The 60,948-nt window shown below is 39.4% G+C and overlaps 5 protein-coding genes across 7 annotated transcripts; 2 read left to right on the forward strand and 3 right to left on the reverse strand.

Annotated features, from left to right (window-relative positions):
* Nucleotides 1–11,779: 11,779 nt before the first annotated feature.
* Nucleotides 11,780–23,222, forward strand: gabrg1 (gamma-aminobutyric acid type A receptor subunit gamma1). 2 transcript variants are annotated; one of them, XM_084674413.1, is made up of 10 exons: nt 11,816–11,880; nt 13,962–14,126; nt 15,944–16,007; nt 16,959–17,179; nt 17,423–17,505; nt 18,620–18,757; nt 18,928–19,080; nt 19,876–20,075; nt 20,578–20,592; nt 21,994–23,222. In XM_084674413.1, the coding sequence occupies exons 1-10, from the start codon at nt 11,843–11,845 to the stop codon at nt 22,264–22,266; spliced, it is 1,350 nt and encodes a 449-aa protein (XP_084530539.1). In that variant the 5' UTR covers nt 11,816–11,842; the 3' UTR covers nt 22,267–23,222. The 2 variants fall into 2 exon arrangements, with proteins under 2 accessions (XP_084530531.1, XP_084530539.1); XM_084674405.1 differs by lacking the exon at nt 20,578–20,592 and having other exon boundaries at nt 11,780–11,880; nt 21,991–23,222.
* Nucleotides 23,223–30,623: 7,401 nt separating this feature from the next.
* LOC146299598 (glucosamine-6-phosphate deaminase 2) lies at nt 30,624–36,016 on the reverse strand. 2 transcript variants are annotated; one of them, XM_084674443.1, is made up of 7 exons: nt 35,770–36,016; nt 35,240–35,420; nt 35,057–35,158; nt 34,013–34,195; nt 33,366–33,550; nt 32,974–33,148; nt 30,624–32,084 (listed from the first exon to the last, which is right to left on the reverse strand). In XM_084674443.1, the coding sequence occupies exons 2-7, from the start codon at nt 35,361–35,363 to the stop codon at nt 32,026–32,028; spliced, it is 828 nt and encodes a 275-aa protein (XP_084530569.1). In that variant the 5' UTR covers nt 35,364–35,420; nt 35,770–36,016; the 3' UTR covers nt 30,624–32,025. The 2 variants fall into 2 exon arrangements, with proteins under 2 accessions (XP_084530569.1, XP_084530561.1); XM_084674435.1 differs by having other exon boundaries at nt 35,701–36,016.
* A 1,520-nt stretch (nt 36,017–37,536) lies between these two features.
* On the forward strand, nt 37,537–42,099 carry rrh (retinal pigment epithelium-derived rhodopsin homolog). Its single transcript, XM_084683348.1, has 7 exons — nt 37,537–37,648; nt 38,376–38,566; nt 39,163–39,262; nt 40,225–40,378; nt 40,710–40,878; nt 41,330–41,508; nt 41,716–42,099. Exons 1-7 carry the CDS (start codon nt 37,537–37,539, stop codon nt 41,819–41,821), a joined length of 1,011 nt encoding a protein of 336 aa, XP_084539474.1. The 3' UTR covers nt 41,822–42,099.
* Nucleotides 42,100–43,282: 1,183 nt separating this feature from the next.
* enpep (glutamyl aminopeptidase) lies at nt 43,283–54,339 on the reverse strand. The gene is made up of 20 exons (XM_084683226.1): nt 53,695–54,339; nt 52,843–52,984; nt 52,205–52,339; nt 51,819–51,939; nt 51,569–51,723; nt 50,231–50,344; nt 49,945–50,079; nt 49,506–49,571; nt 49,181–49,246; nt 48,467–48,627; nt 48,170–48,252; nt 47,859–47,995; nt 47,543–47,598; nt 47,277–47,427; nt 47,118–47,191; nt 46,881–46,985; nt 46,302–46,472; nt 45,350–45,490; nt 44,895–44,976; nt 43,283–44,539 (listed from the first exon to the last, which is right to left on the reverse strand). The coding sequence occupies exons 1-20, from the start codon at nt 54,327–54,329 to the stop codon at nt 44,390–44,392; spliced, it is 2,880 nt and encodes a 959-aa protein (XP_084539352.1). The 5' UTR covers nt 54,330–54,339; the 3' UTR covers nt 43,283–44,389.
* A 2,742-nt stretch (nt 54,340–57,081) lies between these two features.
* Nucleotides 57,082–60,526, reverse strand: lrit3b (leucine-rich repeat, immunoglobulin-like and transmembrane domains 3b). Its single transcript, XM_084683169.1, has 7 exons — nt 60,414–60,526; nt 59,614–59,988; nt 59,215–59,300; nt 58,770–59,066; nt 58,464–58,526; nt 57,977–58,381; nt 57,082–57,098 (listed from the first exon to the last, which is right to left on the reverse strand). Exons 1-7 carry the CDS (start codon nt 60,524–60,526, stop codon nt 57,082–57,084), a joined length of 1,356 nt encoding a protein of 451 aa, XP_084539295.1.
* Nucleotides 60,527–60,948: the final 422 nt, after the last annotated feature.

The raw sequence follows: 60,948 nt of genomic DNA on the forward strand, positions 1-60,948 counted from the left end.
CCCTGCCCCTCCCTGAGTCCACCCTGCCCCACTCTGCCCTGCCCCTCCCTGAGTCCACCCTGCCCCACTCTGCCCTGCCCCTCCCTGAGTCCACCCTGCCCCACTCTGCCCTGCCCCTCCCTGAGTCCACCCTGCCCCACTCTGCCCTGCCCCTCCCTGAGTCCACCCTGCCCCACTCTGCCCTGCCCCTCCCTGAGTCCACCCTTCCCCGCCCTGCCCCACTCGGCCTTACCCTGGCCCATCCTGCCCCACCCTGGCCTGCCCCACCCTGAGTCCACCCTGCCCTATCTTGTCCCACCCGACCCTGACCCACCCTGAGTCCACCCTGCCCCACCCTGCCTTACCCTGGCCCATCCTGCCCCACCCTGCCCTGCCCCACCCTGAGTCCACCCTGCCCTATCTTGTCCCACCCGACCCTGACCCACCCTGAGTCCACCCTGCCCCACCCTGCCTTACCCTGGCCCATCCTGCCCCACCCTGCCCTGCCCCACCCTGAGTCCACCCTGCCCTATCTTGCCCCACCCTGCTCTGACCCACCCTGAGTCCACCCTGCCCCACCCTGCCTTACCCTGGCCCATCCTGCCCCACCCTGCCCTGCCCCACCCTGAGTCCACCCTGCCCTATCTTGCCCCACCCTGCTCTGACCCACCCTGAGTCCACCCTGCCCCACCCTGCCTTACCCTGGCCCATCCTGCCCCACCCTGCCCTGCCCCACCCTGAGTCCACCCTGCCCTATCTTGCCCCACCCTGCTCTGACCCACCCTGAGTCCACCCTGCCCCACCCTGCCCCACCCTGCCCCGCCCTGCCCTGCCCCACCCTGCCCCACCCTGCCCCACCCTGCCCCACCCTTTCCCACCCTACTATGGAGAACATCAGTCAGGATAATAATAGTAGGAGTTTCCGTGATTGTGATTGTAATTGTATACCAAGTATAATGTTTTAATTAAAGTCAGCACCATCACGCCAGGTATAAACTGATACTACGAGCAAACAGTAAATATATACAATAAAAAAATACTTTAGATTTACAACAGCTAATGAACCCAAAAAAGGTTGGTTCATTGGTAATTTGGCAGTTTAGCTTTCGACTCAAGTTGTGCTGACAATTTTTCGCAATCTACCCTCCAGCTAAATTATTGGAATTCTTATAAGCTATTTTATTCACTTAAAATGCCAAATACCATATCATTTAATATGTTACCTACATGAAACACATTATGTTTTCAATTGGGTTTAAGATACATTTTTGAAAATATTGGGACTGTAAAAAGCCAAATGGTAATGCAAAAACTGATATGACAGTCAAGGGTTCGACAACCCTATGGTATAATAGTGGAGAATTGCTAGAAAATTATCTTACATATCGAAAACTGTGCCAAGCAAAAAGTGGAATTACCTTTTGTTCAGTGCTTATGTGGAAGCAATTTAAACATGTTTAGAGCGTTACTAATTTGATACTGTGCATTATATTTCTAGAAACTTGACTTGTATGACAAAATGTGTAAATATTAAATAATATGTACTGTAAACAAAAGCACAACCCCTAATATTCAGGCCACAGGGATGATCCTCACCAAGCCTCTCGTAAATACTATACGTCATTAGCAACCCTTGTTTAAAAAAAAAAGTTTCTTATATAAAGAGCATGAGCTTATAACATGCTGAAGATTGATGCTGCACCATCTTTAAACCAAGTAAACTCAAACTACTTTTTCAATGATCACCATAAGTTCAGGTATATATTTTACATCTGCCACTCAAAATGAAAAGAACAACACTGTGATACAAGTTACTAAATGGACACTTAAGTGTATGAGTGAGTGTAGAAATCTATGTCAGTACTGTAAGGGACACATTTATAAAGTTATATATCTATATGTCAATCAATGTAGTGTTTATTCAGTTTAGTATTTGTTGAGTAATCTCCTGATATGGAGATACTGTATGTAGATCGTGCCCACACATGTTTTTTACAATAATTCTTAAGAACAATCATCTCGGGTTTTCTGTAAGATTTGAAAAACTTGTGGACAAGATTGTTTCTGATGTCCTATGTGTCTCTACATCACCTTGTGAAATGTTAGTATTATGCATATCATTGTTATCAGAAACTGTTTCTATGTTTGTAAATTTGTATCTTAATTTGTATGTTTCTATGTTAATATACTGTACACAAATGTGGTATATCAAAAAAGTTACACAAAACATTCCAATTACAGATAAGACACAATTATGATATCTAATTGTTTTGTAAAATGTTTTTATGTGAAGTCTGAGTGAATTTGATCTTGCTTTTCTCATGCTCAAAATGTCAAAAACAATGAACAAAAAAAAACAATTTTTTAATAAAGTTTTGCACATTTTAATTCATTACTTGATTTGAAATCAACAGGATAACTGTTTATCATCCCTCCATTGACTGGTGCATGTCAATCACCTTGGTCCCACCGTAGTAATTTACGAAATACCAGACACAGGTGATGAGCGAGTGACACCCTATATATAATAAGAATGCTATGAACCTACAATTCCCATCAGAGTTAATAATTGTTTCTGCTCAACCAAAATGTAGCTTTTACTTGGAGTTGACTTAGAGTTGGTTGGATGCCAATATTTGGCCAATGACCGAAACCCAACGGGCCCAGTGCACATAGTCCAAGTGGGCCTTAATTATAGCCCAAGGTTGACCCCTATTGCCCCAACCTGGTCATGTCTGCAGGAGACTTGAACCTTGCCACTGAATGGTAGAGTTCAATGCCTACTGTAAGCTTAACAACACTTAATTGTGTAGATACGGAAATATGCATGTTTGGGAATGAATGTACTGAATGAATTAGGATTAGGGACAAACCTTCAAACAGGAGAACCACTTCCACCCAAAGGACATGCCTATGGTTGAATATTATTCATATGTTTTAATATTGTGGATCAACTACCCTCTTCCCTATAACTCTACTTCTATACATTTGGTATCATGTGAAATTACATGTACATTGACAACAAAACATTAACAAAATAAATAATAATAACTTTAGAACTCTCAATGTTGAAATGTGTTCCAGTCACATTTCATTTAAAGTGGCAGATGGAACCTTGTGCACGTTTAAGCTTTAAAATGAATCAAGCTTGTCCACCTACAAACCACCCCTTAAGCAGTCTCAGCACTCCTTGCCAACACACAGGCAAGAGTCAGCAAGACATCTAGTGCATGCATCCACAGCTGAAATCTCAACACTGCTACAATGCGAAACACTGCTGATAGCAAGTTTGAGTATTAAATGCTTGGACCCAAAAGTCCAGAATCAATGCATTGACCAAGAAAACAGCAAGTGCTGCACAGTTCATCAGCAGATTTACCTCTGTGTGAAGTCTCACACTTAATCCTCAACCTGCTTCTGCATCATTAGTCGCAGTTACTGTCTGCTTTTGAATGATCTACCCACTCTAACAAAAACCCACGACTGGCACTTTACAGTGCGATGTAAGTAAATCAAACCATTGAATTTTATTTTTGTTGAAGTTCAAGCAGAGACTTGAATGGCTCCAGTATAATTTACACTTTATTACAGACTAATTTAGTGCTAGAAAAACTTTTCATGGTCAATAGGTCTCTCTGTGGATAATCACTGTCCAGTACAAAACTGTTAATTCATACATAAATTTCAACTACCATAATTACAGTTATTAACCATCAGTAAGTAAATAGTCCGTAACGTTTTAAGTTTGAAAACATTAAAGGCGGTAATGATCCATAAGTAAGACCGGAGACTTGTAATAGAGAAGTAAATTCATTAGATCAATAGCAGAATTATTGGTGGTATATAAACATTATACACATTTTTTCTTTAGTTGGATAAAATACACAAGATGGACAAACAGTTACAGTATTTCCAATGATACAATTAAATGGAACTAAGAAATGATAACACCCCATACCAGCTGTTGAAGTTAAAACTCTGCAAACTACCTTTGGAGTTTAACTACATGGCTCCAGCTCTCCCAATGTAAAGTATCTAGTTAGTGGACACAGCACCTGTTGGTACATGGGCAATCTCCATCTGACAAGTGCATCCTATACAGATCCTGTATTGCCAGTGTAGAGTACACACCGTGAAGTGTAGCCTTGGCATTGCAGACACCCTGCAGTAGTACAGATGGGGAAAACTTTCTGTTAATTTAACATTTCCTCTGTAACTCTGCAGGCAGAAGAATCTTGACGTGGCACACGTCAATGACACCGGCCATCAGGTCAGGTAAACAATGCCTGCCTCCACCTCCTCCGTCTTCTCTGGTTTTGGGAAAGCTTTTTTGAGGATGGTCATCCTTTCCTCCACAACATTGTGGACGGTCCTGCAAACTGTGACTACTGGCATGGCAAAGATGTCTGCAGCTACCCCTCTAGGCATTTTCACAAGCTAGCTAGTAGACCAGTCTCAATTTGTGTTCTGTTTCCCTCCAGCTGTAGATACAGAACCTCAGTTTCACGGCTCCATCCACCTGGACCAGCATGTTACTGCTGCTCCTGTGTGGGCCTCAAGGCTGGCTTAAAGTAAGCTCCAAAAAAGAACTTGGCAAGGGCAGGCACAAGGTCAAACATTTTTGTGTTTTAAAATATTTTTTAGATTGTTTATTATCTTGAGAGGGAGGGGCGGGGGTTGGGGAGCCACTGTGCATGTCATCGCAACATGTTGAACCAAGCTGTTCTAATGCGACAATCAAATTAAATGAGTAACATTTGTATGTACCTTTCTGCAGCGTTTGACACAGTTAACCACCAGATCCTGCTCTACAGACTTTCTGAGATGGGCATCACTGGCACTGCACTCTAGTGGATCCCATGATACCTGTCGGGAAGATCCTACCAAGTCTCCTGCAGAGGCAAACTGTCAGGCCCTCGCCAGCTCTCCACTGGTGTCCCACAGGGCTCCGTCCTTGGACCCCTCCTCTTCTCTCTGTACACCACCTCATTTGGACCAATCATCACCTCCCACTGCTTCTCCTACCACTGCTACGCTGACGACACGCAGCTGTACCTGTTGTTCCCCCCGACTGATCCGGGGATCTCAGCTAGGATTGAGGCCTGCCTCACAGACATCTCCGTCTTCTCAACTTCTCATCATCGCGGCTAAACCCTCCATGTCCCACGATCTGTCAATCACGCAGGGATCTGCGACGGTGACCCCTTCATTCTCTGCCAGGAACCTTGGGGTTACCATGGATGACGAGCTCTCTCTCATGGCCCACATTGCTGCAGTCTCCCAGTCTTGTAGATTCACCCTCTACAACATCCGGAAGATCAGGAAATACCTGTCTGAGCCCTCCACCCAGCTGCTAGTCCAAGCACTGGTCCTCTCCAAGTTGGACAACTGCAACTTGCTGCTCGCTGGTCTCCCAGCATGTGCAACCCGCCCTTTTCAGAGGATTCAGAATGCAGCGGCCCGCCTGGTCTACAATCTACCCAGACGCTCCCAAATTAGCTCGCTCCTCATCTCTCTCCACTGGCTACCCATCAATGCCCGTATCAGATTCAAGACCCTGGTACTGACCTTCCGAGCATTGAACGGGACTGCACCCAATTACATCAAGTCTCTCCTGCAGCCTTACACCCCCACCCATCACCTACGGTCTTCTTCAGACAACTGCCTGGTGGTCCCACCGCTCAAGAGCGCCCGGTCCCAACACAAGCTCTTCTCTTGCCTGCCCCCCAATGGTGGAACCAGCTCCCCACCTCCATCAGGGACACTGACTGTCTCCCCACCTTCAAGAAAAGGCTCAAGACGCACTTGGTCCGGGAGTACAATGGCACTTAGGAATGCTTGATTGGACCTGATGTTAGTTTCCTCCAGGATCACAATGACTCTTATTGAGAGACTTGTTGCTCTTGTAGGTTAGTTCAGGCAGGAGGACTCAGTAATGTTATGTTACTTGATACTTTATTACACGTTACAATACATTATTGTAATATTTGATTTGGCGTATGGTTGTGCTCGCAGCGGCTCCCTGCCGCACCCAACTGAGACACCGTCTCCTGAGACACCGTCTCGACATCCGGGCAGAGAGCAGCAACGCATTCCCCCTGAGGAAGAAAAAAAGAAAAACCAGACAAAAGGGAGGAGGCCGGGGAGGTGGAGGCCGCAGGAGACCGAGAGTGTCTGTGTCGCACTAGCAATGCAGGACCTGGGATCCCTGCTATATACCCCGCCCTATTAGGAGGGTGTACCTTGACACGTGATGACGATTTGCTGACGCGCTAGGTCTCGCGTCCCCCAGCATGAACCTGCTTCGCTTGTTTCAGGCAGGAGGACTCAGTAATGTTATGTTACTTGATACTTTATTACACGTTACAATACATTATTGTAATATTTGATTTGGCGTATGGTTGTGCTCGCAGCGGCTCCCTGCCGCACCCAACTGAGACACCGTCTCCTGAGACACCGTCTCGACATCCAGGCAGAGAGCAGCAACGCATTCCCCAACACAACCACATGCCAGACGAGACGATGTATGAGACTGCTGCGTGCATGTGGAGCTCATAGGAGCAGAAAGTGTCTGATGAGAGAACGCTTGCCAACTTACCATCACAGGTGTGCTCTGCAGACGCGTCCCGAGCTGTGTGTGTGTGTGAGTGACGCGAGTGAGTGAGTGTTGCTATACTACCTGGAGTAAGTGTGGCTCAGAGCAGACAGTGCCCCTAAGCTTTATCTATCCATGTTAGCCAGCAAATGCGTAGCTCAGAGCAGACAGTGCTCCTAAGCTTAATCTAGCCATATTTCCCCTATACAAGTGTAGCTCAGAGCAGACAGTGCTCCTAAGCTTTATCTAGCCATGATTATCCTATACATGTGTAGCTCGGAGCAGACAGTGCCCCTAAGCATTACCTGTGAACGAGCATTATGTTGTACATGTTTGACCTAATAATGTGTAGCTCAGAGCAGACAGTGCCCCTAAGCCTTAACTAGTGAATGAGTGAGGCGCGCCTCTACCAACTGAGGCACTGCCTCTACCAACTGAGGCGCGCCTTCCCTACCGAGGCACTCCCTCTACTAACTGAGGCACTGCCTCTACCAACTGAGGAAGCGCCTCTACCAACGTTGGCACGCCTCTACCGACCGAGGCGCGCCTTTCCCTACCGAGGCACTCCCTCTACCAACTGAGGCACTGCCTCTACCAACTGAGGAAGCGCCTCTACCAACGTTGGCACGCCTCTACCGACCGAGGCGCGCCTTTCCCTACCGAGGCACTCCCTCTACCGACCGAGGCGCACCTTTACCAACTGAGGCACTGCCTCTACTTTACCGACTGAGGCCCTCGATTCCCAACTGAGGCACTTCCTCTACTTTACCGACTGAGGCCCTCGATTCCCAACTGAGGCACTTCCTCTACCAACTGAGGCACTTCCTCTACCAACTGAGGAAGCGCCTCTACCAACGGTGGTGCGCCTCTACCGACCGAGGCGCGCCTCTACCAACTGAGGCACTGCCTCTACTTTACCGACTGAGGCCCTCGATTCCCAACTGAGGCACTTCCTCTACCAACTGAGGCACTGCCTCTACCAACTGAGGAAGTGCCTCTACTTTACCAACTGAGGCCCTCGATTCCCCACTGAGGCACTGCCTCTCCCAACTGAAGCACTGCTTCGACATCCCAACCGAGGTGTTACTCCGATTCCCAACTGAGGCACTGCCTCTCCCAACTGAAGCACTGCTTTGACATCCCAACCGAGGCGTTACTCCGATTCCCAACTGAGGCACTGCCTCTCCCAACTGAAGCACTGCTTCGACTTCCCAACCGAGGCGTTACTCCGATTCCCAACTGAGGCACTGCCTCGACATCCTACTGTGATGGTGACTGAGTCACCCGACGCTCCACGACGACCGCTGCAGATGACCAACGACCCAATGCTTGAGTGGTGAAGCCGAGACGCTAATGTTGTCTGGGGTCCAGAGCGCCGCCACAGACTTCCAAGCCTCCCGGTGACCCGTTATGTCGACATGCTTCCCCGGCATCGGTGACGAACAGGGGCCCGCTCATTGCATGCAGCGGAATTAGTGCACCATGTAAAAGAAGGGAGAGAAAGCGGATTTAATCTGCCATGTAACGAGAGTACCACACCAGCTTCACACTATTACTGTGATTAGTCCTACTGTGTACATGCGTGTGCTATGGTCATGTCTCGGTGCAAGATTTCAAGGTGGAATGTGCTTGACCGACATGTGACGTCAGCCAGGTTGTACTCACCCGGGAATATATGCATCGTGCAATCAATGCCCGTGATGCACGTCCAGCTTGTAAGACGTCCAACTACCTGATATCAAATGCCACAGAGGATCTACCCTGTTTGATTATATTCACCGTGCCTCATAATCACGAGACGTCTGTTGATGCAAACACCACGAGGCCAGCCTGGGCCCCGATTTCTTAGAGCAAGACCAAGCAAAGCCACCTAGCATTTATGCATCCTGTAGGCTAGGCTACCTCTGATAGCTAGACTAAGAATGTGCACTCACAATGCAGTATCTATAGCATGTACACACATATTACCTATTCTACCCGATACCATATGGTACAGGTATTGAAATGCGCAGTACAATCTATGACTTGCAATCGCCCGCCGCGAGTTCAAGGAGCCCTGACCCATCACCCCTTCGTTGCGTCGATCCCCAACACAACGTACCGGCCAGGCTAGAGTTGCACCTCGCTAATAAAGAACGACTGCACGTCCCAACGCCCGAGAGCACGGCCCGGACGCAAAACGGAATGCAACCCACATCCATGACGAGACCGTGCCCGCCAGACCGATTAGCCATGTCCACGACGGAAACGAAGACAGCATGCTAAAATAGGACCCGAGCAACGATGAAACTCACCAAGCCGGTGCGAGGACGGAATCGACCTACAGTCCGGCAGGTGCAGCACAAATGTAACCAGCAGCCGTCAAGCCGACCCGCACAGGACTCGGACAAAATGCCAAATGCGCGCCCGCTACGACGCCGAAGCCAAAGAGTAAACATCCGCTACCGCCTGCGACACGTCGGGCCCCGAGAGCACATTGCACGTTAGCACACAGTGACGCTGAGCATACATTCCGAAAGCAAAATATGCCATAGAGAAGACCCAGAGAGCATGCTAACAAATTGCAATAGAACAACATGAACCCCAAAGTGCAAGAGTGGAACTGTAGAAGCGAAAACATAGTCGCAGCAAATACAACAGTTTAACCGGACGCATCCATCGAGGTAGATCACGTTGTTTACCAACGTTCAGGATGTCAGCGCGGGGTTAGAGAGACGACTAACGCAAAGGGTTGAAGAATGCACAACATTCATGGCCCGCCCGCCGGTCACCGACGCGGGCAGGCCGACTTGGGATGATGCAGCGCAGCACCGACCGCAAACATGACTACAACCAGGAACGTACCACCCCCCAGCGAATACCTACCGGCATACGACATTAGCGGACTCGCAATAGACACCATCGTTGACGAGCGATGCCCCAATGCACCAGACCAGTGCATATCGTGCGGAGGTCCACCCACTCAGTCATTATTAGAAGGCACAGCCTGTGAGAGGGAAACACCCGCAGCAGAACACGCCAAGCACTCCAACATCACCCAGACCAGTCGCTTAAGACCAAATGGTACTAGTAGCTCCATTGAGTAAAGTAAAAACCCCTAAAACGGATACATGTAGCAATACCTTGATAGTACGGTGCACAAGCAGTTTAAAAATCGTTAGTGTAATAACATTGCATGAATCCCCAAAACAACGAGTAACCTTTAGATGTGCGATTCGAAATACTTCCGACGCTCACACCAGAGCGAGTTATATTTCCTAAACGGAGGCTAGCTAGCTTCAGGTAGCTTCCGTTACCTAGCAACCTAGCATTATACTCGTAGCAAAGCTACCACTGCCGGTGGTACTTGTCAGTACCACATTTGTACACAATTGCACATCCTGAAGCCACACTATAGCGTTTCCATATAGTTTGGCCATCGGAAAATAACCGGGTGGAAAGTTCAGAATCACACATGTGCGATGCTACTCCTTACCGGTTTAAACGCATTACAGGAAATGTCAAAAAGGTTTGTCCAGCGCAGAAGCGTACAGCCTCCGCGCAGCGCCGGGCCATCCGCAGACAAACACTATCCCAAACAGCCGATCCGCCAAGTAACCCAACGTCCATACCAGATACAGCATGGCCACGCCACCAGGAACCGGATCGAACATACACAGCGTATGACATGAAACCCGCAGGAGACCGAGAGTGTCTGTGTCGCACTAGCAATGCAGGACCTGGGATCCCTGCTATATACCCCGCCCTATTAGGAGGGTGTACCTTGACACGTGATGACGATTTGCTGACGCGCTAGGTCTCGCGTCCCCCAGCATGAACCTGCTTCGCTTGTTTATAACGAAGTACACTCTTGAACTCTTGTACTCGCTGTGAAACATTTTACTGTTGATTGTTCTTCTACAGGTCTTGCACTTTTTGGGGTTCATGTTGTTGTTTGTAACTTGTATAACTACATGCTCTTATGGGTCTTCCATTTGGCACTTGTTTCGTTTTTCACAATGTATGCTTCTTGTTTTGGCTGCTTGCAATGTTTGGGACTACCTCGTTGTTATGATCAGTGACCTATGCTCTTTTGTAAAGCTCTCTCTTGGAAGTTGCTTTAGATTAAAGCGTCTGCTAAATGCATAAATGTAATGTAATGTATTGTCAAAGGGACTGTGTTGTGTGTGGACATTTGGTCAGTATGCAGACAAGTTGGTCTTATACCAGCCATACATGTTTTGGTATGGCTTGTAATGTAAGATTTGTTTCGATTCAGCCACAACAGCATTAGTGAGGTCAGGTACTGGTGTTGAGTGATTACATGTAGGTGTGGGGTTGCAGACGGCGGTACATTTCATCCCAAAGGAGTTGGATGGGCTTGAGGTAGAGGATTTTTGTGGGCCAGTGAAGTCATTTTACACAAAAATCTACAAAACATTTGTTATATGGAACTCACAACTATGTCTCTGTTCATTTATTTAATTGCGCTCACTAAGCATGATCAATTGTTAACACTTGGGACACGGAACACTCCATTAAAATGTATAGATCTGATTCACATTTTGAAAAATGTTGTGGATGGTATTCTTTCCACTGGCAAGGTTGCTATTGGTAATGAGGATATTCATCCATGGAATAATACATTCAGAAACATCTGCCTCATTTAGCTGAATGTTCCCAGTGCAAAAACGGACAGCATGAGTGCTCGTTTTTTAAAGGTCAGTGAACATTGATGTCCTTTTGTTTACTGTCCAACCAGTTTCTAAATTATGGTTACATGGACACAAAATTGTTTTTAACTAAACACACTGATTATTTACATTAGTGTCGATACATCAATACGAAAATAAATAATGTTTAGTGTTTGTGAGACTATAGAACAGTAATGGACAAGGCAGCAGGTTACATCTGCAAGGTTAGTGTAACAGACACTGGTGCAGTTGAAGATATTTACCTCGACCAAAGAGCGCAGGCTCTCTCAAGTCACATTATAGTCTACCCTATCCTCGCGCTTCTTGCTGGTGCACAACATCATAAAAATAATGTATGCAACACTCAAATGCAAGGATTGGTAGAATTTACCGTCAATTCGGAAACATCCTGAACCACCTTCCGAGCGTATCTAGACTTAATTGGGCTAAGGCAGCGGTAAAAAGCAACACCAAATTGTGTATCTTCAAAGGACTAATTCGATATATTTGGGGTATAGGCTATCTTGTAAGCATGAGACTGAAGATAGAAGCGTTTTGCAGTAAGGTTGTACTGCAACATGTCAAAGGCAAAGCGATGATTTCGTGGCTATTGCTGGCTCTCCTTGGACTCTGGTAAGTTTGATCGGATCAGCGGAGCTATTTGACTGATAATCTTAACGATGGATTTGAATTAAGACAAAACGGACAAGGTATCCTTAAAAACGTGAGAGGGGAAATGGGTGGTAGATTGTGCAGTGGGCTTTGTTGTAATCAAACCAATTGTGGCAGACGGCTCGTGCGTTATCCCCTTCACAAAGCATATAGATATTGTTTTCATTAACATAATCGCACGTGTAAATTGTTTAGTGTATAGGAATTTTGATCCTACTGAATGCGCAGAAAGCCTATATAGGCACCACATCGTCCTGTTTAAGTTGGCAATGTCATTTAAATCACATGGGAAAAGCAACCTTTAGCAAACATCCTTGCATCTCTGTGTTTAACAGCTTCACCAACAATAGTTTTACAAATTCGGGCATTTTGAAGAGAAAGAAAATAACAGTTTGCGTCAAGATGGTCTAAATTGTGTCAAGCAATACCAAAATATTACATTAAATGTTCAGATTACAACACATAAATGTATCAAACGTGCAACCTATTCCATTTCATATTTGTTTCAGTCACATACATGATTAACAGTGTTTCTCACATTGCGGCAAAAAAGCAACCAGTACCTGGCAGTATCCAGCTGTCAGAACAAAGGACATGATTTATGGTTTTGATCCTTGAATTAAAAAGCCTAATACATGACATATACCATACCTCTGGGCGAAAGAGTAGCCTATTATAAGTACGGTGTGAAGTTCACATCAGAATAATTGTCAATTAATCTAACACATTTAGTGAATAAAAAGGTTGTCAGAAAAGTGCATTAGTACTATATTTATCTAATCCCAACAATACTGTGTACTTTGATGACCATGTTTAATTAATTAACTTTGTTTTTACACAATTTAGGCTATTCAATACAACAGCTTTCATGACCAACTTGTCTGCCTGGTATTGCAAAAGGCTTTGATTCAGCCAAACCCACATAACTATTTACAAAATAGCTAACATGGTACCACAGCATGGTTATGGGGTCAAAACATTTAGCCTCACAGGCTAATTCCGCTGTACAGTTCAATAATTTACTTGATAACATGTGTACAGGTTTATATTAAGTTATTGGATATTGGATATTGGATTCATTCCATCCGGCATATTTCACCCAGACACTTTGGGTAGAACATTATTTACGATATACTTTCTCTGAGGTCAAAAACTGGTAATGTGATTACTTATAGAGGTGCACTGCTTTCCTTTACAAAAGTAACAATGTGGAGAAATTAGAAGATTTATGAAGTGATGAAGGTTTTAAAAAGAAAAAATGTGTCTACAATCAATTTGAGCATGCAGTTGGGAAGTACATATGTCAATGAATTATTGTAAGGATGAGCTCTCCGTCTCCAAGCAGGCCAAGAATGCACGACAATATAAAAGTGTTGACTCGGTTTTGTGTTGCGTAATATATTCCGTTGAGTTTATAACATGACAGGTATAACATTTTGAAAGATTGGAGTTTCCTCCTTTTATCAACTCTTTAGCAATATGAACCAGCGGTTACTGTATATGGTCAATGTGGTCCCAGCCAGTTGTTTAGTGGTCTTCAATGTTAGGACAAAAAATATACATTTATATTTTTGTCCACAATTGTGTCTACAATACAGATGTTTAGGTAGTACTGTCACCCTGAACGTCTACTCTTCACAGTGCCTAATCTAACTCCTGCCAAAACACCCAGCTTCATGGATCCCTGCAACACCATTTGTGTGTTTCATTAGCTCAGCCCTTTTGTAGGTGCAAGATTATACTGCACAGACTGTAGATTATACTGCACAGACTGTAGATTATACTGCACAGACTGTAGATAATACTGCACAGACTGTAGATTATACTGCACAGACTGTAGATAATACTGCACAGACTGTAGATAATACTGCACAGACTGTAGATTATACTGCACAGACTGTAGATAATACTGCACAGACTGTAGATTATACTGCACAGACTGTAGATTATACTGCACAGACTGTAGATTATACTGCACAGACTGTACACACACACACCTGCACACACACACAATTCCCCCATTTTCTTTTCTCTCTTCACAGTGTGGCTTTTGGGCCCAGTAAACAGGATGAAGAGGACTATGAAGATGTTCCCATAAATAAGACTTGGGTTTTATCCCCCAAGGTCTATGAGAGTGATGTCACCTTGATCCTCAATACATTACTTCAAGGCTATGACAACAAACTCCGACCTGACATTGGAGGCAAGTTACCATCCATCTGTAATGGCAATGTCCATTATTCAGTGTCCACTCAGAGAGCGCTTTTTTACGAATTCATACTGTAGTCCATTGGTTAATGGGGGGCTTATTCAACATTACATGACACTCATTACTTAATTTAGTATTAAATGTTCATCTCTGTAAATGTCCAGCAGTACCGTATTAATTAATTATTTGGTTATGCTGCGAATTTCAGTTGCAGTTTACAGCACTGCTTATAGATTTGTGAATTCAGTAATTCAACACACACAAACAGACATCATTTGAATTTGATCTTTCCATAGTGCTCTTTGCCTTCTAAGTACAGCAACCATGATGTCTGTGTATATTTGACTACTGTTGATATATATACACAACGACCTGGTAGAGACTGTACATTTGTCCTTAAATGTTTTCTCTCTAACCTTTATAGGTCAATCCATTTTAACATTTGTAACAGTTTTGAATTTCTTTTGAAAGGGACACTTATTATGATATTTGAGTGAGATAAAAGTTTGCATGCATCAGGCTTGCATGTAATTGTGAACTCCTATCTTAAATCAGAAATTCAATTATAACCAGAAACTTCTGAGACTATACAGCAGGTTTGTTTTAGAAAAAGAAAAAAAGAAAAGGATACAAAGGTGATGAATCTTTTGTATTGACTGCGCTGATGTTAAGTAGATTGATTGCACAGGGGCCAAAATGATACATAGCCAAATTGGGATTGATTGAGAGATCTCAGGAATAGTGTGAAGACCAGAGAAATTAATTTTTAGTCTTCTGGCTTCAGGCTAGATTAAAGATAATTAATGCAAGAGGATTACTCTTGTCTATATGCAACAGCACTGGAATAGACTGTTACCAAATAATCTTCAGCCATCGGTTCAGATTGAGTTGAACGTAAAAGCACATGGTAGTGTTGAGTTCCATTACACAATCATGTGGCTGTTCACAAAATATACTCTTTAATCTGATTTTATGGCAAGTAGTTTATCTACAAAAATACATACAATTCAGAATAAACATTATATCTCCATTTACACAGAGTAGTACAATGTTTGTGATGCTTATTCCTGTAATACAGCCGGTGATTAAGATATTAGTTAGCTGATTTGGTTAGCTAACTTAAATGGAGTTTGTGCAAATCCATATAATGCAGAGAGTTTTTTCATCAGTTAACTTTTAAATTCATGATCTTAACAGAATTCACTGATCTATATTGAAAATAAAGCATCCACTGTATATTGTTTTGCTGAAAGTTGCATGCCAGAATTTAATCCATATAGAAAACCCTTCTTGGTAGAAGCTGATATTAACTATTGTGCCAACATAGATAGTCAGCACTGCTCATTTGGGCATACATGCACTGTAATAGTGATACAAAAATATGTTTGTAAGTGTGGAAAAAAACATCTTGCGAGCCAGGGTAGCCTAGCAAAAGGAATGGAAAATCAAACACCTGTAGTATAGGGCAAAACTGTCGGCCACTAAACAAATGTTTGGATTGTGAGTTGTTTGTGTACCTCCGTCCTTACCGTGAAGTGATTTGCTGAATGAAAAACTGATAAGCAACATTACACTTAGGCGGCCTATTGATCAAAGGGGAGTTTTTGCATAAAAGGCCTGTGATTTAACCTTATTTATTTTTTGCTAACTCGAACAGCTAGTCAAAATTACGTCCTTTTCAACTTTTCATAGTGCATGGTTCTTGAGATAATCAAGCCACACACTCACACAAACAGGTAGACACACACAAATATTCCTGGAATTATAGATAGACTTTATTATTTGGTCATTACTGGTTTTGTGTGTTCCAGTAAGGCCAACAGTGATTGAGACTGCGGTGTATGTTAACAGCATTGGACCAGTTGATCCCATTAATATGGTGAGTCAAAGTCTGTTCTGTTTGAATCAAATAACCCTGATTCATTTAGGAGACACTTATTTGAAAGTACCAATAATAAGTGCTACCAATTAATAACTAGAAGTGCACAGTTCTAACAGTAATGCAGAGGTTGATGTCAAGAAACAGTATTTGGTGAAGAATATTACACGATGAAGCAACTTCAACATACCCGGGAAATGTTTTCGTTTTCTGGTTTCACTAAGCCCAACAGGAATTGTGTATAAGCAGCAATTGAAACCGGTGTATAACCGTTTGTGACACTGAAAACTTCCGTTTGTGACACTGAAAACACTGAAAGAGTTAAATCTTGAAAAGTTACTTAAAAGTTACCTCTTTTACCCCAAATCCTGCTTTGTTGTAAAGGCCCCTGATTCTAGGATACTGTCCGTGGTGAGGTTAGGAACTAGTACCAACCGATAGGAACACAGAACCATGTTTACAGTCAGGTATTACACTTAGGTTTTTTGAATATGTGTCATATTAAACTAGCATATAGTTTGAGTTAGGATTACTGAATAACACTTGTGTGGTTAAAGCTATGGTTCAGTTTACTTTAACAAAGGACTAGCACCGTTTTTACACAGCCAATGTGTTCGCTTTAGGTAGCTTCAATGCAGTATTGCCTCTTGCCTTTCTGCGGTCAACCTTGTAAACACAACTAACCATTTCTCAAAGAACATTTTAGCCAGCTATGCCAGGGAAGAGCTTACAACTGGATTCCAGGGGTTGGTTATAATCGAACTAGTATTTTTGAACTATTTATCCCAGTTACATATACACAGTTAAAACTTTAGAAAACACTGGGCCTCTCAATGTGTGCATTTGTTGTTGTCATTTGAGGTTCCCATGAACATCTCTTAATTGTAGAGGTACTACAATGAATGGAAATGGACAGTAATGGCATTCATACCTACATGGCTCTGTTTGCAGGAGTACACCATAGACATCTTTTTTGCCCAGACGTGGTACGACAGCCGTCTAAAGTTCAACAGCTCTATGAAACTGTTGATGCTTAACAGCAACATGGTGGGAAAGATTTGGATTCCGGACACTTTCTTTCGTAACTCCAGAAAGTCAGACGCCCACTGGATCACCACTCCAAACCGCCTGCTTCGACTGTGGAGTAACGGGAGAGTCATGTATACCCTGAGGTAGGAGCGATTCTCTGTCATGTATTTCAATTTGTTGTTGTTTTTAAATCGTTGTTTGTGCAGCTCTAGTATGTGCATCTGTTCTCTTTGTCATGTATTCCTGTTTTAGGCCCCCCCTGTCAAAGCAGGAGTATTGGATCTTTGTGTGTTGAAACCATTTTTGAGGAAAGAAGCACTTTACTAAAGTAGTTTAACCCACCACTGAGACTTACTTTCTTTTTGTCACAATTCTGTTTTTGTCAGGTTGACTATTAATGCGGAGTGCTACCTTAAGCTGCATAACTTTCCAATGGATGAGCATTCGTGTCCACTGGAGTTTTCAAGCTGTAGGTGTTCAAACACTCTCCCCCTCTTCCCGTTTCAATCAGTCATTTTGACTCCAGCTTCCATAACCAGCCCAGAGTGTGAGACAGGGGTGTCAGAATGGGCTAGAGTTAGAAGCTAAGGCCTCGTCCTTCCTTACCCCCCAAAAGGCCCATCTGCTTTGTCCCATACGATCAATCATCTGCTCCACCAGTGGAGGAATTAGGTTGGACAGTCCCATTCTCCAACGGACTGATGAATTATGCACCCTCCGTCCCGTCCCAAGCTGATTCATGCTGTCTGTGTCATTGTCTATGTCAATTTGTCTCCTGCATCATGCTTCAGCTTTTCATGTCTTGTCATAATCTTAAAGCCTCAACCAATCTTTGAAGTGACTGTAAACTGCAAGGGCATCCCATGGGTAGAGGGAAGATATGCTTCATTTTGAATGCTCCCCTTTGCCTGACCATAGTATGCCTTTCCATGTTGTACAAGCTAGGGGTCTTTACAGGTATACCAGTCTCCAAAATCCCAGATCCCACCAGGGACCCATGAGACTAGGTGAAAAAGGTTGGACCTCGGTCAAAGTTTCAGTATTGCAATTAAAAGATTAGAACAGGATTCCTCTGGATCCGTCTAGAACTGAATGTGTGTTAGGTAAAAAGTTAACTGACCAATTTTTTTTATTCCATTTTATATCAGTTTTGCTTTGTATTTATCATCACACAAGCGTACACCCATTGCCAATAGGCATATTGTATACAATGCATGCATGTAGGTGTTTGATACATTTAATTCTGAAAGTTCAATACAGTTAAACAGTGTCTTAAAACTTTTAAATTGCAAGTAATTGTGCATTGGGTACATTAATCAGGTTTTTTGTGGATCTGAACAGAACAAATGTATATATCTATTTTTTATCAAATGGTCTGACTTTTTACGGGTGTATTCAGTCTTGATTTGGGTAAGATGGGTAAGAAAACCACTGGTCAACTTCAGAACAGGTCCAACCTTTTTGAATTGTGAAGACCTCTAGAAGAAACATTAACTGTTCCATGGCTGGATCGCCATTGTTACATGAAGTCTCAAATAACCATGTGTGACTGTGTCACACTGTGTGTGTCCCAACTTTTGTAGATGGCTATCCTAAGAATGAAATTCAGTATCGTTGGCAAAGACGCTCTGTGGAAGTGGCAGACCAAAGGTACTGGAGACTCTACCAGTTTGCCTTCGTCGGTCTGCGTAATACTACTGATGTGGCACACACCCAATCAGGTATGGAGTATACTTTGAGAATCCTGTGAAACAAATGTAAAAGTAATGCAGAATACTTATATAATAAAGATAGAATAAATACTTTTAAGAAAGTTGCATCTTAGTAATACAAAATAAGCTTCCAATTAACAACATGTTTTGTTTATATATTTGTTCACTTCAATATACAGGGGAATACGTCATCATGACAATCTTTTTTGATTTGAGTCGGAGAATGGGATACTTTACTATTCAGACGTACATTCCTTGCAGCATGATTGTGGTGCTATCCTGGGTTTCCTTTTGGATCAACAAAGATGCAGTCCCTGCCCGGACTTCATTGGGTATAATCTGGTCTTTCACTCTCTTTCAATATCTCTCTATCATTTTCTATAACACAACTTAGGGCTGGGCAATATGGCCACAAAGTTGATCACAATATGTTTTTTCTTCATATTGATTGATGATGATCACAACATATATTTAATGATAATAATGCTCTATGTTCAGTTTTGCGTGTATTCTGCTTTGAGCAGAACTGTGAAGAAACCAGAAGTGTGATTAGTAGGTTATGCTTGCTACCACACTACTGCTACCACACATATTATTAGTATGCTTGCTACCATCAAGGCCAACTACAATTATCTCAAATATATATGACTATTTTAGCTACCACTGCTACTCCCCCAGGTTTTGCAGCAGCTTATGTAGTAGACATGAAAGGTTTCAAAATGTGCATCTCATTCCTGGTGCAGCGAGGTAGCTGCATCAGCAGTGTCAACCTCAGTTTGACAGTGAGTGGGAGGGCCTGGAAACGTGCGTCATCTACATTGTTTGTTTCTTTCCAAAACGATTGACTGTTTGTGTAGTGTTTTTGCAAGTAAAGGAAAGCAGATTCAAAAATACTGTTACTGTACCCAAAACACGTTTCATCAACATTGTTCTTTGGGGAGATTTTTTTATGAACATGATCAAAATTGTCTTGTCACCCAGTCCTCCCACCACTTGTCAGGGTTAACTCTACAGCTTAAAAAAACAAACAAAGTGGTGATTGGTCATGGCAAGACTTAACTACTAATTGATAACTTGTGTAGTCCAATTAGAAAGCCAGAGAAATTACAAGGTGTCTTTTTCTTTAGGTATAACCACGGTGCTCACTATGACGACCCTCAGCACCATTTCCAGGAAGTCCTTACCCAAAGTTTCCTACGTTACAGCCATGGATCTGTTTGTATCTGTGTGCTTCATTTTCACCTTTGCTGCGCTCATGGAGTACGGAACTCTTCACTACTTCACAAGCAACCGTCAATCAAAGAAGACCAAAGCTAACAATGTACAGGTAAAAGAACCAGATCATGAGTTAACTGACCTAACTAAACTGTTATTTAGCATGCTGAATAACTCGTTGTATTTAAGTCTAACACGTAAACTGGTTAGGCCTAGGACATGGACATACATGGACAGTTTGTGTGTGTGATTAGATTAGATTAGTGATACAGATAAAAAATGCCAGTCAATTTTAAATATATTTCTGATGTGATTATAAAAACAAAGAACAAACAATTCATTTGTAAATGTATCTGACATCTTATATGTATATTTACAAATAGTGCATAAAGTAAGTGCATGAAGGAATTGTCTCTATTTTTATCCTACAGCGCAACAATAGCAACATATTTCGACATCCATATAAATTGTAGATAGAGCCTGTGTTTACAAGACATTGCTGCAACAAGTTTCAGATGGAACGAGGAGAAAAGGTTGTTTTTGCAGATATCATATGAGGTTTTGTACAGCTAAGCCCTCTCATTCCAGGCAAAAAGGCCGATGTTTGTTCTCAGACTGAAAGGAGTGTAGTTGAACGGGGAGATGGCAAGCTGGGCGGTGACATAATGAGGGTGCAGAACGCCTTCCAGAACTGTGAGGAGAACTGAAGTCCATTGAACCGAAAGACATGCTGCACCTTGAGCTTGGTTGTTTCGTGATGGCACATCTCTATTGATGGTGCTCAGCTGTCTTCCTCTCTTGGGGCCATAGATGGTAGAATCTTTATTGTCAGAGGTGGGATCATGGACACAGATGGTTCAGTTTCAGTACACAATGGATGTAATCATTGTGAGGGTTTTGAGCACCTGGAGGAACTGTTCTGCCACTTTGATGTCATCATCAGACAAGGTGATGATGTATTTGTTTTCAGGGTCTTTTCTGTCAGTTTAGAGTAAAAAGCACTAAAACGTGTCAGAAGTTGACTTCCATCTTGTTGGTACATCATGTATGAGCTTGTGGGTCAGTGGCGGTAGTATTTCTTGCTTGGTCTTAAGCACGAGTGGCTGTTATGCTTTGGTGGAAACCCCCTTCCTGATCCTTCCAAGGAGGCGGTCCATCTGGTTCATTGAGATTCCCCCTTTGCAATGCTAAATTGATGAAGTGCAAAGCAAACTATCTGTGGCCCCAGTCTAGCTTCTATCACTGCATTAACTTGGTTCTTGGCATCTGTGGATATTGGGATGTTGATATGGGGCCTCTCTAGCTTGCGCTGTTGTTAATACTCCTAACACTACCTGTGCTTTATTTGTGCCTGTATGACTCTCATAGAGGAAGCGTGACTGCGGCACTAGACTTTGCATCGCCCACTCCTCTGTGGTGTAGTGAGCATTTGCAGTCAAGCGGTTATCCGTTGCCCTCGAGGTCCACCTGTCTGTGATGAGGGCAACAGAGGATGCCTTGGATAATTCATCGACCATTTCAATTTTTTCCCCGTTCATAAAGGTCTGGCATGATCTTCATACTGAAGTAGGTGAGCGAGGGGATTTTGTAGCGTGGCTTAAGCACTTTCACCATATTTTCAAACCCTTTGATTTACACAACAAAATATTGCCTCATGTCTGAAGTGATAAACATCTCAATACATTGGGTGATAGTTTTAGCCCAGTCTCATTCTGCAGCAGAGGGCTGCTTAAATGCTGTGGTGAGAAGGTGTTGAAGCTGAGTTGGCTCCCGTCACAAACACACCAGGGTAATGACTCTTTAAATGTGTGGCCATGCTTGCTCAGCACGCATCAGAGAGACAGAAAATGAGGGATATTTAATGTACCAGGTGTAGTGAGGAAGGGGGAGACACCTGGAGGGGGTGGAGACAAACACAAGACTGGTGAAACAGATCAGTATGTGACACGAGGCTCCACCTTGTCCAAGTAAAATGAATAAAGGTGTGGAAATGTATATTCTTCAGCGGATGTGTTTTCCTCCAACAGAAGTCCACAGGAGTAAGCATTCAGCCAGGGACTTCCCTTCTCCAGATGAACAACATTGCCCCCTATCATGAAGATGATGACTATGCATACGAATGTCTGGATGGAAAAGACTGCACAAGTTTCTTTTGTTGTTTTGATGACTGTCGCTCTGGAGCCTGGAGGGAAAACAGGATGCATGTTCGCGTATCAAAGATTGACTCTTATTCGCGAATATTTTTCCCTACAGCCTTTGGCCTCTTTAATCTTGTTTACTGGATAGGTTATCTGTACTTATAAAGATTTTGCAAAGAGGAGCTTTTGCCGTTAATGTGCTTCTTTAGGAAAAAACGTGTTTTTTCTTTCTACCGCCTTGCTATTGTTGGTAATGGAAACAAATGAGTTTATGGAGTTCAATTTCATCTCTTGTGTTTGAGCAGCTCTTATATTTGTAAGGGTTCTATTTTTCTAGGCAGAGACATGTTAGCTATAACAAACAAGGATGGAAGGGGGTCATTGTTTGAAGAATGAGATGGTTTCTATCATCGTTGGATTTGAGAATTATAATGCCAATAAATTCAGATTTTTTCATGTTAAATTTATTTTTAAATTGTAGCAATTTATAGAATATTAGAACAACAACAAAAAGAAGTAACTAGTATAATTTAATTATATGCTACTAACCCTTGCAGTATTGTGAATGTTATATATTTCCATAATTCATTGTAATAGTTGACACTGTGAATCCCTTTTTAAAACATTACTTTCAGAGGCATTTTTGTTAAATTATTTTACAAAACGGGCCTATTTTGAAGTGGCAGCCACGTAAATTCTCAAGCTACAAAAGGGATAATCAACAGAATCCTTTACCTTTTTAAATGACAGGAGATTTAATAACAATGGCAGGTGCTTACAGTATAATTTAAAGATGATAAATTAACTTTTTAGAAACTTGCATTTAGAGAAATGTACGTCATGTGATACCATAAATGCCAAAATATGAGTGACAGAATGTATTATAGTATGTATTAATATGGTTACATAAAAATATGGCTAGTTTGTATTCAAATAGCATGAACCTTACATTTTAAAGGATCATTATTGATGATATCATGTAAAGTAAATGCTATTTTTTTATTAATGATTCCAATGAACCTTGACAGAGATTTAAGAGAAATTAAAATCAGAGAAACTGTTGGTTTTTGGTAATTGTAAAATGAGTATTTGGCTAACAATGCTTGTTCCAGGACACCAAACCAAAGAAACTATTGTACCTGGTTTTGTAGCATAAATGTTTGATGTTGTGTTGAAAATCTCTGTGAATCCGTAAAGCATTAAAGACTGTGACATACAACATGGTAAAAATAAAGAAATAAGCAATTGTAAATGTACAGGGGGGGTGGGGCGGGGCAGGGCGGGGCAGGGCGGGGCAGGGCGGAGGGTTGGGGGGGGGGGGACTAGCAGCACAAGATCCTGTCAAAAATGAAAATAATTGGAACCTACATATATGAACGATAGAACTTTTGTTATTTACTGTCAGCTACCCCAAACAATCATTGTAATTTAAAGTTAATTGTCTTTAATTTCCTTGAATGATTTACAATGATTTAGACAATGATTTACTCTATTTAAAAGTTTAAATGAGTGACCAGTTTCAACTTCAAATGTAAAAAAATGAGAATCCTCACTTCAGCAATATTAGACCTACTTGTACAACTAAACAAATATATAATTAAAATATGTATTCAAGAACATTTCTCACAATGCAGTAAAAATTACAGTTAAGATTAGTTGAAAACATGTAATATAAGCTCCTGAATGGTACAAGATTAAAAATGTATATTTTATTAGAGTATGGCTCAATTTCCACAATACAGATGGTAAATGTATTGGTAAAGCAACTGGTTTGTGGCAGCAAAAACTACTATTGAAATTATATTTTACCAAAAAGGACACTTCTGGATTTTGGTTCATAGCTATCCATTACAAGAACATAAAGCTTTGAGTGCTGACTGGTGGGAATCTATTTCACTCAGATAGTGTCTCCTGGCCATAAATCTTTAAATGCAAGCCCTTGTATCCTCCAGTTCCTCAAAGGAAATGTATAGATGCCATGCTTGCTGAATTATTGCCACAATAATGCTTCTATGGTGTGCTGATTCTGTATTATTCTAATGTTCCATCATTTGTTTTCATCTGTTTGTCCAATACATTTAGAAGTATTTAATGCTAAATGTGTTACTTGAAATACATATATATGATGACAATTTATTTTTCTCATCCTCCTCTGTCCATCATCATCTTGATTAAGATATTAAAGGATATTAAATCTATTCAGATAGTGTCATGTGCTTACAACATGGCTTTGTATCATGAATACAGTTGGAACCTGCTCGTCCTATTTGTGTAGATTTCAGAATATATCATAGACACATGAATGGCTTACCACTATGCTAAGGCTATGACGCAGAGGCCCGAGTTTGATTCTGGCTTGGGTCATTTTCTGCATGTCTTCCCCTCTGTCTCTCTCCCTGCTTTACTGTCTCTCTGCAACGGTTTATATCAATGTAAAAAGGTTTAAAAAAAAGTATTGCCATTCCATGATATTTAAAATGTTATTCTCATCAAATGTTGTATCTGATGTTTTGCAAACATGACATGTACACTGTACACACAGAATAAAGCTGTGTCTGAGAGAGCCAACATTTGTTTTGTATCATTGAAGTCACATTTAGAGAGATTTAACACTAGAAGCGCCCAGCCCCTGTCATTTGACCATAGTGAAGATACAAAATAAATACCTCACACTTGATCAAATTACAAGACATTCCTTTCTTGACTTTTCCTAGGTCTTTGTGTTTTCTCACACAGAATTTACATTTTATAATTTTACTTATTCATTTACTTCAAATATATATATATTGTTTGAATTTGTAAAAGATCCACTCAAGCATGTCTGAAAAGTGCATGGCTTCGAGGTCTTCTCTGATTCAAAGTATTTTCTTGGTACCAAAAATCTTCCATTCGCATGGCTGCTTTGCCTTCACACACAGCTAAAGATAGATAGGGGGCCTTTTTGAGAAGACATTCAGAATCCATCAGCTTTAATAAATAATAAACCTAATCTTGGAATCCATCTAAAGTGTTCAACATTTCAGGAGAAAAGCCTCAGTTACAAGCCAAAATTAATGCTGTTCCCAAGAATGGTAGGATAATTTCACAACAGTGTCTTATAAACAATTCTGCTTGAAGTGATTGTCATTTGGCCATCCTGTAGTTTTTATACATTGGTGATGGAATGTGCCACAAATTCAAGGAAATATTATAAATCATGTTTGTTGCCAACACTTAGAAGTCACAGGGCAAGCGATTTAAAAAAATGAATTGATTCTTATTGTAATGAGGACATGGGCATTATGTAGCTATTTGTTGATCACATAGATTCATATTCCATGACAGCACATATTCATAGAGACATCACAATGTTTGGAGCCTCAAGAAGAACGGAGCTGTAGTGATCAATTATTCCACTGCTTCAATGTGTGTCAGAAGTGACATAACAATTCCTACTCCCATTTCTTACTGTGACTGTTGGTTATGGATATGGCAAGGTGAAAGTTTTCATTATTAAGAATAAACAATGTGAAGCACCCCTTTTCAGTCATATTAGGCTAATGGAAGCTAAGCCACTTTGGCTTCTGTATCATAAATGGCCTTTTGGAATGAGCTGTATTCCTGATGGTGGCATGGAAAGAGATACAGATAATTACAGAAAATGTGTTTGCCATGGATGTAGAGGGAAGGCCAATTTAATTGGTTTCATGTGGAAGTGTTGACAATAACAGATATTTACAATAGTACTCAATTATAACTTGTAGAATATCTGCTCTGTACAGTTGCAAAATATTGAGTCCATTAATATCAAAGACTGAAACATTATTTAATCGTATTAAAACAAAAAATCTATATTTACTCAATTATAATCTATCTAAACTGGAATTTTACTACAATAAAAATCTGAAATCCCTTGGAGTTTTATCTGTCTCTACATCCCCTCTTGGCCATCTTAGTCTGCTGAGTTACATTTTCTTACGGAGTTTAATATGTTGTTAGTTAGTTACTATCAAAGTAAATAATACTGCATGCTTGGTCACTGAACCATCACCTTGCAAGCTCCTTGTTGTAACCAACCAGGAAATAAATTATACTCACCAATAAGCGCAGCTAGTTCAGGCAGGGCAATCGGGCAGCGTGCGCCATACGCTCATTACCACACCTGTATTAGCAGCACAAGCCCATTGGGCCACGTCCAATAAGACGGAATTAGAAGGCCGAGCGGATACGCACACACACACACTCACGGTGGTTGTATGATCAGTGCTGCTGCCGCCCTTCACCATCCCCTTCTCCCCCATGCTGTCTGTATGTTCCATCCATCAGGGGGGATAATATCTCTATTGCTCCCTGCCTCATATGTCATGTATGTATGTGTTGCATCGAGGAGGCAGAGAGTGCTTCCCTTAGATCATCCACTCCGCCAAAGTCAAACTTACATGTCATGTAACAATAAATGCTCAAATCTAATATGTGATTGTCTTGACTGAACTGAATTGTTCCGCATACAGATTTTCTTAAGAGTTTATATTCAAAGATATTCTAATTCCCTTTTCTAGTCCGTATTCTTGTTGTGCCTGGATGTCCACACAATGTGTAGACATGATTACATCCTTGAGTTATTTTAGGGAGATATGACCTTTGTGACATTCTAAGACAAAGAGCCCTTTCCATCAAATCCTAAATTAGTGGCATGAGTCTATGAACCACAAAGGTCATAATATCGCTATACACCAAAAAGTATAGAAATATGAAATGCATGAAACAAATGTAAAGACATGGTTTAGAAAAACAAAACGTCTGTGGCAAGCCTGTGGCTATCTATTCCTTCACTCAAAGCCATTTTAAATGGAACTAAGGTATATATTTGTTTGGCGTCAAAGACGTCTTTAGGTTATGTTTCCAACAACATGCAAGTTGTAAACAAGGTGACACAATATATTACAACGTCTCTCTGCCACGTAACAGCTTTTCTGCATCATTAAAATACCTTTAATTTCATTTCAATAATACCTGCCACATCTGGATCATTGGTGTTATTCTCTCAGTAGAATGTCTTAGTTTCCATGGAAGCAGACGATGGCCAGTGTGGTCATGACTTGCATACTAGCACTGTGAATGATGAGAGTGCATGCATAATACAGACCAGATGTAGAATTGCACTGTGAATTGTATGAAACTACTTGAAATCGGTTTTCCCTCTGGAGCAATATTATGTGAAGTAAATGTCAATGGCATATTGGTTGCTTAGATACAAGGAATCACATTGCTTGAATCATAATGCTAAATTAGTATTTTCATTTATTTCTGAACTTAACTCTAACCCTTTCATTTGTTAACAGACAATACCGTTTGACCTTGCACATTTGGCCGTCACTAACCTTAGTGATGGACTCTGCAGTCATTAGGACTGGTGCATATAGCTACGAGACCAGTCTTGGACACATAGAGTAGCAAGATTGTCAGTTTCCATGGTGATAGAGACCAAACTCCACAGAATGGATGTCCGAAGATGCTTCCAAAGGGAATTCTAATCATACGCTGAGATGCTTTGCTGCAGTGATGTGGAGGACATCATGGGTCAAACGACAGCAATGTCTATTTGGTCTAAAGTAACAATGATCCTTTACACATACCAAGACATTAAACTATTCAATAATTATAAATTCAAGCTCTGCAGTAAAAAAACAACAACATTGGCCGGGTTTCACAGATTCGTTAAGAAGCTCTTAATATAAGCGCTTCTTAACGAATCTGGGAAACCCGGCCATTATGGTTTCATTTGAGTGTATTCAAAGACAACAGAAAAAGTATTTTCTAAAATAAGAGTAAACAATAAACTGAACACAATAAGATACCGTGGAACTAGTTTTGCAGTGTGGTTCAGATGGAAAACCTTAGGGCATTTAAGACCGTAACAAGTGTCCTAGATTGTGATTTCAACTCTTCTACAAACAACACACCACATTCTTACAATGTCTTACATTCATACAATTGTTCTTGGATAACAGTATTTTTACATTATTGTTAATATAATTAGTGGTGCTATTACCTGTCAGCAAGAATCTGAAACATTACATAGACCCTACATTGACCTTTGGATGAGAAAGCATACCCTGCACTGAAAAAAAAGGATGCCTGCCGCGCCCTTTTGTTGTTTACCACATGTATTACACATTGAACCAGTTCCAAACCACGCATATCACAGTGTTGTTATCTTCAAGAAAGGCTTGTTACTATGGAAACCCCTCTTCCTGTCAAATTGATTATCTGAAATGCAGAACCAGTCAAAGAGAACTGTGCCAATGAAAGCAAGAGTAATGCCATGGCCTTTTACACACAATTCTCCTGCATACACTCATGTATTTACATACATAGAATATCTATTCCTATACATGAATAAAAAACAACACGACTGATGGAAAAAAACACAGGTGTCCCTCCTGACTTCTCTTACCTCAACCAACCAATTTTTTTTTATGTAACCTTCACATTATTTGTGGCCAATGTCATTGACCCAGAATGAGTGAATCTTTGGCAAAAGAAAGATTCATCCCTGTGTATGAAATGACAATGAGTTTTGGTGTTTTTATTTGATTCTCATCTAGAGGTTACAGAAGCACATTCTCATCCCACATCTTTCTACTTCTGAACTCATGGCTGTAATTTTAATTATTTTGACAGTATGAGATATTACACCCACGGGATATCTTCCAATACATTTTAGTACCTTTTTTTTTTTAAGAAAATGTAGAACTGCTACCGTTAGTATAAAAAGACAAAAACACAACACATTTGGTGAAACCTCAACTTAAGAGTTCTTAGTTGGAATAAGAATGACGTACAATGTACTTTACACAAGAGTTGTAAAGGAAGTTAAATACCTAACTTTTTAAATATACCAATAGTAATGTCTTTATAGCAGTGACATTTCTCACAGAAAAAAAAAACTAAACATCTGACACATTAAGCAAATTAAAATTGAAGTAGCTGAGCAGGATTCCATACGTACAGATGTTCCTTATTTAATTTAAGGGCATTATGGCAAGATGTGACATGATGCGAGATGTTGCGTGATGGGTGTATTATAAATGTTTGCTATAGGAGGCAGTAGAACACTAAGAATGTGATACTGATCAGACAATCTGGTCGATCCCTGTTCCCGGTATTGAGATTTGTTGAGGGGGATCGAATTAAAACTGACCTAAAGTTACACTTTTTGGGAATGTACTTATTATTGTTGTATTTCTGAAGTATTCTCACTGTAAGTACTTATGGATTCTGCGTAGCACTATTCTGCTTGATAATGTTTTACACAAGTATGTTGTACATACATGAGTATGTTGCACATTTTACAAGTTTGCATGGTAGTCAGGTGGCTGAACGGTGAGGGAGTCGGGCTAGTAATCAGAAGGTCGCCAGTTTGATTCCCGGCTGTGCCACGTGACGTTGTGTCCTTGGGCAAGGCACTTCACCCTACTTGCCTCAGGGGGAATGTCCCTGTACTTACTGTAAGTCGCTCTGGATAAGAGCGTCTGCTAAATGACTAAATGTAAATGTAATACAATGTTGGAGCTAATACATCTAAAAGAACATGTAAAAGCTAAGAACTTATATTCTCAGTGTATTTTCATAATTATAGCACCACCTATGGGTTTCTTGCTCCCATCATTTTAACAAGAACAATATGTATCCAGCATCATTGCCTTTTTTTCTTCTGATAAGACAGAGGTATATACTTGCTTATTGTGAGAGAAAATTGCTTTTAAAATCTCCCATGGAATGTATTGATGGGGGGGGGGGGGCAAGGTCTAGAAAGGATTTTTGCCACGTCAGATGTTGTCAGCATCCGCCTTGATCACTGAAGCAGTTCAGACTGAGCTATGGTTCACTTCAGTCACTGAGAAGGATATCACATTGTTGTCTGTGATCTTTTCAAGGTACAGGAAGCACTCAAGTACCTACATTCAAGTACTACAATGAACTAAAATAATCATCTCATGTATGACTGAGATGGTTGTCCTTTAAAATGCATTCACTTCTTCTTAGCTGGCATCAAGTTGTGCCAGATTAATTTAGTTCTACAAGTAAAATAGACCAAATCATAAAGTAGAACTGTTCTAAGCATGTTTCAGATGTGTCTGGGTGACCACCCAGTATCCACCATCCATTAAGGTTACCATCTAAAACCCCACAGAATGCCTCCACAAATGTTGAACCTTAGCAGAGAGTGACCTCTTGTGTTTTTATGTTAGTGATACCACAAAGAATCGTATAGAAAAAAGTATATGATATCCTGCCCATTCTTGTGTGGAAGGGTTGAAAAGAAATCACGTGATCTAAGAAGACCAGATAACGGAAGACTTTCTTCTCCAAAATGGAATACAATCCGTAATGGACCATGAAATATATATATATACATATACAACTTCAGGTAAGTAAAATATTTTACACGTCTGCTTTAGTCAAAATAAAATAAATAAATCTACTTGTTAGTTTGTAATGGTTTTCATTATCATACTGAGAATAATAGGAAAATTGAGTCCTCTTCAAAATTATCTTTATTAGTCACAAGATAGCATGTTGTATGCAACATTTATTAAGTCACTCCTGAAGCCCAGACTTTTGTGAAAACAATTGGTGCATTGAGAAGACTGAACATGGAATGTTCAACAACAGGAATCTACTGACATGAAAATAACATTGTAACAGACAATTTGGCCCAAAGACGGCAAATGACTCCCAAAATATTTGACCTAAAATTATAAACTTTTGCACACCGATACAGTAAAACCAGATCCGGCCATAAGGGGTGCTACAGTTCACATTCAAGTTTCATTTTCAAAACGATGGCCTTTCCACCCATTCTAACTTACATTTCTAAAACATGGCACCTTTTTCATCCATCTACCACAATGGATTTTTCTACAGTGAAAATCTTTAAGTAAATGGTAGGTTATACACAAAATCAATGCCACATTCCTTTAGTGACTTAAATTTGCTTACATTGAAGAGACTCTACGTTGTAAACGCCTGCAGAAAAACAGCCGAAGCATGACCACAAAAAGATTATCAAAAAGATGACAAGTAGGCTTTTATTTTGAAACTATATTAAATGAGCTGGCAGATGGATTGCTTCAAGAATGTCTATGCAACCTCACCAAATACTCATTTGTATGTGAGCCTTATTTCACCTGTTCCCCTATGGAGGAGCACGTAACAACAGATGCTTGAAGCTATATTTATGTTTGAAATCATTTAATTGACCTGGGTTGCTTTTATGTAGTCTCTACTATTGGGAAAACCCATTTTAGTTCCAAAATGATGAGACTGCAAAATCTTTGCAGCTGTTTGTAGCTTGTGTACAGTATACTATAAAAATTATAATTCCATCATTACAAGTTCCTGATTTCCTGACAAACAGATTGGGAAACCAATCATAGTGCCATAAGATGATACCAAATAAATGGAACGGAACAGGTTGAGTGGTTTTAACTAGACATTTTGAAACACCTGTGAACAACAGATGCTTATTAAACCTTATCCGTGTTCATTACAGTCTTCCAAGCCGATATCTGCTTTGGCAGGGTGTCGGGATTAAATTGCTACATTTAAACATGTGACATGATATATTCAACACTTAAGAACTCTGATTGGTTGATTAGTGTCTTTGCCCTCCAGAGATGGTTGGCCAACTCTGGCCATGCCATATGCAGTCACAGAATAAGCATTTGTAATACCCTTATAGCCAAGCTAGTCTAACCAATGCAAAAATGACACAGTAGTCATAAGTCAACTGTTGGGTACAGAAGTAGATGTACAGAGGCTGGCACAACTGACAGCTGAATTGCAGGATTGTCCAAACCTTGGTTATAATTACAGTATCTGAATACACGCATCTTACGTTTTGAGGTACAAAATATCTGCCTTGGTCTCACCATCCACTCACTGGTCCTTTATACTGAGCACTGGGTCCACCAGTCTGTTGTGAACATGCATCAGACCTGAAAATGAGTCAAACTTAATTTCACAATTGACCTTGGGAAATAGTGTTGACATAAAACGTATTCAGCATGAACTGGACTGGGAAATGTGTTGTTATTATACTTGTTATAAGTGTGGATTGCATTCTATTGAAATGAATGGACTGGAAATTTAAAGAAAAACTCATGTTGTGATATATAGCGTTACCATCAGTGCTTCAAATTATACCGTAATGAACTGTGAGACCTACATGTGTACCTTTATAAAATGTCCAATTCAATTAGCCACAGATGGACTCTAATCCAGTTTTAGACATATTTAAGTAGAAGTAAAGCAAACTGGATCCACCTGACCACAATTTGGAGAGCCACATCAAAGTAATGGTACAATTATGAAAAATGTCAAATTAAAATAACTAATTTACATGTTTTTACTTTTTCTATTGGTAACTGAGTGTAGATTAACACTAAAAGCTCCAAGCACCAGTCATTTGACAAAGAAAATGTGTTTTGATCCAATTGCTTTCTTGACTTTCCTAAATGTGAATTTGTTATCATTTTAAAATGTTATAAATCACCCCGGGTCTATGAACAGCAGATACAGTAAAGTCACTGTAAAGTCAGGATATGACCATATCCTGTATCTTTACTAATCCTTCCATACTCAAGTGACTCACCAAAGAAAAAAAGAGAAATAAGTGCAGAAACTATAACAGACATTACTTGGCTGCATAACTTAAGAGGAATAGAACTCAAGCTCAACATTACACAAAATTGAACATGTCCAGAGAATGTAGAATTTCTCAGCAATTTCACAGTGTCCAAAATTGAGACACTAGCATTGTGTTATTTTAGGTCATATTAGACCCTATCCTTGGACCCCTTTGATCCGGCCCCTTGCCATCCTCACCTTTGAAATACTTGACCGTTTTGACTCGCAGTTCCAATGTGGCATCCTCATCACACACAAAAATGGTACGGGGGTGCTGCTGAAAGGCTGACACAGTCCACATATGGTTAACACCGTCTTCTATTGCTTTATACAAAGCAAAAGCTTTATGTGCACCTGTGATGACAATCATGACCTGAGAAAATAAATCATCATGTGATTAGCATTAAGTTTGATCATCACTTCTGAATGCCTAAAAAGCCATAGAGGGTGTAGTGCTTGGCTGCATATGGTAAAACGGCAGTTTTTGACTATGATTTGAAAAAAGGTTTACGTTGAGAATATGGTATAAATAACAACAGTTATCGACACCAGTCTTGTGTGGCTTCTGGCTGTACTTGAACCAAGCTTACCTCTCTGGCATCCATAACAGTACCCACACCCACTGTTAAAGCCATGGTAGGGACCTTGGATAGGTCATTGCCAAAGAAACGGGCGTTGGCCACTATGGTGTCCTTGGCAAGAGTCTTGACTCTGGTTCTGGATACGAGACTTGAGCCTGGCTCATTGAAGGCAATGTGGCCATCAGGTCCGATCCCTAGACAAATAGGGGATGCGAAATTACCAATATAAATATTCATAATGGGAAGGTAAACTTCCCCCAATCTTCAAACGACAATGATGCTTGTGAAAATGAAAATCTACGCCCCTGTAACCAAGTACATACGTATTTTCTTCTTTTTTTTACCCTTTTTTTCTCATTAAGTCTTTCATTATCTAATAAATTGATTGGCGTACTTAAAATGTACTGTTTAATATTATATCATTTTCAAAATCTTTTTGGGGGTAATCATTGTTTTTTTTATTGTTTTTTATTAGCGATATCGGCCGTGTTTCCACCAGTTTTCTGCGCTAGTTTTCTCCCTTTCATTCCAATGGTAGTCTCCCTTCTCTAGAGACCCCCCCCCCCCCCCCTCCCGTCCATCAGCAAATCTTACCCTACCACCTTGACTAACATACTTTCTGCGGGAAAACACTGTGTACTATATATAAATCTCACCCCCTACAAACAGGTCGATTCCTCCTGCTTGGGAAATCTTCTGTTCAAAGGCCTCACACTCTGCCACCAGGTCTGTTGCGTTGCCATCAAGGATATGGGCGTTGGCAGGATTGATGTCAATATGTTTAAAGAAATTGTTCCACATATAGGAGTGGTAGCTCTCAGGATGGTTCTGAGGAAGACCTACAGAAACGACAAGTTTAGATATGTCCACATCACAACCACAAAAAAGCTGACAGACTATTTTTGACCTCTGAATGCTTGTTGGCTGGAGTTACAATCACATCCTTGTCCCTGTTGATTGTCGCTGTTGATTTGGTGCGAACAATGAGACAGAGACCCGTCTTCTGGAACCCCCAAATAATTACTTGTAAACTGTTTTGAGTTTGGACCAAATAGTGCAGTGCCTGTGATGCCCGTGACACAGCCATTGAATAAGATGTTGGTTACTTTAGTTGATTCGGTGTTGATACGGTTCCTCAAAACCCCACACCATTAAGGCAATTAGCACATTATGACTGGTTGCTTTACACTCCATTCACGCCTATTTATATCCGGTCTGTCCAATCAATCAATGTATCTATCTAGCTACTTATATACATCCTTAAACTTAACTTTCAAACTTTAAGCTTTTAGCATTAAGCCGACATAATGTTTGTCTTCTTGACAAATACAAATGTTATCTAGTTTTTATTTAAACATTTTAATTTCGCATTTCCTAATTTTAATATTATTTTATTGTCTTCTATCAGATTTGTAAGAATTTAGTAACTGTAGATGTTATCACAACAGGTGCAGGTCCAAGCCTGTGCAAGTTTACCATAGTTAATTGACAGTGGAAGCATACAGAACTTTTGCTTTGAGGACTAGGAGTAAAACATAAATAAACAATGCTTACAAAGTATGCAGCAACACATAATAAACGTGCAAATAAGAATTACGTTTTTATTTTAATGGAAACCCATGCAATGCTACTGAATAGGCCACTTCTTACTCATTACTATGACTTGGCCAAAGTAACCATTTAATTTGGTGCAAACTCACCCACATACTCATCCATGTTGAAGGTCTTCACATATTTGAAAGAGAGGTCCCCACTCATGTGATACTCGATCAACTTTTTGTAGCAGCCATATGGAGTGCTGCCTGGAAAAGGAATTTAGAAAGTAAACGTACGTGGTCAGTGGTCAGCTGATCTATTTTACGTTTTAGTGCCAACGTGTTTACCTGTTGGTAACCCCAAAGTAAAGTATTTGTCTGCATTGGGCTTAAACTGGACGATTCTGTTGCGAATATATTTGGCTGCCCATTCGCAAGCCAAATCATAGTCCTCCAGAATAACAAGTCGCATTGTAGATTTTTTTTTGATTGAGGCTTGCAGCCTCCAGACAGTTCCAACAAACAACAGCTGAAACAAAAAGAGAAATTAACCAATTAGATAAAAAAAAACTTAAGTTAGGACCTAACTTTGCCTACAAGCTGACTAGCTAGGGTGGATCATGTCGATGCAGCGTCTTGCCATACTCCAAAGCACTACCACGGTCTCACTACTGTCACTAGATACCAGCCTAGCTAACTAGTTGTAACGTTAACTACTTGATAGTCTAGCGACTGTGTAGTGACCTACAATACACTAATATACAATAATATACATTTTAAATTAACATAATAGCCGCTGAAAATTGTACCTAGTTGTAAATAGTGATTATTGCTACTTGAAGTCTCGAACTTAGCGTCTGTTGAGTACAGTAGCCTACTTGCGCAGTTGCGGTCGTTTCCGTGTAGCAGTGTACCAAGGCTTGTATCGTTTTTGGACCGTTACTTTTACTGTCTGGTTACTGAAGACCCTTTTAGAACCAAGCCCCCACCCTTTACTCCGTTCTCGTTTGAAACAAAGACCCGATGCAAAATTAGGAAATGCCGGATCTTTTTCTTCAATGATGTTTGGAAGCAGTTGGCATCCACGTAGATGCATTACTGCCACCTTCCGGTTTCACTCTCCCGGCGTCAGAGAACATTTAAAATGTCCAGTCTCAATTAGTATTACTTTTTTATCATCTGTAGTGGACATCGGGATTACATAATAGGCCTATAATTATGTTCATTTTCATGTGAATTTCTCTTCGTTGTTGGAATGTACTCTTCTTCATTAGTGCTCATGTCATCATCATCATCATCATCACTGGCCATCATCATCTTGACAACCTGTTGACCTCACCCAAACTGTGCCTGAGCAATTATTTCTTCAACCAGCAAAAGCTTGAAGTCAACATTCTTCAGCCTTTCCTTCTCTCCCAGTGGACCTGGTGGTCTGACCTGTACTTGATCCACCTGTTTGTGGCAGCCAGGTTAAAGAAATGCAGGACTGGATGGTCCATTTTCTTGTTCACAAATCAACTACACCCATGTGTTTGCTATAATCAGCCACAACAGTGGGTCTTTGCACAGTAAAATGACACTTCTCTTTCGCTGATCATCTCATGTAGCTGTCCTGGGGCTCTATCCCATGGACCCTGGAGGCCTTCAGAACAGCCTTGTTGTAGTGCCACTTCATCACAGCAACCTTTGATGGTTTTGTGACAACCATTTTGCATGTACCTCCTTGTTTTTGTGGTGTCATCTGACATCTATGATTTATGCAGTGCTGGGATAGTCCACAATAGTGCATGTTCCCTAAAGACCATTTGCTTATAAAATATCAATTTCATATCCTTAACATACTCTGACCCTGAATCCAGCCCAGGGGAAGCCCTGGGCAATTCCATCGACCGTGCCCCAAGCACACCCTGGGAAGGGTGATCACGGGCTAGGTATGTCCAGTAGGGCTCACCTTCGCCTGTGGTCTACGTGGTACTTAATTAAGTGTGGAACACCCCTGTTGAACTCAGCTGTTGCCACAATATCCATAAAATAACGATTTCAAAGGAGAAGAAAATAGCAATTCAATCAAGAATGGAATGCACTTGGGCAATGCGATGGAATGTTACTGTTGGGTTGGAACCAGAAGCCATTGTGTTTTTGGGCTATCATGTACACTAATCCGGAGATCCAAAACATAACAAAGTCTTTCGTTTGTTACTGGTAACGTTAGCCATACTAAGGGTGCATCGCCCAGACACTCACTACCAGAAATAAAAAGCACAACTATACTGTTACGTTGTTGAGCCAAAAAAAAACGTTAAGTCGGGACTCACATGGGATTCAACCCCACCATAAAGACATTCCATGTGACTGGTAATCCGCTCTTGCGTACTCTCACTCAGTCCATGCTATGCACAAACAATCTCCACAGTGTTGGGAAATTTGGGGGGAAAGAGAATGTTGTAATCCCTAACACACACTCACTCTCTCTCTAAACTCATTCCATACACAACCTGTATTTAGACAAGCAATATGCTGATTCACTGCTTCTATCTTTGAGCATGGACCATTTAGTTTCTGGGTAATCAATGAGAGTTCATTTTGACGTTACTTCACTGACTTCTTCGCTTTTCTTTTTCTATTGAGTATTTTTTCTACGGATCATGGAAACGGAGTCTGGACTCAATACCTCAGGGGAGGCCGTTCCCTATGGAGGAAAGAGTGCCTTTACCCAATTTGAGCACAACATAGTGGCTGGATATCTTATTACTGCAGGTACACATTCAGTATGGTAATGTACTGCCACTCAAATTGTATTTTTTTCCTTTTGCCTTGACCATCAATATCTTTGATAGATGTTCTTGTATCTTAATTTGTGGCAGTTTTAGTGTTAGTGTCGTGATGACCACGAACCATCCACTATCCTATTCCCTTTTTCTTTTATTCAGAGAGTAAAACAAGAGGTGAAGCAGCCATTGTCCAACAACCAGTTTGTTTTACTTTTTGATCTACATTGTTTTTTTACCCATGAAACTTGTCATCTTTGACCTCTGTCATCAAACCTTCCAATTTTATAGGTGGTGAAAAAACATTGTGCATATTGTGATTTGGTTCATTTTCAAAGTAAACTGCAAGCCTGTTGGCAGCAATGATATCATAAGAATCAATCAATTCAAGTCAGCTTAAGTTTTCCCCTACTGTTTCGGCAGCTGAAGTCATTATGGAACCAGTCACCAAGCTAGTTCATGGTAATTATTAGTTTGCTGAGAAACAATCTTACTCAACAATCTTAATGAATAATAAATGACTTCCACTAGGCAATTTATTGTATTAGAACTACAGGGTTTCTTTTCTTGAAATGTCTTCCTTATTTAGAGCGTGTGATATCAGAGGAAATGTGACATTCTCTGACATTTTCCTCGCCTTATAATGTTCATTAATAATGTCTTTAGTAATATTTTTGTGTACCACGCATACTTAAGATTTAATTTTGCTCTCTCAGGTGTCGTCAGTTTAGCCAGTAATATTGTGGTGCTGCTGATGTTTGTGAAGTTTAAAGAACTGCGCAATGCCACCAACGCCATCATCATTAACCTAGCATTTACTGATATTGGTGTGGCTGGCATTGGATACCCTATGTCTGCAGCATCTGACCTCCATGGCAGCTGGAAATTTGGTTACACAGGTTGTCAGGTTGGTCAACTTTACTTTATTTTCAAATTCTGTAATATGGATAGTTGAATCTTCAACACATGTATTTGTTAGAGCAGAATTCAAGGTATTATGAAAATTAATACTAAAATGGTTTTATGATAATGGTTCAAATATGGTCCAATATACACATGGTGTAGAAAGTTTGGGAATTTTAGAGTGGACATTTATAAAGTGTTGTAAACGTCCACTCAATGTCAATGAGGAGCGCAGTGTCAACGTGGTGTGATGTCATGTAATACTAATCCTGGGTTGAGGTCCTGACCTCAGAAAACCCCAATTGGAACCAAGTTTATATCAAGCCCTTAGATTTGTTGTGTTAGCTGAACAAAGGTTAGTGGTTATTAACCAAAAGTTTAGCACTTCGTCCCTTTGCTTAGATATGGGAATTGCCATCAATCAGTCACATAAAAATGACACCAATTAAATTTCACAGAAAACTTCCACAAAGCTTCTTTTCATTATGGATGGCAATGTTGACATCCAACATAATTACAACGGTAAAGTGTAGACTCCCAAAACATAATGAAACATAAAAGCAGGTTTACAAAATTGTAAAACCCTTTTTCTCCCTCTAGATCTATGCAGCCCTCAACATATTTTTTGGAATGGCTAGTATTGGACTATTGACTGTGGTGGCCATTGATCGCTACCTATCCATCTGCAGACCTGACATAGGTATGTAACACATTCATATAGAGATGCTTTACTGCAAAGCAACAGCAAACAACCTTGCCTCATTTTTATGAAAACCATTTAATCATTAAGACATTGCTAATAGATACTGCCAACATGATAAACCAACATTCAATTAATCAAAACAACAAAACTGCCATTCCAACACTTTGTCCAGAGCAGTTGTTAATATCCATACTTGATCTGACTTCTCTGATAGGTCCAGTGGCAACAGTGATAGACTGTCTGTAAATGTGAGGTGAATTGCCAGACTGAGCTGTTCGTTTTATTTGTTTTATTTAGAAGGATCCCCATTAGGTCTACCCTAAGACATAGCTACTTTTAGTGGGGTTCCACATATAAGACTTACATACTAACAACAAACATTGGAAACATACATTACAATACCAACATCTAACATTTAAAACATACATTACATGTATCAAAAGTTAAAATACATACAAATTATGATTATACAATTTTACCTTTGTCATGATATAAAACACTGACATATCCAATTCCATAGAAGCGTAAACTGCAAACTATGTAAGAGAGTACACATTTCTGTACAGTATATCACCATCTGGTGTCACAAATATGCTGTACCCAAGTGTTTCATTATTTGCTTTTTGAACATACATTTACGTGTCATGTTTATAATTTCCGTTGGTAGTAGGTTTCATGACTTCATGGCCTTTTATCCCACAGTTTGTTTAAGAAAGTTGGTATTAGCTCTGGGGAGTGAGAACCTACATTCTATTGCTCGTCTAGTGGCATAGCTATGTGAGGCTACATGTTTATTTAGTTGCCTATACTGATCAGCTGGTGTTTTAGACTGCAATAGGTGCTATGTTGACTGTGAAGCTGTGAAGTTTGACAATGAATGAGAGCTTGAGAAGAGAAGTATTTCTCAGAATTGCTTTTTGAACATAAACATTGATCCTGTGTTTCTAATTGGTGGTTAGGGCAGAAAATGACCACCCGATCATACACTCTCCTCATCTTGGCGGCATGGTTAAATGCTGTCTTCTGGTCAGCCATGCCAATCGTTGGCTGGGCAGGCTATGCCCCCGACCCTACTGGAGCCACTTGCACCATCAATTGGAGAAACAATGATGCGTGAGTTAAAGGCCTTATTTGATCATTTTAGCCAATAAGTAAAAATGTGAGTACCTTTTCGAGATGTTGTGATGTATCTCAGGGAGAGGTATGGTCTACATGGTCTGACTACTTTCCCCTGAGATGTGCCAGCTGGTAGCAGCACAAGTCATGTTTGTGGGAGGTTTGTGAATTGGAATTGCCATTGTCGGTAGGGTTGCAGTGTACAGTACATTGAAGCACAATGCGATTAAATATGGTTCTTGGACTTTGCTGTGAATTGTGTGCAACCAGTACAGTATGGATTACAAACATTATGACCATAACCAAATCTCTACTCTCTGTCCCCCAGCTCATTCATCTCTTACACCATGGCTGTGATCTGTGTGAACTTCATCATCCCCTTGTCAGTCATGTTCTATTGCTACTACAGTGTGTCTGTCACTATGAAGAGGTACAAAGCCAGCAACTGCTTAGATACCGTCAACATGGACTGGTCAGATCAGATGGATGTGACAAAGGTAAGCCCCAGCTTTAAAAAAAACAAAACAAAAACAAAACTTTTAAGCGTGTGAGCTAGAATTATGATACAGCTAACTTTCTAACTAAATATCAACACTCACACGAGGCCCTTAAGGTCACCAGCTCTGTGACACTACTCTCTTGCAGACCTCTAATTGCGAATGTTCCTGTTACTTGATGTTTTTCATTCCGTCCCTGGTGCATTTTATTTGAGATTTTATTGAGAGTTAGCTTACATTTAGTCATTTTGGCAGACGCTCTTTTCCAGAGCGACTTACAAGGCAAGTAGGGTGAAGTGCCTTGCCCAAGGACACAATGTCATTTTTTTCTAGGCACAGCCCGGAATTGAACCGACAACCTTCTGATTTATGGCCCGATTCCCTCACCGCTCAGCCATCTGAACCCATCGGGTACATAGCTACATTAATCTTTTTTTTTTTTTTCTATCAGATGTCGGTGGTGATGATCATAATGTTCCTAGTGGCGTGGTCACCATACTCCATTGTGTGCCTCTGGGCATCTTTCGGAGACCCCAAAAAGATACCAGCACCCATGGCCATCATTGCTCCTCTCTTTGCTAAATCCTCTACGTTTTATAATCCATGCATCTATGTCATCGCCAACAAAAAGTAAGATAATTTAGTCCTGCTTATCTAAATACATTTGTATTCTAAAGTACAACTAAATGTAAACAAGGCTACTTCTAGTACAACCATAAGGTTTTCACAAACAATGTAATTGGATGCAGGGTTTCTATTTGATAGCTGAATTTGGAATAATCTGGGGCTATGTACAGTATTTGTTTGACAGTATTCTGGTAATTTTGTTTCATTCAGGTTCAGAAGGGCCATCACAGGAATGCTCCGGTGTCAAACCAGGCAAAGAATCACAATCAACAATCAAGTCCCTATGACAATATCCCAGCTCCCTTTGACCCAATGATGAAATATTATTTCAACTGGAGACCTTGTGCCGCATATATATAAGAATTTGTTCTTAATGATCTTGTCTGGGTAAATAAAGGTGAAATAAAACATTAAATATATATATTGATGCCATTGATGGAAAAACCCAGAACAATTACTGAGGACAGGAGCAGTGTTACTAAAGGTCGAAAGTATATAACTCTTTTAATATTTTCCTTCATGAGAACTGATATGAAACGACCTTGACAGTACCTAGACCAGTGGTTGTAACAGAACACACAGTTGAGGACAAAATATTAGGCACCACCTTTCCATGTTTTAAAGTGCCTGCAATTAATTTTGAAATGTACAGATGTGTTTAGTTGTTTAGCTAGACAATTCTTATACAAACACTGTTCAGAGAACCTGTGTTATTATTCTGAACTAAATAGACCATTTGAAAATAAAAAAATAAAAAATAAATTATACAATACATGTAACATTTGGTGCAAATACTGCATATGTATATACACATATACACAAATAATCAATGTTTCTTATTGCCTTGTATGAGCTTCCTGAACTTCTCTATTAATAGTATTAATAGCCCAGTTTGGTGCAAACTGCCAATGAAGGGTGAATTTTCACAATTGTTGTTTTCAGGTCTCTCTACAGGTCTTTATGGTTTTAGATCTGGACTTGCTGGCCACTTCAATCCAGAATTATGATGAACCCAGTCCAGGAAGACTGACCACAGTGCCATTGGCTTCATCACATATTATTATTACACATTATATTATTATGGACATGGTGACGTCAATGTCTAAATGTCTTAAGACGTAGCCTTGAGAATGTAAATGCTTAAAACATTTTCTGGAATTCTTTTCTCCTTGCTCATTGCAGTAAATATGTTGACACCAGACAGGATAAGGGGTTGTTTTGTCTATTCAAACCGGTGGAATAAATCATTATTATATTTCAGACACCTTTAATTACAAGTTTAGTCAAAGTAAAGGAGGATTATGGATTGCTTGAAATCAAATGATTTTCAATAATTTAAGTCTGTGGAATAAGCTAAGATTGAATAAATCGTTCAGCTTTTTATGCATGTTTTCACGGATGTGAAAATGTGAGCACTCAGCCAAAGATCTCAATGATCTTATTAGGCTGAACCAAGAGGTCCAGGAAGAGAGGGGAGTGGGAGAAAGAAATGGAGCTGCCATCATAGGCCGCTGTGAAGTAGACAATAAAAAAATGCAGGTTTGTGCGGGCTGTCCCTTTTTTGCATTTGTCACTGACCAATCAGTAGTCTTCAGGCTTTTCTCGTCACCTTTTGGTATCCTAACTATTTGGTTTTGGCTTGTAACCAAGAAGGAGAAGATTCCCCAGGGTACCAGGTAATGGTATATATAAACTCCCCTTTTCAAGACATTGTATTTGAAAGATCATTTTGTGAAAATCCATAATACTTTACAGATCTTTATTGCAAAGGGTTTAAACAATGTTTTCCATGCTTGTTCAATGAACCATAAGCAATTAATGGACATGCACTTACAACACTGATGGCTTACTGCTTTCAGCTGACTCACCAAAAAAGATGGCCAGGGTTCCTGTTCATATGCATGTTAGTGCCTTAGGCATGCTGCAAGGAAGCATGAGGACTGTGGATGTCGCCAGGGCAACGATTATCCTCGCAGTGGCAGACCACAGTAGAAATCTTTATTTATAGACATTTCTTTCAACCAGCTTTTCCTGGTGTGATTTTGAAAACAACTGGGTGATAAAACACATCTATGAAAAGTCAAGAAAGCAGGGCCCTGGAATTGGATGGAGAGCACAGATTTCTTTTTCTTTTATAAAATATATTTATATGTTTATAGATTTCCTTTTTGGTCCCTCATAATATATACATTTATATACTGATGACAAGAAAGCGTTTTCACTTTATTCATACATTCTACAATTTCATAGTTGATGGCTGATTTCTGAGATAATTTACAAATGCACGTTTCTTAAATAAAGAATTTACAAATTAACCTTTCTTACATAAATCCGTACAATGTAACTCATAGGACAATAAAGTAAATCATATTTAATGTTTGCAATAATGTGTAATGATGTGCTGGGAGATTTTTGTATTTCTTTCTGAACAGTATTTACAAAAATATGAATAAATGCATCAAAGGCCTTGTTTGCATAACTAATTCATATAAATACTGTCAAACAATGGTCTCCTTATTGCAACAATCCCTCTTAAATCTTTTGGTGTTTTGTATGGTGGTTTTGAGATGGTTTCAACAGTTGAATGAGAGTGATTCCAATGTTCAAACCAATTTCATTTTAAGAATCATATTGACATCAACTATGATTTAACTATCTCATAAATTAACCACTTACCAATTTAACTATATTTTAATATATTTTCCTTTCTGGCAAATTACAAGAAATAAAGTTGTGCTGTGGGTATGTTATTACCATGAGACAGAATACCACTATCTGTGTCACATAAATCAAATGTGTACTTAACATTAGGTCAACACTAGCCACATTGTGTACACTCTGCGCCCCAAAAATGTGTCATCCAGTTTTTTATTTGAAAATATTATTATGAGGGGACATTGCTTTCCAGCCATACACCAATCTCTCCTTTGTTCCTCCTGACCCATTCAATGTTGTTCCTCACTGTCTCCAGAGCTTGCTGCCTGGGCATCTCTCCAGCACCAGCATTAGGTGTAAGTTTAAAAAAGTGCTCCATCTAATAAGATGATCACATACAAAGGCTTCTTTGAGTCTTGACTACAACATGAATTAAATACAGAGATATGTCTAGAGGATTTATTCTCTATAAACTATAAACTGATGTTAAAGACAAGATTATGCAAACAATCCACAGCCTTGCCAGCAATACTTTACCATTGTCTGTGAGCAAAGATTTATTACTTAGAATCTAGTAGTTAGTTTGGGAAAATATATTTCTAGTAAATACCAATGTCATCACCATACGACACTTTCAGGAACCATCAACAAATCTTAATCGATTGTTAGACACGTGGAATTAGGGTAAATTGTAGAATATAATCTACATTGTTGTTACCAGAAACTATTCTTACCTGCCACAGTTGAAGTTCTGTGTTGTAGGTTGAGCTAATTCGGGTCAGCAGACGCCCCAGGTTTCTGTCATTGATGGTGTATCTATGACAAGGTGAATTAACATATACAACATGATGGTGTATCTATGACAGGAGAATTAACATACACAACACGATAGTGTATCTATGACAATGAGAATTAACGTACACAACACGATGGTGTATCTATGACAAGGAGAATTAACATACACAACTTGCCGTAAGATTTCTCAATCATATCACGAAGCACAGGTGTCTAAATAAGTTCAAATTTACTCGCAAATACAAAATTGATTTTGTGCATTACTACCTATTCAGATGATCTGTCTTCAGCTGAGCTAAGTTTTGCATGTTGAATAAGGTTGACATAAAATGGCCTATATTTAAAAGGTTATATTAAAATGTATTATACAGTAGCTACTACTATATTATCTTACCTCTGAACAAGGTAGTTCCAATTGAGGGTGACCCAGTCCCAGGCCATAGTTAAGCCTAATTTATTCAGAGAGACGTATCGAACCACAGTGAACAGATCCTGACTTCTCACAATACTTTCATCTTTAGATGCCTCAAGTAACCTGTAAGATAACATACAGAATCCTCAGCCTCTTAGCATAAAGTCAAAGTATTATACATTCTTGAATTTATTTTGTATTAATAAAGTGCACCGGATGGAATATAATTGAGTTAACTAACTAATTGGAAAGAATTGTTTGTAGGCTGAATACACAAGCTATATCTTGCATGTTAACATTGATAGTTAATCTGAGAAAAATGTTGAATTAACTTTCCTATTGTCCTGGGGTCACAATGACCTGAAATCATGTTCAAACCTAAGAAAATAATTTTAAACATTTGTCTCAGTCCATGGACTCCTGAGTAGATTCTTAAAATAATCCCAAGAGTTTAGATTTGGAGTATTCAAATAATTTTCAGTGTAGCTGCGACAAAAAAAAAACTTCTATTGTCTTTTGGCCAATATGACCCAATACAATACTGATAGGGTCTTGGTTTGAATTAGGTGTTTGTTTACATCATATGGTTGGGATTTGTCTTCAGTGAAATCGGTGAAATCACCAAATTCCAATTCACACAATTCCATGGGGCAGTTTATGTGTTCTCATTGGCATTCATTTATTTGTAGCTTTATCTTTCGGGGATACTAGAGAAAGAGCTGAACTAAACAGCTGATGTTGTGGATTGTTTGGTTGCACTCTACAAGTAAAGCTGTACATTTTTTTTTTTACTTTTGTATTCTAAAGTTATAAATTATGAGATCAATTGGACCCCGAGTCACTGTGACAGAAAGGTAATAAATGTAAGTATTTCTTAAGACAATAGGAGGGTTAACATGACATACAAGTTTTAGAATGAAAATGTGTTCTTTACCTGTAAAGAAGAGCGACGTTTTCAACAGATGCAAGTCCATAAAGAAGCTTGTCCTTTTCTTGGGCTAAGGTTGCTTTTTGATACATATCAAACATTTTATTCCACTCCGTCTCTGTGCCAGAATTCTTCATGCCATAGCGATACACAAGCAGACGTAAGTTAACCTGCACACTGCCAAAGGATGAAAGACCACAAAGCAATGAAGGTTCTGTGGGACAAACGTCAGGATATCTCTGAATGTCATCATGGCCAATGACCTGCTGACAACAATGTCGAGTGAGGCAGAGGTGGTTGTAAATCCCTAGTTTCCCATTCAAAATGTTTGTGATATTCAGTGCTCCAAATTGAATATCATACTGAATTAGTAGACATGTATTAACAATGACTATTGGAATACCTGCCAAAATATATAAAGAGTACAGTATCTGTCTAGTAATGCCAGTATCTGTCTAGTAATGTGTGTTAAATTCATAATCATAAAATCTAAAAATAGTTTGATACGTACAATAAGAACGTATTTCCCTGAATGTTGTGATTATACAGAATAACAACTGTATAGTGGATTATTTTTCATTTTACCTTATGTTGTCTGTAATCCATTTGGCAAAGATAGCAGAAGCCTCATGGAGCATTTCTTGATCTCCCATTTGACAAGCAATTCCTAAAACCGTTTCCCTCAGCAACCTATGTGAATCAAAATGAATTACAACAAGACGTATCACACACATTACCAGTTACAATGTCCGGAAATTGTAGCAACCCTGGGACAGGTGATCAGATATGATTCTCTCCCCACCATCCAATTATCACTCATACCTCTCATTTTGAGTTCCAACATCATTCCAACCCAGACGCCTGGAAATGACACGCACGTGCTCACGGAACAAAATCTGTAAAAAAGAAAAAGAGTCGTGAAATTATTAAAATGCAAATAAACTGTAAATTAAATTCTCTGTCATCTTTAATTACACTCACTTGAAACTTTGGATAAAGAACACTGTCGCTTGACAACATGTCTCTGACATATGCAATGGAGGATGACACTCGATCCCAAACAATGTATTCTGTCTCATTGGTCAGGTATTTTGTAAGGTTAAATGCATTGCCATAATCCACAACATCTGCCCTAAAACGAAAATAACAACACATTTTTTTGTTAATTCTTTCTACAGATTTATGACAGTTTTTTTTGTCTGTTTCAGTTTTAGTTTTTTCAAATGTTTCCATGTTTGTCAGCCTACCTTGCCAGAGCAAAGACATCATCAATGTAACTGCTTCGATCTGCTGCATCAAACTCCTAGTAAAAACAGTTTTAAGATCAAGGTTCATATCAAATGTACTACAATGGTTTCTACCTGTCTTGTTTCGTGATTAGCATCCAGTGCTGCGACAATACAAATTTGACACCCTAAAATCTCTTTCTTTACAGGTTGTTAATTGCTATAAAATATTCCACTTCATCCCTCTAAATGTACTCGGACTGTAGTGACGGACTGCAATACAATCAAAACATATGATTTATCTATAGAATATTTTCAGTTTATATAATATAATTACCAGGTTGTTTAGTTCGAGTTGTTGACTTATGGTGCTCCACATATTGCTGTCATGATTGACTCTATAGAATCCAATATGATCGTTGTTGACCTTTAGGAGTCCATCCGTATTGGTCGAGTAGCTTTTCAGAGTCAATTCTAAATTTGATGAGTACAGTAATTAGGAGAGATTGAGATTGATGGTTTTGCCTAACAATGCACAAAACACTATGTACCGCAATTGTTTAATATTGCATATTGATATAGGAAGTGAAGCATTATATATTTATATATATTAATATAATGTGCTTATATTATTATTAATTCTTTTACCTGGTACACTTGTGTCAAACATAATTGACATATTCTTCTCACTATTCACCGAGTGCCAAGTCACAGGTATGTTCCATTTATATCTGTAAAAAAAAACATTGGCTGGAGTCTTTAACATCAAACCCATAACAAAAAATACATATATTTGCAACTTAAATGTGGGCTAGGACTTCTCCCATTAATTGATTTGAAAATAAACCCTACATAATACATTTTGCCCTCAAATCAAATGTACATTACAACAAAATGTATGCAATATTTTAACACAAACAGGATCTTGATTTCTGAATTGCTGACCCAAGTGGTGAGGGGGGCTGGGTAGGATCTGCATTAGGATCAAGAAGGAATCTTTTCTGGGTGAGTTTGGCTTCAGTGCCCACAATGGCCAAGTCCAACACAGGGTAGCCCATTTGTTTAGTCCATGTGTCCATTACTTCTGCCACTGGCAACTTGCTTACCTACAGTACAATTTACACAGAATGATACAATATGAACAAAAGTGCATTAAAGGCTGAGTAACTGGCAAGTTACATTTTAAAGCTACTTTTCTGACAGTGCTGAATAACAATACCCATATAGTGCATCCAAGATCATTTATTATGAGCGCATATTGAGGGATGATTGGTATAGTGTGTCCTTTCCATGTATGAGTACAAATGGGAGCATGCAGATATGAGCATAGGCTAATGTGTATTGAAAAACATGTAAAGTTTCTCTAATGTTGGACTGTAGATGTAGGTTAAATTCGTATTTATGTAGATATTTTACTCTGTATGTTTTAGTATTTTTCCTCTTTGACATTGCCAACCCTAATCGCTTCACTTATTGTTTCAAATTTAGTTTTTTACTAAAACTTTTAAAACAAACCATGTGATTAACAAATGTATTATTATTATGAATTAAATAGCTAAATTCCAATGTACAAAGATTTCTAAATAGCTTATCATAACATTATGGGGTAATTACGTATGTTTTGAGAAAGGGTTTGTAAGGATTACAACTCTGACATACCTCAGCAAGAGAATCCCAGAAATTTATTGTTTTGGCATTCATGAAGTGATAGTCTTTCAAGTATTTCTGCTCGGGGAAAGAAAAAGTATTACTATTATTGCTATAAAAGAGGTGGACAATAAAATACTTACGTGGAATGTTGCAACTGGAAAACTGATCTAACATTTTGGTTAAAAAAATGTGTGTGAAGCTAACATAATGACTATATACTGTAGCCATAATATATGTGACTCAAGATTAGTGTATCTTACAACATTTTATATGTACACAATGCAATGAAAGTGGCAAATTAAGTTTAGTGTATTTGATCTGATGTTTTGCTTACTCGACAGCCATCTCTGAAAGTATCTCGACCCATCCAGTCCTCCAACATTCTAAGAATTGAAGCTCCCTAGGAACATAATGAGAGAGTAATACTGGGTGTAAAGTTGCATTAAAAAAGTTGATGTGGCGCTCAGTGGAGTTTGAATGTAATACAATAATTAAATGCCATACCCCTTTCATCAAATGTACATAGACACACTGCATGTTGCAATACATAATGTATAAACAAGCAATGACATAATCAATCACCAGCAATGATATTGTTATTAGCTTTGCCCTGTACTTTTATGGTATGTATTGTAGTACATTACAGTAGTAAAGCTATTAATTTGAGCTGACAGCACATTCAGTCTACTGTAATACTGTCATACTACAGAAGCACAATACATGTGGGGCACTATATTATGATATTGTAGTGAAATTACATTAGTATAGATTACCTTGCTGTAGGATATGGCATCAAACACAGAGGTTATCTCAGCAGGAGTTGACACATCCACAATGATTGGATGAGATGAGAGAAGGGCATCATCCACCATGACCGGAAGTACATCACTGATGATCATGATGTCACGCTTTTAAACACCATAGAAAGATTGGTTAAGCAACCAAATGTTTTGTCAAAGTTTTACATAAAAAGTTTTACATTTTTTAAATTCATTTTTTTAAGCTCTCACAACTGTAAAATTAATTCTAATAGGCCTCAAGTTTCTAGAACAAATTTACCATTTTCCATGTAGGCTCAGCATTCTCAACACCGATGTATTCAAAAAAACTGGCAAAACCCTCATTCAGCCAAAGGTCATCCCACCAATCCATGGTCACAATATTCCCAAACCACTGCAACAGGAAGATAAATCATCACACACGGTAGATTCTTTAAAAAAATCCTCAGTGTGTGGGTGAGTTAGTATTTGTGTGTGTGGGAGTGAGATGATCAATATTTTGTTCAGAATTTACATATTTCATATCTTTACATTTAAATTACGTTTACTCATTTAGCAGACGCTCTTATCCAGAGCGACTTACAGTAAGTACAGGGACATTACCCCAAGGAAAGTAGGGTGAAGTGCCTTGCCCAAGGACACAACGTCATTTGGCACGGCCAAGAATCGAACCAACAACCTTTGTATTAATGCGCCGACTCCGTAACCGCTCAGCCATCTGATTTCCCATCAGATCAATGGACAATTATGTGGCTGTACCACATAATTGGTTAATACTACTGTTTGCCACTCTCATGTGTTACTCATGTAAAGCCCGTGTAAGTATATCGCATAACCTGTTTATGTTTAACCTAGTGTATAACCTGATTGGATTTATTAGATCCCTCAGAAGATGTGCCTATTGATCTTCAGTGTAAGATTTAACCTTAGTAACGTTTTGTCAATGCTTTACTGAGCACACATGAGATTCCCAGCTCTATCTTGCTAGTGCTCTTCACTGCCACAGTCACCAGAAAGGCAATCCTCCTACCGTTTGATATTTTTCATGATTCTTCAGGTGCATTTAGCATAGGCTCTGCAAATTTGACTTGCTGTAGGGCAAACAAGTTGGAGGAGTGCTGGGAGGAGGTGTCTTGGAGAAGAGTAATTATGTGTGGGGGGGGTTACATTGGAAATTCTATTTGATAATAAGTATATACTGGCCATGCTGTATATTAATACAAACAGTTCACCCTTTGTTCATTCTGACTTTGTTCCTCATTCAGGGAAGGAAATAACCATAGTCATTGTGGCTATTCCCGCAACTTTGAACAGTTCATAAAACTTAATGGACAACCTTATGCCCTTATTGCACAGCTCAGGTGGTATAATGATAAGGTATATCATAAAATGATGTGATGGATAACCGTAATGCTAGACGTTTGTACAAAAGGTTGACATTAAAGTCAAGGATTTCCATGACAAATCTTAACTGAATAACTAACTGACAAATTTCTGAAGATCTGTTGCAAAAAAACATTGCTTAATCCCATCAGCCAGTCGCACCATTGCTTTTCTCTTGTATATAAGTCAATAGATAAGCATGAAAGTTGCCATGATACACTCTTGTATCTTTTACCTGGTGAACCAGCTCATGGGCGATAACGCTAGCCACACGTTGTTTATTATAAGAAGAAGATTCATTCTCATCATAGAGGAGGTTGGTCTCTCTGTATGTTATCAGGCCCCAGTTCTCCATGGCTCCCGTGCCAAAGTCAGGAATAGCAATCTTATCTGATAGAATGAAATAATTATTTACATGAAATGTTGACTTTTTGTTTCTTACAGTATGATTTTATTTATAAGTTTTATGCAACACAAAAACATACCTAGCTTGGGGATTGAGTATGACATGTTGAAATACTCTTCAAAGTAGTCGAAAATGACTTTGGTTGTGTCAGCGGCATATTCTGCTGTTTTTATTTGTAAAGGCTGAGCATAGATTCTCAGCTGTTTAAAAAGAATAACAGATTTCATAATAAGAGAAAACTGATTACACAATGTTATCATTAGTTTGTGTGAGTGAATGTGTTGAAAGTGTAATTTGTCATTTAGAAAAGACAATCATCTGCCAACTTAAAGTTTTACAATTTCAATGTTCCTGATGACACAAAATGTTTTACTTGACACACACAATCTTCAGTGTATTATACCAACTAAAAGTCAGTTGTTAGTTGTTAATTTTTTATTTCTAGAGAAAATGTTTTATACTTACTGGAATCCCTCGAGAGGAATTTCTTTCCACATAGGAAAACTGGTGCACAGCGAAACACACCAAATAGGTGCTCATTGGAACAGAGTTGAGAAAGGAGGTTCTGAGTTTATTGCCAGGAAGTATTTGAGGGGTGCCCTGGAACAGAAAGGCGACTGTGGGTTAATGAGCCTCTATTTTTGGGTCATGTTCCCAACTCAACAGGACATGGGAAGAAGATGGATTGCTTCTGGATTTGCATTCACAGCATTCACTCCTTTCTCTCACTCTCGTTTAGATTCTTGATAAGACTCAAGCCACAGAAACCTTTGTCTCCTATTAGAATTAAACACGGGCGTAAACTCAAACTCCATACACACACACACAGACACACACACTCACTCACACACACACACACACACACACACACACACACACACACACACACACACACACACACATACATACATACATACATACATACATACATACATACATACATACATACATACATACAGAAACTAAGCATTATTGTTAGATTTGCTGATATTAAAGTACTGTGTATACCATACATTATGTGTAGCATAGGGTCCTGTAAACCCATGATTCTTCTGTAAAGGCTATTCTACACCCATAAGCTCTGAGGCTGAATATAACTGTACCTCCACTGGCATATTGGAAAGGGCTGTGTAAGATTGATCATGGGTGATGGAGATTTTGTAGGTGGCCTTTTTGTTTGGTTCATCAAAACAAGGAAAAGATTTTCGTGCATCAGTTGGCTCATGGTCAGTGGCAGCAATCTTTCTGGAAAAAGAAATTAATGCCTGATATTCAGCAGTATGAACACAATTCAGAACTGCCCCCCCAAAATTACATCTTTATTAGTAGTTTCCCAAGTTATCCCATGAGATACAGTAGCCTATGTTTGGATTAACTCTATAGCATAAAATCAAATTGTCCAATTGTTATACCACCCGTTCCAAGAAAATATTTAAAGACATTGGCAAAATGTACCAAGCTTTGCATGAGAAGATTTCTTGGGGTCAAAAGATGGCAAGATATAAGATTTGAGTTAACTTGTATCATTGTAATATCCATTCTTGAAAACGTAAACCTAAATTAAATAGAAATTGAATCTAGTTGGTGGTTTGAAGCTATTTAACAGATAGTCCTCCATTTCCCTTTGTATATCATAGACATGACATATAACTATGTATGTGTAAAAGGAGCATATTCAGTACACATTTCAACAGAGCTTGATACAAAGTTAAAGATTTATGTAAACTTTAACTACAGTTTTGTGTCAAGAACCTCTGTTCCCATAAATTGACAGCACCCTTAACCCTTAGTATTGTCTCAATCTTTTTGCTATGTTCTAGTTGTAAAAAGCATTAAATAGGAGAGAATAATCCCAAACCTTTAAGCAAATTCTTCAAACAAGAACCCTATATCCTACTGTCTCACACAGAGTAGAAAATAATTTATACAGACAAACACAAACACATAGAACTTACTTGGTAGCTCCATTTTCCTCATAAGTGACCTTATAGAAGCCTACCAGAGATCCATTGAGCCAGCCCTGGAAGTCCAGGGTGAGAACATACACCTCGCCTGGCTTGGTGGCCGCCAATTCCTCCACAGTCTCTACCACCACATACTCCTGTGGTTTGTATTCAAAGCAACTTTTCACTGTCACATCCTTCTGATCCTGCCCATTTTTCAACACCAACTTAGGAATGTTGTTGACAAACGTTTCTCGGATGTGTAGCCACAGGTAGCGTGTAGGTTGGGTGACCTCCAGATTGATGGACACACTCCCAGTATAGAGGTCAGTAATCAGGTCAGGCTCCAGATGCAGGTTGTAGTGCACAGGCTTCACGTAGGTGGGCAGACGGAAATTCTTCCATTCCCCGGTGGTTTCATTTGATGGCTTACAGGGCCCTCTGTCAGCCGGAGGAGGCTCAGGGCTAGTGGTAGGCTTGGGAGGAGTTGGAGTTGAAGTTGGAGTTGGAGAGGTGTCAGGTCGCGTTAGGCCCACCCCAAGCCCCACGGCTACAGCAGAGACCACCACAACTAGGCAGATTATAGCCACATGCTTCCCACGGACACAATAGCGCTTCTCTTCCTTTTCAAAGTCCATGCTTTCCATGATCCTGGCCTTTAGATGACCTCTGGAAACCTATCAGGAAGGACAAATGTGGCCCAGTGAGACAGCAGTTGGGTTTTTTTTGTCACAGTTGGACTGAGTATGTCCCTATAAGACAAACCTATGTGTATAGTCTGTAGGAAAAAACTAACCAGTAATCTAACCCTCTTATTAAAGAGTTAATGTAGAGGTGTGGATTCAAAGCTGACCGCAGATCAGAATTCAAGCGTACCTGCTTAGAACGATTGCACAGCTCAGCTGATCCAAGCCTTGACTGCCTCAGTCCCAGTGCAGAACCCAATGAGAGATCTAGAGGAGAGAGCCAAGGAAATTAAGAGGAGGAGTGCAGAAGGGGGAGTTCACAAACTCACAGGGAGAATACTTTGCACAAGAGGCACGCCTTCCGTTTGCACAGCTTGTCGTCTCATAAGCAATGCACTGCTATTCATTCTCGAGCATTGCGTTAAACATCTATGATTTTCTGTAAATCGACAATCGGAGAGCAGTGCCTGGCAAGAAGTGGTAATACCCTTACAAGCAGTTCACTTTTCAACCTTACTTTGTAATTTAAAATAATATAGTTTTTTGTGATCTGTCTACACACAATACATTACCCCTATGAGTCAAGTTAAAACACATTTCAAATGAAAACCAGAAACTTGTACATTGATTCATACATGATTCACACCTCTGAATTTATCTACAATAAAGGAGTACATTTGGTATGATTTTCTTCAGTCTATGACTCATAAACATTTACATTACATTTACATTTATTCACTTAGCATAAATGAATAAACACTTGGTATCTAGCTGTTTGTCCTTGAAGCTGATGCTACAAGCACATTTCAATGTAACTGAATAGACAATAGCAAGTCATCTGTGTGGGGACTTGTGGAAGCAAACCAACATACACCTGTTACTGAGGGTCACTGTAGACATGGAGGACTTCTGCGCTGTTCCTTATGACCAATCTTTCCAAAGATCTAAAAAATGTTAACTGCTTCAGTAAATGCAATAAACATTCTTCCAAGTCTGAAAATAAATTTATTTTAGACCTAAGAAGTGTGTGTAAGGTTGCTTTTGAATAGGAACAAACATTCTACTTATACATTAGAATTATTAAATTGTGGATGGATTTCATGCCAATCCTAAAGGTGAAAATTGCAAACGAGCATTGGAAAACACTTGTTATGCCCCCATTTCTGTTGTTTCATCTCACAGGCCAATGCTCACCAATATAGAGGCCCATTGTGCTAAGACTACTCATTGGTTAAGTTGTTAACATATATGAGAGGGGTACTGTTTTTTTCTGACTTAACCATCAACTTTGTGGGTGACATTGAATCAAAGACAGACAAACAGTGAAATAATAAGTAGAAATTGTGTGTCTTTCATAAAACACTGTCACAAAATCTTATGGCTAATATCATTGCTGCTGATGTAACCAATGGATCTGTTTTCCCACAACTGAGACCTTAAAACTTCTGAGGTCAGACTGCTAACACTGGCTACAATATTTATAATCAACACATTTATTGGCCTGTTCATGTTCTATGAGAAGCTAAAAAGGAAACCACAAATAACTTGAGGAATGGTCTGTGAAATGCAGTGCATTCCACTGTGTCCCAGTGCACCATTTTATTCTCCAGAGTTCAATGCAAATACTAGAGATTTAGTTTAACTGTGACTCTAAGAGAATAAGGCCTTTCTTTCACTGCACATTAACCGTACATAAAAAGACAGATTGTTTCAGTTTCATATTTTCGTCCCAGATCTTGTTAATCACCAAATTACTACATAACAGTTTGAAACACTGGAATGTGAGCATACATTCAACCGTTACTGTGAAAACAGTTATTTGCTAAAGTATCCACACCCTTTCATTTTAAACTATTCCCCATTTTCAGCCATACCAACTGACCAAATATTATCTAAAGCATTAGTTTGTTTGGTCCTACCTGACTACACAAAATATCCAAATAGATTTTGAAGTGGTAGATGATTAGGATTAGTACTGCAAAAAGCTAGAAAAACTGATCAATGAAGCTCTATGAAACACATTTTACTTGAATAGAATGTTCACTTATTTTTAATGTGTCTTGAACAAAATGCTTCCTAAACAGTTCAACACCTATGCTTTCAAAGCCAATGCATTGTCATCACTGTCCTTCATAGCACAGACAACTCTAAAAATATATCATATTTGGTGTAGGCCAACATAAATCATCACACATACCAAATAACCAGTACCATAAAGATTTAGAATCTGAAAAATGATATTAAAACTATTTTATATCTATATATTATAATGGAATTTCCATAAGCCCTCCTTAAAGTAACAGCTGTTGCATAAAAAAAGAGATAGTATAGAAATAAAGCATAGAAAAAAGTCCACTCCCCTTTCTACTGTGACATTACAAGAAACGAGAGGAACAATTCCAATATTTAAGGATTATTTTCAGTCAGAAAACACTGTTTTCATTTTCTTTTATGTTTGCATCAATATTCACACAAAATTGGAAAGGGAAAATGGAAGTTATGGAAAGTCTCTGGATGAGACATCAGAATGAAAATAAATTGATTTTCGCAAACACAAACATATATTAACTACCAGTGTACTATACAAATAGTGAACTTGTTGCGTTGCAAGATCACTTCTTTGAAAATGTCCTTGTGTCTTAACTGCTGGGACAGATGTAACAGAGATAAAAAATATGATAAGGTTATCTTTTATCTCACACATTTGAACTCTCTACCATTCGTCTTCACCTTCAGTAAAAATATATGTGGAATGCATAAGGCAATGAAAGCATCACAACCTCCATCACAACTCATAAACAGATGAGTGATAACATGGCTTAACCTTTTGAAACCCTCCCCGTCTCCTTTGCTTGATGACACAAGGAAGTTAAAGATGTGTTATTCATTATTTATTTTTATTTATTTGATCTGAAATAAACATAATACATTGACCATCCATAAATTTATATTCTCTAAGACAGTATCACGAAAACAGCATTCAAGGAAAAACGTTGATGCACTATAACCTTTGATACACCTTTCATGTATGTATTAAACAGATTAGAACAAATAAATAAACAAGAAAGATTGCAAGATTAAATATACAAGGATGCAGAAAATATATTTAAGATACTTTATTTAGTTGTTAACTAAATCTGGTATCCAAATTTTAGATGCTCATTTCTGTTGCTACCGAATATTCTGGGATGCATGGCGCTGAATAGTTTACATTACAAAAAAATGATATTATTTAAACCTAGTAAACAAAAGATCCATAAGGAGCCTGAATGGTTGATTTAATACAGAAAACTTCTATAAGTTAAAGTTGGTGTTGGGGTATATAGTAAGGTTCAAAATTATTTGCACATAATTAATTGCTTTAATTTAATTCCCTCCCTCCTGTTTTGCAGGTAAAAGGCCCCACAGTAAGGAGTCACTTAGTGTATTTAGAGTGCCCTCTGCAGGCTAATATCCCCAATCTTCTTTTGATGAATTGTCTGCAATAAAGGACAACTGGGACTCGACTTTTGGTCTGGGAAGTTTTTTTTTTTTGTTGGAAAAATGTTTTACTTGTGATAATTTAATCCTGGTCTTTTCCTTTTTATTTGGGATAGAGGTATTATAACTTTTTTTATTTTTCTTCACAGATTTGTTAAGTAGTAGCCTTTTTTTAAGTGTGACACTGTTTGCTTTTTCAGTTTTGTTAGCAAAAATTAGGGGTTTAATGCGTTTCAGAGTCTCCGTCTTTTTGGGGGGGTCAGATATTGAAATAATAGCTGATGTTTGTTTTGTATTTTGCGCAAAAGGGGATTTCTTATAATTCAATGAAGACCTAAGTGGAGTTGTCTCGGCTTTGATTTTAATGGATGGGGGTGCAGCAAAAAATCCCACTACCTTAAGCCTAATGTAAGCTTCTGCTTTTCCAGCCATATTCTGTGCCTGACAGCGGTATTCCCCTGCATCTTTGTATGAAATTCCATTGAGGCTGATGATGGACCATCTGCTTCCTACTCGAGGAGATTCCTGCATAACTGTAATGTAATGGGGGGAAAAGGAGCAATAAGGCAGCAATAATGTTAAAACATTATCTGGTTGTGTAAAGGTCATACTTACAGCTGTCTAAGCTCCTCGGTAGATTTTCAGATATTGCTATGTTGTCCGGTTGTTGGCAGCATTCTGTTGAGATTATAAATGACTATATAACTAATAAAAACATAAAAATATAAAAATGTATATACAAATGACTAAATGACTAAATGTAATAAATACTCAAACTACTACAAACTACAAAACCATTAATAATTAACTTTTTTCCTAAAGGTAATACACAAACATAACCCTATTCTTCCTAAGAGCAAAATCATCATAAATGCAATATATTTGGCTTCAGTGTACTCTAGACTTGCACACATTCTTTACCAGTGTTGAAGACAGACACCTTGGTCCAAGTAATGGTTGGCGTGGGGTGGCCAGTACCATCACAACGGAGTATAACGTTGCTACCCAATGGGGAGGTGACCTTAGTGGCCAAGGGTTGAACAGACGGTCTCATGCACTGGGATGGATCTGTCTGAGAGAAGGAGAGCCCAAGTGGTTTATCAGGCATGCTGCAGGACAGTAACTGATCCGTTAGGAATACAGGGCTTCCTGGGAACTTGGAGAGGGTTGTCAGCACAGAGATCTGGCAGTCACACAGCCAGGGGTTATCATGGAGACCTGGATATACAAACAGAATAGGATATTGTGCACAATTCAGTTTCAGAATTCTAGACTGCTTTTGTATAGTTCATGTGATTGACAGTATAATGCCGACATTCAGAAATGGAATGAACAGCTCTTCCAGTAAGATTGTGGTGTTCCTTACCTAACACTCTTCTCAGCGTTGGCTCTTCTGACTGCCTAGGGAGTGGAAGCCAAAGGTCCAGAAGCTCAGAGGGCAAAGTGGTCAACCTTAAAAAGAGACAACAGAGGGAGAATATATCTCATGTACTAGAGCCAGACCGATTGTCATAATAGGGACTCTTTGCATATAAAAGCTTATAAAGTTTTTGTTTTCCCCCAGTATACAATGGAAATGTGTACAAAATCTTCAAATACTTAAGCAGCAAACTTTGCAAACCACAAAAAAGCTTGAGGTCAGAATTCTTTAAGATGATCAAATAATGAATCAAATTGCCAGTACAACAAACAGAAAACTAAACAGTGACATTCATTGGAATGGCAATACGTACAAATCTGCAGACATCCAAAGTGTCTGACTGACCTGTTGCTGGAGAGGTCAAGATATGTGACGTGTGGAAGAAAGAGAGAAGATTGGGCAGGGAGGCTGGACAGTCGGTTGTTGTGGAGACTCAAACTGCGCAAGCGAGGCATGTCCCTCAGCGCCTCCCAGGGAAAGGCTGAGAGAAGGTTTCCGTCCAATCTCAGTTCACGCAGGACTTTTAAATTGACGAAGCTGCTAGGATGGATAGTGTTGATGGTATTGTAGGTCAGCCACAGATACTGCAGCTCAGACAGATAGAAGAAGGCAGCACGAGGCACCCTGGAGATGGCAGTCTTCTCCAGGCGGAACTTGACCGTGTCGGCTGGGGCATCAGAGGGAATTACAGACATGCGGCGATCACGACACGACACAAATCTGGAATTGTATTGATAAAGACTTTTAAATAAGCAACTGAAATACCGACTGTTCCTTGACTCTGACCACCAAAATACTCTATGCACTTCTGGTCTTTGATCTTCTGCTGCACCTTCTATATGCATTATTTGACCATTGCTTTGGATAAAAGCATCCGATACATTTATAAAATCTACATGTACTGTAGTTTTAGTCACAGCAGCATGAAGTCCAAAAAATATGTTTACCAGCTCAACAGTCAATATCTATGGCTGAGTAGCAAGACACGTGTCAAACTCACTGCAACATTCTGTTGTAATTATGTCAACAAACCAACATGGCAAATCATGACACATTCCTCTTCTGTTAATAAATTAAACAGTTTTTTTTCTCATAAAAAATAATGTACTATATCAGACAAGCAAATTAACTTCAATGTACCCAACCTGAGTCTTGTCCCATTGCTCCCATTTTGATAGACACACAAACACAGAGACGAACAGGAGTGGACTAACAACAGGCAACACTGTAGGAAGTGGACAAAGAGAAGGAGATACATTATTCAGTCTACACAACAACCCTTGTTCATCTCCATATTCCTTTACAATTTTCCAGTGTGACTTTCCTGGTCCAAACCATCTACCACAAGAGAGAACCTGGCAGATTATCTGGGGATTACAAGGGCTACAGGTCTTAATCCTGTTTAATCCTTGGTAATCACAACATCAATAGGTCAAGTAGTATGGTCCAAAACGAAACTATGCATTTTGGACAAATGAAAATCAAATGAAAATGTAACATTCCGTTTGTATGTGGATGCTTTTCATTCACAGAGAATTTATGTAGGAAAAATAATATCTTCACTGAAATGCAAATCTTTTGGACCAGTCAGCAGGAAAAGTAACTACCGATGGCATACCAAGTTAGATAAGGCTGATGGGTCATAGACAGGGTAGTCCTTTGCCAAAGACAAGTGATTTG

Source organism: Hypomesus nipponensis, chromosome 3 (assembly GCF_054491055.1).
Source record: "Hypomesus nipponensis isolate SF chromosome 3, ASM5449105v1, whole genome shotgun sequence".
NCBI lineage: Eukaryota > Metazoa > Chordata > Actinopteri > Osmeriformes > Osmeridae > Hypomesus > Hypomesus nipponensis.

Coding starts and splice junctions, on each gene's coding strand:
- gabrg1 (XM_084674405.1), top strand. CDS start 11,780: ATGAGACTGAAGATAGAAGCGTTTTGCAGTAAGGTTGTACTGCAACAT. Junction 14,127..15,943: donor CGACCTGACATTGGAGGCAA/GTTACCATCCAT, acceptor TGTTCCAGTAAG/GCCAACAGTGATTGAGACTG. Junction 16,008..16,958: donor CAGTTGATCCCATTAATATG/GTGAGTCAAAGT, acceptor CTCTGTTTGCAG/GAGTACACCATAGACATCTT.
- LOC146299598 (XM_084674443.1), bottom strand. CDS start 35,363: ATGCGACTTGTTATTCTGGAGGACTATGATTTGGCTTGCGAATGGGCA. Junction 33,551..34,012: donor AATCGACCTGTTTGTAGGGG/GTGAGATTTATA, acceptor CTATTTGTCTAG/GGATCGGACCTGATGGCCAC. Junction 33,149..33,365: donor CTGTTATGGATGCCAGAGAG/GTAAGCTTGGTT, acceptor TTATTTTCTCAG/GTCATGATTGTCATCACAGG.
- rrh (XM_084683348.1), top strand. CDS start 37,537: ATGGAAACGGAGTCTGGACTCAATACCTCAGGGGAGGCCGTTCCCTAT. Junction 37,649..38,375: donor TGGATATCTTATTACTGCAG/GTACACATTCAG, acceptor TTGCTCTCTCAG/GTGTCGTCAGTTTAGCCAGT. Junction 40,379..40,709: donor AATTGGAGAAACAATGATGC/GTGAGTTAAAGG, acceptor TCTGTCCCCCAG/CTCATTCATCTCTTACACCA.
- enpep (XM_084683226.1), bottom strand. CDS start 54,329: ATGGAAAGCATGGACTTTGAAAAGGAAGAGAAGCGCTATTGTGTCCGT. Junction 47,192..47,276: donor TTCTTTATCCAAAGTTTCAA/GTGAGTGTAATT, acceptor TCTTTTTTACAG/ATTTTGTTCCGTGAGCACGT. Junction 45,491..46,301: donor AACGTCGCTCTTCTTTACAG/GTAAAGAACACA, acceptor GTTATCTTACAG/GTTACTTGAGGCATCTAAAG.
- lrit3b (XM_084683169.1), bottom strand. CDS start 60,526: ATGTATCTCCTTCTCTTTGTCCACTTCCTACAGTGTTGCCTGTTGTTA. Junction 59,989..60,413: donor AGCAATGGGACAAGACTCAG/GTTGGGTACATT, acceptor ATACAATTCCAG/ATTTGTGTCGTGTCGTGATC. Junction 58,527..58,769: donor GGTGTCTGTCTTCAACACTG/GTAAAGAATGTG, acceptor TAATCTCAACAG/AATGCTGCCAACAACCGGAC.